This window comes from Petromyzon marinus, unplaced genomic scaffold (assembly GCF_048934315.1).
Source record: "Petromyzon marinus isolate PM22_M1 ecotype Great Lakes invasive population unplaced genomic scaffold, UKy_Petmar_22M1.pri1.0 PM_G_Scaffold_124, whole genome shotgun sequence".
Lineage (NCBI taxonomy): Eukaryota > Metazoa > Chordata > Hyperoartia > Petromyzontiformes > Petromyzontidae > Petromyzon > Petromyzon marinus.
In genome coordinates, this window is record NW_027422678.1 from 128,406 (window position 1) to 184,496 (window position 56,091).

A 56,091-nucleotide genomic window follows, 5' to 3' on the forward strand; every position below is an offset into this window, starting at 1 on the left:
GTGACGTCAAATCTGTCACGTGACCCACGGATGTGGAAGCTTAACGCATTGTAGTGTAGCGGTTAGCGCACTGCGCTACGAACCCGGCAACCCGAGTTCAATTCCCGCTCACGGCCACCACCGGTGACGATTATTTCAACCGCTCCTGGGCCTCCCCTAGATCGACTCAGCCTCAAACGAGTAACTGGTGTGGTGTGTGAACATCGCCACTGGAGACACAAAGGCGGCCGGGCGTGGTGCTGTCACCCACCCCTTCGTCTGTATAGATAAAAGGGAAATTTGTGAATATGTGTGTCTGTTCGAAATGTTTAGCATACTTCCCGACATGCAACAAACTTGAAATTTGCCATGTGGGTAGCTTCCAGACTGTAAACAATGCAAAAAGTATAAAATATACTCTTTGGTTCTATTGGGTAAAGTCACGTAGGTGAAAATAAAATAACAAAAAATCACGACGTTTCGGCCACAACACAAGCGGCCTTCATCAGGTGAAGGGACGAGACTGTCTGGAGGACAGCGCTGGAGTGAGAGAAGCCACGCTCAGATCACGACCTTTAAGCTGTGTGAGAAGAAAAACACAAAGCGCCTTGACAAAGGAATTAGCATATAATTTAGCATTGAAATGGCTCATTGAAATAGCTAAGTTAAAGTATACACATCCGCAGAGGTACCCCTTGACAAAGGAATTCGCATAGAATTTAGCATTGAAATAGCTGAGTGATTAGCTTGTAACTGGTCACAGAAATAGCTATGTTAAAGTCAGAGCATATTTCACGTAAACAAAACGTGCCAATTAGTTACTGCTTCAGCACACTGGTGTATTGGATAGTAAACCCAGAACATTTACCATTAGAGTATGACGGTTCACTGATTATTACAACCAGCTTCATCAGGCGATTTGCCATAATTGTGAAGAAGTATTCCTGTTTCCGTCTTTGAAGTCAACTCAGCCTCAAATGAGTACTTGGTGCAGGGTGTGAACATCGCCACTTGGGAGACAAATGCGGCCGGGCGTGGTGTTTGGCCACCCACCCCATCGTGTGCTGGGCCGGCCTTCATAGGTGTTGGCTCCCAGCCATTGCCCCGAGTCTGTTAAGGCTATACGGGGGTCTTTGTGTGTATGAGATGCATGTGAGTGTGTGTGTATGAGATGCATGTGTGTATGTGATGTGTGTGTGTATGTGATGTGTGTGTGTGTATGAGATGTGTGTGTGTGTATGAGATGTGTGTGTATGAGATGTGTGTGTGTGTATGAGATGCGTGTGTGTGTGTATGAGATGTGTGTGTGTATGAGATGTGTGTGTGTATGAGATGCGTGTGTGTGTATATGAGATGCGTGTGTGTATGAGATGCGTGTGTGTGTGTATGAGATGCACTGCTGTATAATAATGTACTACTCACTACTGAGTACACAGACAGTCCCCACTGTGTTCACAGCTACCACCCCAACGCACGCATAAACTCAACTCAGTCATTAAAAATGTTAAGTTATGTTTAGCAAACAATAGTCATTGCAACGTTATACTTGAATCTAATAACAAGTTTAAGGCACTGCTGTATAATAATGTACTTGTCACTACTAACCACAGTCCCCACTGTGTTCACAGCTACCACCCCAACGCACACATAAACTCAACACACACACAGTGCGCTAACCACTGCACCACCGCTCCCCACACACACACAGTGCGCTAACCACTGCACCACCGCTCCCCACACACACACAGTGCGCTAACCACTGCACCACCGCTCCCCACGTCCACCACAACCTGGCACCCGATGATGTATCGATCGGCTCGGCTTACCGTGGCTGCTGCGCCAAGTCACCTGCAGAGAAAATCGATTTAAATTTCGATTAACTATACTCGCGCCGATTCCTAATGGGATAACATTAGGAATCGATTATAATAGAGTTACGGATGTATGAGTCGATTTCAATTGGGATAACATGGGAACCGATTTATTTGTGGCTTAGGCTAATAAAATCGATTTGCATTGGGATAACATGGGAATCAACAGTGGTCTAAAATGAACCTTCATTAATCGATTCCTCCTGTGTAGATGTGGGAATCGACCACGTTAGACGATCACGTGTGTGGGCGTGGTCTCTCAACGTCAATCAACCAGGTAGGGCGTTGACTGGTGGAGAGTTTGGGATCTGATTGATTGATTGATTGCTTCTGTGGACAGGTGTCTTTTATACAGGTAACGAGCTGAGATTAGGAGCACACTCTTAGAGGGAGTGCTCCTAATCTCAGCTCGTTACCTGTATAAAAGACACCTGGGAGCCAGAAATCTTTCTGATTGAGAGGGGGTCAAATACTTATTTCCCTCATTAAAATGCAAATCAATTTATAGCATTTTTGACATGCATTTTTCTGGATTTTGTTGTTGTTATTCTATCTCTCACTGTTCAAATAAACCTACCATTAAAATTATATTTCTTAAAATTATATTTCTTTGTCAGTGGGCAAACGTACAAAATCAGCAGGGGATCAAATACTTTTTTCCCTCACTGTAAACCCCAATGATCCGATCGAAATGAGGGATTTTGATTGGATCATTGGGGGGCCACGTGTCACTACCACCCCCCCCCCCCAAACAGTCATGAGCAGCACCTCCCCACACGCCCTGCCACCGAGAAAAATGTTTCACGTACGAGAGTGAAACTGATATTTTCATTCTCAGCTGGAATTTAGCCAAATGCAATACGCTTGAGAAACCTGGTTTAAAATCACAAGCAAGTTGCCTGAATTTCAAACCCATGGTCTCAGCGGTACAGCTCGGTGCTCTTGGCAGGCTGAGCTAACCGGTCACTTCATCGCAAGCAACAGAAAGCATCAAGGTTGTCAATGCCGTGCGCGTCGTCCTAATGGGGAGCGGCAGTGTGGTGGCTTGCAACGCTGTGTTGCGAACCCAGTGAACAGAGTTCAATTCCTCCCCACTCACGACCAATAACGGTGTCGAATATTTAAACCGCTTTCCATGGGTCGGCATGGCTTTAAATGAGTACCTGGTGCAGTGTGATCGTGGTGGTGGTTGTGATGGTGGTGATGATCATGGTTGTGATGAAGGTGGTGGTGATGGTGTCTCTATGGGTCTCTGTGAGTCCCTGAGCCTCTATGGGTGTCTACGAGTCTCAGTCACTCTGGGTCTATATGGGTCTCTATGAGTCTCTACGGGTCTCTACGGGTCTCTGTGTGTCCCTGTGGGTCTCTGTGAGTCTCTGTGTGTCTGTTGGTCTCTGTGTGTCTCTGTGTGTCTCTGTGGGTGTCTCTGGGTCTCTGTGTGTCTCTGTCGGTCTCTGTGAGTCTCTGTGGGTCTCTGTGTGTCTCTGTCGGTCTCTGTGTGTCCCTGTGGGTCTCTGTGGGTCTCTGGTGGCCGGGCCTGCTGTTGGCCACCCACTGCTCGTGTGCTGTGCAGCCTTCATAGACGCTGCTACTCGCCAACAGCAATTGCCTCAACAGTCTGTTATTTCAAGTTTCATTTCAAGTTTTCATGTATTAGGTATAGCCCTGTGACATGGGAATCAATAGTGGTCACCCACCTAAGTTCATTATAAACGTGGGAGCGTTATACGCATTAGTTCGCTATCACGACATACAGTACCCTGGCGTCTACAAACTAAGTTGCCTCTGTGGTAGTAGTTACATTGGAGAAACCAAACGCCATGTCTCGGACCGCATTCGTGAACACAAAGCAGACCTTAAACACGGTAGGACCAACACCTCGGCCATGGCAGATCACTGTTATAATTCAGTAGGCTCACATGACATTGACTTCTCCAAGACAGAGGTTCTTTGCAATCCATCTGGCTACCATGAGAGATTTGTTCATGAGGCTATCCACATATACAAACACAGAGACAATTTCAACCGAGAAGATGGACTTTGGCTTAGCAATCATTGGAAGGATTTGATAAACCATTTCAGGTCTTAATTGATTGTTCATGCTTACGGTGGCTTTCAGACAGCATAAATTAATTTTTGGTCTCCCCACTCCTCTTTTTAGAACATAGATGGACTCTTGAATTAAAGCTTTCGTGACTGCACTAATTCATATTCTTAGCTCTTTCGGTAAAGTCACGTTGAAGGGAAACAATAAAACAATAAAATATATATAAAGCACAATATATTTTATTATTTTATTGTTTCCCTTCAACGTGACTTTACCGAAAGAGCTAAGAATATGAATTACTGCAGTAACGAAAGCTTTAAATCAAAACATCAACAGGCTGATGTGCCACATCTCCTCCTTCAAGAAGTCTCACAGCCCTGCGATGTTGTGTCCACACAACCCAAACTACGGAGTGCCTGGTGGTAAACCGCTGTGCTGTAGCCTGCGCCCCTCCAGTGGAGGAGGAACAGTAAAACCTCGCTGATGCTCTCCTGAAGCACTCCTGTTGCGCAACAATCATTGAGACTAGTTGCACGTGCATCGATTGTAAAACCCCGTTCCGTTTCAGGAAGTGGGGACAGTTGGTGCCGTGTGCTCGTTTCACGTCGGGGTGCCACTAAAGGCGCAGGTCCCACTCCTGAGTGATCGGTTACGCGACTCTCTTTTGCACGCGACACAATCTCTTGTGGTTTATTTAATTATTTAAATCTTCCGTGACTGCAGCGATTCATATTCTTTGTTCTTTCGGTAAAGTCACCACGTAGAAGGGAAACAATAAAATAATAAAAAATCTAAAACAATAAAATTCTTACGACGTTTCGACCGCAACACAAGCAATCATCGTCAGGTGTGAAAACCACAGCAAGAACATTTAACTCGTAATCTCGTAGTCACTTACATGTTAATATCGCCTGATGATGTCACTTACATGTTAATATCGCCTGATGATGTCACTTCCCTTTTAATGTCGCCTGATGATGTCACTTCCTGCTTAATGTCACCTGATGATGTCACTTCCCTCTTAATGTCACCTGATGATGTCACTTCCCTCGCATTCAATGCAAACATGTCCAGGGCCCCGAGCCCCCCACCTCCGTCTGAAATGTCCAATGCGCCCATCGCAGAAAGCTGGTGCTACACACAGGTAACTTGTTCCCCTGTGGCCAATCACATTCAACGGGTCTCCATCTTGTGCCGGTCAAAGTATGCGCATGGCTAATGCATTTAACTTTTACACGGTTTTTGTTCGTCGCAAAGCCATCGAAAATGGTTTCATAATTATGTGTAAGTGCAATTATGGATTATCATTGTACAGGCTATTTTTGTACATCAGATTGCAAAGTTCATAGAATTGCACTAACAACATTATACTAGATAATTGTCTCTGATTTTGACTGGTCGTGTGTTTTTACAAAAGGGGCAGCAGTTTTTATCAAATAAAAAAAATAAAAAGGCCTTTTATTGCACACTCTAATCTATGACATGTTGAGACTTGTTGTGTCAACGCTGTGCAGTAATGAACATGCAAGGTAATCCCAGAACACTAATAAGACCCTTTCATTTACAGTAATGTTTCTTTCCTTATAGACAGTTTGTGTTTTTTGAGCACAATATTCAGATGTGTGGGTGAAATACTTGAGGGTTTGTCAATGGTCATGTATTTATGGTAATGAATGAGCTTTATAGCTGTTATGTGCTCGTGTATTTCAGGTTAAGGTCGTGAAGTTCTCTTATATGTGGACCATCAACAATTTCAGCTTCTGTCGTGAAGAAATGGGCCAAGTTCTCAAGAGTTCTACATTTTCAGCAGGCACCAATGATACATTGAAATGGTACAGTAAATTCTGGCTATTTTATGACATTAAAAAAATCACAATGCTCACGGAGGTGCTTTACTAGAACAATTTTGCATAGTGCATGTTTTAGTTCATACTATATTGTTTTAGTAATATAGTCTGCGCGTACATACACACCTAATATTAACGACCATGTCTTGTTCATATGTTCAATCAGGTGCCTACGCATAAACCCCGAGGGTTTTGACGGAGAGAGCAAAGATTACCTCTCGTTGTACTTGTTATTGGTCAGCTGTCCCAAGAGTGAAGTCTACGCCAAGTTCAAGATTTCTATTCTTAATGCCAAGGGAGAGGAAACCAAGGCTATGGGTGAAACTACTTGTATTTAAGTATCAATTCACGTCATATGTGTATTTGGTAACAGGATTATATCATAATCAGCCATTATTTATCGACTGCTGGAAACATTTTATAAACCTTACGAACACCATCCCTCATCCTTCACATGAGCTGATCTAATATCTCCTTGTCTACGTTTGACATCGTCTTGGGCATGTACTCTACTTTTCTTCCTATTCGACCACTAGTCTCATCCATCAACCATCCCATTTAGCGATGTGTCCTGTCCAAGCCCAATCTATATTTACAACAGTGAATATGATGTCTCTAATTTGCCGTTTTGATTTGACCAACGTGTTCCTCTTTCAGTTTCTCACTGTAATTTTCAACATACTTCTCTCCACGCTTTGTGTACTTTTTAGTTTTGTTCCATTTGTCAGTGTTTCTATTTGTAATCAGTGTTTCATAGTAGGTAATATGCACTAGATTGGAATCTTTCATCCTGTAGCACATTGCAACTTTTCATTATCAAATTCATTTTCCAAAAGTGCTCTTGATCCTGTTCCACGTTCAGAAGTTGCCATTATACATATTTTTTGTGTTTTCCATGATATTGACCCTCCAATAATAATTTTATTTTGCTTAGTGTACCTGGACATTGTCATTCACGGACATTTCTTTTCCTAGTTTTACAATCTTCACCATGTGTTATTCCATTGTAATTTATCAAGTGACGGCTTTATTTTTTCTGCTTGCACTCACTATTTATTACAACTTCATTATTTTTGTTTGTATTCTCATCCATTTTTTTTATTCATTTCTGGTGGTTTTACAAAGGTTGGCATTTTCATCCCATTTCACACTTCTCCTTTACCTTGCTTTAGTGGTTCATATTGTTTGTTTTATAATTGCCTTATTACTTTCAGGATACTCTTTAAATGCGCGATAACTATTTTAAGTGATGACATCCATACATTTACTGTGCTTTGCTAAGGCTATTAACATGTTTCTGAGAGTCTAAATCTATCTTTTTGTTTTAAACTTTCATGTTTTTTTCTTATTATTTGCTTTGGTGTTGTCTTTGGTAATGTTAACATGTAACTCACGTCACACAACCATGTTTACAAAGACAAGCATTATTAATACACAAACACATTCAACTAATCCATATGAACTATATCTTCATACACTTAAATCCAGGTCTGATTTTCATCTACCTTGAAGTTAAAAGCTAAACTGAACTATTTTTATTTTACCAGGCAAGGCCCACTGAGCTACAGTGTGGGAAAAAAGTATTTGATGCCCTGCTGATTTTGTACGTTTGCCCACTAACAAAGAAATGATCAGTCTATAATTTTAATGGTAGGTTTATTTCAACAGTGAGAGACAGAATAACAACAACAACATCCAGAAAAACGCATGTCAAAAATTGTATAAATTGATTGGCATTTTAATGAGGGAAATAAGTATTTGACTCCCTCTCAATCAGAAAGATTTCTGGCTCCCAGGTGTCGTTTATACAGGTAACGAGCTGAGATTAGGAGCACACTCTTAAAGGGAGTGCTCCTAATCTCAGCTTACCTGTATAACAGACACCTTTCCACAGAAGCAATCAATCAGATTCCAAACTCTCCACCATGGCCAAGACCAAAGAGCTCTCCAAGGATGTCAGGGACAAGATTGTAGACCTACACAAGGCTGGAATGGGCTACAAGACCATTGCCAAGCAGCTTGGTGAGAAGGTGACAACAGTTGGTGCGATTATTCGCAAATGGAAGAAACACAAAAGAACTGTCAATCTCCCTCGGTCTGGGGCCCCATGCAAGATCTCACCTCGTGGGGTTGCAATGATCATGAGAACGGTGAGGAATCAGCCCAGAACTACACGGGAGGATCTTGTCAATGATCTCAAGGCAGCTGGGACCATAGTCACCAAGAAAATAATTGGTAACACTACGCCGTGAAGGACTGAAATCCTGCAGCGCCCACAAGGTCCCCCTGCTCAACAAAGTACATATACATGCCTGTCTGAAGCTTGCCAATGAACATCTGAGTGATTCAGAGGACAACTGGGTGAAAGTGTTGTGGTCAGATGAGACCAAAATGGACCTCTTTGGCATCAACTCAACTCGCCGTGTTTGGAGGAGGAGGAATGCTGCCTATGACCCCAAGAACACCATCCCCACTGTCAAACATGGAGGTGTAATCATTATGCTTTGGGGGTGTTTTTCTGCTAAGGGGACGGGACAACTTCACCGCATCAAAGGGAAAATGGACGGGGCCATGTACCGTCAAATCTTGGGTGAGAACCTCCTTCCCTCAGCCAGGGCATTGAAAATGGGTCCTGTATGGGTATTCCAGCATGACAATAACCCAAAACACACGGCCAAGGCAACAAAGGAGTGGCTCAAGAAAAAGCACATTAAGGTCCTGGAGTGGCCTAGCCAGTCTCCAGACCTTAATCCCATAGATAATATGTGGAGGGAGCTGAAGGTTCGAGTTGCCAAACGTCAGCCTCGAAACCTTAATGACTTGGAGAAGATCTGCAAAGAGGAGTGGGACAAAATCCCTCCTGAGATGTGTGCAAACCAGGTGGCCAACTACAAGAAACGTCTGGCCTCTGCCAACAAGGGTTTTGCCACCAAGTACTAGGTCATGTTTTGCAGAGGGGTCAAATACTTATTTCCCTCATTACAATGCAAATCAATTTAGAACATTTTTGACATGCGTTTTTCTGAATTTTGTTGTTTTTCTGTCTCTCACTGTTCAAATAAACCTACCATTAAAATGATAGACTGATCATTTCTTTGTCAGTGGGCAAACGTACAAAATCAGCAGGGAATCAAATACTTTTTTCCCTCACTGTACATAGCTCTTTTTCAGAAGTGCCCCGGCCACAAACGATAGCTTAACGAGATGGCTTATTGTGAGGAAATGTATAGCCAAATACTCTGGATTTTTATAAATATGGAGGGAAAAACCGGAAGACCTGGATAAAAATACATGCAACCACAAGGAGAACATGCAGATTCCAAATATACAGGCATCAGGGTTGAGATCGAACCCATGACCTATATACCAGGCGAGGTAGTTGACTGCCACCGTGGCGCAGGGCTTTAGAATACATTGCTGTCTTTACACTTTGAAAATAGAATTAAGTTTTTTTTTTTCCCATTACATGAAATTACCACCGTTTATTGTAAGAACTGGTGAGTATTGTTTGAAATCTATTTTTTTACAGAGAGCCCGCGAGCATACCGCTTTTTCCAAGGAAAAGACTGGGGATTTAAAAAATTCATTCGAAGAGATTTTTTGCTTGATGAATCTAATAGCTTGCTTCCAGATAACAAACTGACACTCTTTGGTGAAGTAAGTATGACATGCTGCAGCTAATGTGTAATTTTCTATTTTAGTCATTACAATTGCACAGTTGGAGTCAATATTCTACTTAATTGAAGATTGTAATAATTACTTTCCCTGTTCCATACAAGGAAATTGTTAACATGAGTTTTACAAGCACGTTTTTCCTCCACTGGTGCTAGAGTTAACATAGCACAACAATTAAATAATCAAGCGTATTTTTTTTTTGGTTTTCTCCCTCTGGATAGTGTTTATATTTAAACCTTGACATTTTTATAAACTAGAATGTCAGGTATTACATAAAGTGTTTTGTTTAAATGTCGCCACATGAATTCCTTTTCCTATTCTCGGACATCAGCCAGTTTGATGTAAATGTTACTTGTCCTTAGGGGGGTCCTTTTAATCAGCCAGATTTATATTTTTTACCTTTAAAATACTTTACAAAATACAAGCATTTTTGATAATGAAAGGAAGCACATCAAGAAGAGCTGTTCACTTCCTCTGTTGTTGTGCAAAACCCATAATTAGGGGCCTCACTACCTGTTTAAACTGTTTATACAGTGTAAAATAACTTGACAAAAATATAGAATGAAAATTGATTCATATGAAAAACATTTCACGGACCTCTATTTTGGCATTATTCACAACACTTGTTCTGATATAGGATGTCTGCAGATTTGTTTGCTTGATTGAACCAAAGCCTACATCTTCATGCAAAATGTGTAGTTAAGTGAGGATTTGTAAAAAAAAATCATCAAATGCCTTCTCAAAGCTGGTTGATGTCTATGCAGGTTAGTGTGGTGCAGGATTCCGTGAACATTTCTGGTCAATCCAGCATGAGTACATTCAAAGTACCAGATTGCCGGCTGGCAGTTGACTTCGGGGAGATCTGGGACAATTCCCGCTTCACTGACTGCCTGCTTCGTGTTGGTGGCCAGGAGTTTAAAGCCCACAAGGCCGTATTGGCAGGTCTGTGCCACAACAAGCAACACATGCGTCGTTTAGTGTACAATAGAACCATATAATTAATGATACTGTAATTAGTTTGGGGTAATCAACTACAGCCATTTCCTGTTTTACATTGAATTTTATTAACTAACACTGGCAAATGCTTACGTCAATTTGTAATGCTTTTTGTTAAAGGATACATCAGTAAATATGTGTAGTGAATTCAACTGAGTCACAGACGCACTTCTTCAACCGACACACGGGGTACTACCCCTTAACACATGAACAACCTATGGTGGTGGACCACCAGGCTATCTACACTAATTACACGGGAATTAGCTACGACGGACCGGACCCTGGCCGGGGTCCGGGTCCACGTGTTGGTGACTCTTGTAGGACGTATATTCTTCAGGATGAACAACAGCAGCCGGTCCCTCTCAGGGACCCGGCTTTTATCCTCTGTGGCGAGGGTGGCTCCGCCCTTGGCCACGGCCACCTTCTGGAATCCTCTAGCGGGTTCCCGGCCCTGACACGTGACCACCCCTAGCCCCCACCTGGGGGCCCTGTGTACACTTTACCGGTCACGTGTCCTTCGTGGTCAAGTGCCATGGCCCTTGGTAACCCCATTCCCATGGCCAGCACTCTCACACCCTATCCTGTAGGGGTCGGCACCGCACGCAGAGCGTGGTGCCACTCAGCACTGTCAGACAGCGCTCACCATGCCCCTCTCGGGCCGGTACTGCACCCACATCCACGTGGTGCCCGCGATGTTAATTCATCGCACGCCGTGCCTCTCTATAGCCGGCATTACACAGTGACATTCGCGATGTCACTACATATATAAATGTAATATTGTATTGTGTGAGAGATAAACATATTTAATTAGCCTGTTGCTAAAGTTTTTATTCCGTTTTTATTTACTTCACTATATCGTTGTTGTGCAGGAATTAATTTTTCACAATGCAGTTATGGTGTAGGTTTTGAGCCTCTAATTTGGACATTTATTTGCGTCCATGTTTGCCAAATCTGTAATGGATATGCCATATGAAATAAAATATGGATCTGGATTTTACCTCTTTTGTATCTAGATTAATTGATCTCTAGATATAACATCTAAATGTGTCTGTACCACATTCCGGTGTTTTTCCAATTCACTGTACAGTAAAACCTTGAATTGCGAGTAACTTGGTCTGCAAGTGTTCTGCAAGACGAGCAAATTTTTTTAATAAATATTAATTTGATAAACGAGTGAGGTTTTGCAATACGAGTAGTACGTATACGCTTTGTCTGCCTAGCGTCACGTGATCACAACTGATATACGAGTGCTTTGATATACGAGTGCTTTGGATTATAAACACGTTTCCGGAACAAATTATTCTCGCAATCCAAGGTTTTACTGTATTTGTTAACAGTTGCTTTACCTTTTTCAGGTCGGTCACTTGTTTTTAATGCTATGTTTGAACATGAAATGGAAGAGAGCAAAAAGGTATCTTTAAATGCAATCTTAATACAGCACATTAATACTGTGATCATACATTTCCAAGGTGCATTTGTCACAATGGATCGGTTGATAAGTATCTCTTGAGAGTGCTGTCAAATGTTGAACTATTACCCTAGTAACTCTTTTGGCGCATTGCCTATTTATTATCAAAAAGTATTCATTACGAGGGAATGTTAGATTGTATTTTATAGCTATTTTTTATTCAACATTTCACAGAAGGCCATTGCATGTGTGTCAAGAATGGATTTATTACGCGCAATAAATAGTCATCGGCAAGTTGAATACAACTTTAATGGAGCCACTTTACATGTGTTGTGTAGATATAACGGATGTTTATTTTATTTAATTGAATGCTATATTTTCGTCTCCCAATATATGCCGAAGTTAATTTGAATATATTGTGTTGCTACCTTGCAGAATCGAGTGGAGATTAATGATGTGGAGCCTGACGTGTTCAAGGAAATGATGAGTTTTGTCTATACGGGAAGGGCTCCAAACCTGGAGAAGATGGCTGATGAGCTGCTGGCCGCTGCTGACAAGGTTACACGCTTAAAATATTAACATGAGATCGCACCACCTTGTGATGTATCGGTATGCAGTTGTAGGTCGCAAGTGAAATTAAAACAGCATTTAGGTATTTTCTAAAGCCCGTGTCACAAATAATATGAATAGCAAATGTATTTGATGTAGATGTTCACATTAGTGCTTTCAGGTTTTGGAATTGATGTCCTGGGAGATGATTGAATTTTCAACAAAAAATATAAATTGTCATGCAATTTCACAATTGAATTGAATGTCAAACTGGTATTAGTCCATGCTAGAGGCTAGTACGTGTGCATTGAAGTGCATTCACATGCAGCATTTTTATCCTAAGTGCAACCATTTGGCTGTGTGTTCTTGTATTGAGGGGTTTTTGTTAATCACATTAACAATTGATACAATTAGTAATAAAATAAAGGGACGTGTTTTAATAGATTGTTTGATGTGGCATGGCTGTATAGAAATAAATTGGAACAAATATACTTTTATTAAGGAAACGGATATCCTGCTGTTCCTGAAGATCTGCCAGATAATCAGTTAAGAGTCATTACTCTCCCTTCTGGAACATCATATTCAATAGTTCCTAAAGCGATTGTAATGAAATAAGAATACAAATCGTATAAAGTCGCATGTTCAAGCTTTGTTCATTAAAGTTTAATATTCTGCTAGAGTTGAAATATGGTGGCTTGCAGTTGCATTGTTTATCAGCTTAACAACCAAACTCTTTAAGCTCTTGGAAAACAACATCTCACCTCCTTTGTAATTTGCATGACTTTGTAACCAATATAATAAAGTTTAGGACAAGGACCCCTAATTATAGTAGAGATCAATAAATACATGACTTAAAACATAAATATGCTGAAAGGTTGATGCCATGTTTTAAGAAAATTCTCAAACATTTGACTGCTGTATACTGCGTTTATAAAGTAGTTCATGGGGTGAGGGAATGTTATACAAGCGAAATAGGTAGAGAAAATAGTGTTCTTAATGCTGAAATTGCACTTTGTTTTTACTTTTCTCAAGTATGCATTAGAGAGGTTGAAGGTGATGTGCGAGGAGGCACTATGCACAAACTTGTCGGTGGAAAATGTTGCAGAGACTTTGATCTTGGCCGATTTGCACAGTGCAGAGCAGTTGAAGGCCCGGGCCATTGACTTCATAATAAACAGGCAAGTCTAGTGAGAGTGTGACTGTCACTGAGCTGCGTAACATTGATGATGCTTACATGGCAATTTGCATTACAGTCCCTTTTAATGGAGACTAACCGTTTGCCCCAATCCTTATAGACACTGCTTATTAGGAGCTCGCTTAACCCTGACTTGTACTTGCAGTCATGCGATGGACGTAATGGAGACGGCGGGCTGGAAGTCCATGGTTCTGTCTCGCCCTCACCTGGTTGTGGATGCTTTCCGTGCCTTGGCCACGGCCCAGTCTCCACAGCTGGGACCTCCATGCAAGCGTCTCAAACAGACTTAACGGTGGCAGGCAAAGAACATCTATGACCAGGAAAACTTGGGCTGCACGGTGCGGTTATTTACCTGTGGCCTCCATGCAAACAACCGTGAAGACTTTGCATCAGACTACCAACTTTCCTCTGCTTTGAAAATAATGTTAATTTAAGCAAATATGTTTACTTTCACAAAAAGGTGGCCAAATTAACTTTACCATGTAATATAGTGCTACATCTATACATCTACAACTCTATAAACAAGTACATATGTAGAAAAAGTGGAAAACTACAACCTAATAAACACCACGACATATCCCAATTGAGAGAGTGTAAAATAAAACGTTCGATGTGATTGTCCCTAGGTGGCAGGACAATTTGGTTCAATTGTTTAGTTAAGTAAAAACAGAATGGTCTAAAACCCTGCAATGTCTACCTTAACATGAAGGATGAGTATTCGTCCAGTGTCTGTGTACTCAAGGTTACAGATAGTGGTATAGAGAACAATCAGTTCTGAAAGATAAGAATGTGCCAAGCCATATAAGGCCTTAATTCAAGAGGTAAACTTTTCAGATTGATTTTTCATTGCACAGACAGCTTATGCATTGACTAGAACAGGAGTACTATGATTGCGCGAGTTTGAAGACTGACAAAGATAATATTGCAGTCGTGTATCCTGCGTATAACAAAGCATGGATGGAGTGCTCGGTGTAAGAAAAGAATACACAAGGACCATGGCTTATACCATAGCACCGGTGATAAATAAGAATTATCAAACAAGAACATGGAACAAAAGCTGAAAAGTATTTAGGAAAAAAGCGTGGAGCGGTGCATGCTGAGAGTTACTCTGGGATGGAAAGAGGAATGCAGATGTACTGACGTCGCAGACGTCGCTGTGTAATGCCGGCACTAGAGGGGCACGGTGTGCGATGTACTCACATCGTGGACACCACTTGTATGCGGGTGTCGTGCTGGCCCTAGAGGGGCTCTGTGAGCGCTGAGTCATAGCGCTGAGTGACACCACGCTCAGGTGTGCATTGCCGACCCCTACAGGATGGGGTGTGAGAGTGTCAGCCATGGAATCGGGTTACTTTAGGCCATGGCACTCGGGTTGACCCCGGAGAACACGTGACTGGTAAAGTCTACACAGGGTCCCCAAGTGGGGGGGCTAGGGGTGGTCACGTGTCGGGGCGAGATCCTGCTCGAGGATTCTAGAAGGTGGTCGTGGCCAAGGGTGGGGCCAGCCACGGCCACGGAGGATATAAGCTGGGTTCCCCAGAGTTGCTGTTGTCATCCTGAAGATCTACATTCGACGTCCGTGAAGAGTCACCAACACGTGGACTTGGACCCAAGCTGGGGTCCTGTCCGTTGTAGCTACTCCCAGTGTAGTTAGTGTAGTTAGCCTGGTGGTCACGTAGCTAGTTACGGTGTAATTAGTGTAGTTAGCCTGGTGGTTACGTAGCTAGTTACGGTGTAATTAGTGTAGTTAGCCTGGTGGTTACGTAGCTAGTTACGGTGTAATTAGTGTAGTTAGCCTGGTGGTGACATAGCTAGTTATGGTGTAATTAGTGTAGTTAGCCTGGGGGTTACGTAGCTGGTTACGGTGTAATTAGTGTAGTTAGCCTGGTGGTTACGTAGCTAGTTACGGTGTAATTCGTGTAGTTAGCCTGGTGGTTACGGAGCTAGTTACGGTGTAATTAGTGTAGTTAGCCTGGTGGTGACGTAGCTAGTTACGGTGTAATTAGTGTAGTTAGCCTGGTGGTGACGTAGCTAGTTAGGGTGTAATTAGTGTAGTTAGCCTGGTGGTTACGTAGCTAGTTACGGTGTAATTTGTGTAGTTAGCCTGTTGGTTACGGAGCTAGTTACGGTGTAATTAGTGTAGTTAGCCTGGTGGTGACGTAGCTAGTTACGGTGTAATTAGTGTAGTTAGCCTGGTGGTGACATAGCTAGTTATGGTGTAATTAGTGTAGTTAGCCTGGGGGTTACGTAGCTGGTTACGGTGTAATTAGTGTAGTTAGCCTGGTGGTTACGTAGCTGGTTACGGTGTAATTAGTGTAGTTAGCCTGGTGGTTACGGAGCTAGTTACGGTGTAATTCGTGTAGTTAGCCTGGTGGTTACGGAGCTAGTTACGGTGTAATTAGTGTAGTTAGCCTGGTGGTGACGTAGCTAGTTACGGTGTAATTAGTGTAGTTAGCCTGGTGGTGACGTAGCTAGTTAGGGTGTAATTAGTGTAGTTAGCCTGGTGGTTACGTAGCTAGTTACGGTGTAATTTGTGTAGTTAGCCTGTTGGTTACGGAGCTAGTTACGGTGTAATTAGTGTAGTTAGCCTGGTGGTGACGTAGCTAGTTATGGTGTAATTAGTGTAGTTAGCCTGGTGGTCACGTAGCTAGTTACGGTGTAATTAGTGTAGTTAGCCTGGCGGTCACGTAGCTAGTTACGGTGTAATTAGCGTAGTTAGCCTGGTGGTTACGTAGCTAGTTACGGTGTAGTTAGTGTAGTTAGCCTGGTGGTCACGTAGCTAGTTACGGTGTAATTAGTGTAGTTAGCCTGGTGGTTATGTAGCTAGTTATGGTGTAATTAGTGTCATTAGCCTGGTGGTCACGTAGCTAGTTACGGTGTAATTAGTGTAGTTAGCCTGGTGGTTACATAGCTAGTTACGGTGTAATTAGTGTAGTTAGCCTGGTGGTCACGTAGCTAGTTACGGTGTAATTATTGTAGTTAGCCTGGTGGTTCCGTAGCTAGGTACGGTGTAATTAGTGTAGTTAGCCTGGTGGTTATGTAGCTAATTACGGTGTAATTAGTGTAGTTAGCCTGGTGGACACGTAGCTAGTTATGGTGTAATTAGTGTCGTGATTCATAATAAAGGTTTTTGGGTTAGATCGCGTTATTTATAAATGTGTCGTAACCCTCCACCACCCGACACGGCCAATCAGCAAAAAAAGTGTCACGTTGACAAAAGACAAAAGAGTTCACTACATCAGCCCACCGCTGTGTTGAAGGGTGAATCAACAACATTTACAGTTTGAATACGACGTTTCGCTGGTAATTACATACAGCATCATCGGGCAATTCGCCAGAATGGTAAAGCCCTCACTTGCTCCCGGTCTTAAATAGAGCAGCAGCAGGGTGACGTCTTCATTTAACTCATTCAGGTGCAGTAATTATATAATCGATTGGTGATCAGTGACAGCGCCGTGACTACACGGGATGTCGCGCTTGGCCTGAGCAAAAGGCAGACGGCACAAAGAATGAAGACGCACAATGTGACACTGTGAACTTGCGAGACGATTTCGTTTTGCGCGTGCGATAATCACCGCCATTCTGCTGGGTAAAATGTGTAGTACTCTTTGGTTCTATTGGGTAAAGTCACGTAGGTGAAAATAACATAACAAAAAATCACTACGTTTCGGCCACAACACAAGCGGCCTTCATCAGGTGAAGGGACAAGACTGTCTGGAGGACAGCGCTGACTTTACCCAATAGAACCAAAGAGTATGGATCCTAGCAGTCACGAAAGCTTTAAATCTAGAATTAAAATGTGTAGTCCAATCGCTTGGCACTAAACATTTTATTTAAATGTGAAGACCTTTGTCGATCCACTGCTGGATAAATTCCTCCACCACGATGTTTCTGCCATGGGGGTTGTTTGACCATCATTCACCACATTGGTCAGTGTGGATTGGTGAAGGACAGGTAGGTGCCCAGAATTAGTTCAGATATCACTCGCTACTGATGTCATCCGTGATCAGTAATCAAACTTGAGTCGCTGCTGGGTTCATAGTGCATTGCGCTAACAATTGCACCGCTACTACACCTTAAACATTGAATGTCATCATTGACCACGATCAATCCACAGCTGGATGAAGACCTCCCGGTGCTATCCGTGTACCTGCTTGAGTCCCGAGTGGTTGGGGTCATCTGAGTGCAAGTGGTGTGTGGTTATCCACGTCGGGTGAGTTTCCTCACCAACCTGCATTGACCAGGGTATAATGACTAACGGTCACATATCTTCCCCACAATTTTAACGCATCTTGATACATTAACCTGAATCTGAAAATTTGAAATATTCATCATTACGAGGAAATAAAACAGGAAGGAGACAGACTTCTAAACATGGATTTCTCTGTTAGATGCAGTCATTTGATGCCACTATTTGTGATATCTCAGGGAACACGATGTGACAAATCAAGCATACCAGCTTATATGGAAGAATGTCTCGATTCCAGCTCTCAAATCAACAGATAGACACGATGCTTATATAAATAACCACATTGTACAGCTTACCGACCTACCAAGGAGTTGACCCGTTCTTTCGATGTCCTCTAGTACACAGGTAACTATAGGCTACAACAGGTGTTTCGTAAAGCCAGTAGATACACCTTTCTGCGGCCCACTTTTCACTTCCCACAAAATCAGCAGCCTGCAATACAATGCAGCGATACGGTCCAATTTACACTTCAATGGCGACTAATGGGAGATGCGAATGGACCGTGGAAGACTGGCCCACAAACTTCAGTTTGAGAATGCAGAGGACTGGATGGAAAAATGCCAAGGAAATCCCGATCGGATACCCCCCCCCCCCCCCCAATCTCTCTCTACGAAGAGTTGACGGCGGGGATTTGAGAGGCGGCAGCAGCAGCAGCAGATGGTGGCCGTACGCTTGTGGCAACGAAGCCCCGAGTAGCCGTCCCTGCAGGTGCACACGCCAGGGAGCCGCGCAGCGCCCGCCGTTGACGCAGCCATCTCGGCACAGCGCTGTTCGGGGGGCATCGCCAGAGGCGCACGGGAGGAGGAGCCTTTAGCCGTCGGCAGAATCCTTGCATCGGGTAGAGCGGCCCCAGACATCGTCGTCGTCGTCGTTGTCGTCGGCCGCTAAATGATCGGAGTGGCGATGATGACGCATTGGCGAATGTTCGTGCGTGTGTATGTGGTCACAACGGTGACTTCCTGGGCCTCAATTATGTCGGCTCAGACTTAAATGAGTACCTGGTGTGCTGTGGATTACGTCAGCATTGGGGCGACAAAAGCGGCTTTGGGGCCGTCCATAAATGACGTCACGCGATTTTGGACGATTTTTGACCCCCCCTCGTCATTGTCACAAATGTCTGACCCCCCCCCAAAAAAAAAGATAAAACATGCTTCAAATCGCTTTAAACTATTGTCATTGTAGTGCGTATTTATTGTGCCGCTGCACTCTGATGTTGTAGGAGAAAACATTTATTAACAAGTCTATTTAATTAAGTGGAGCGTGTTGTCTATATTTATTTAAAGTTGCGCATTTTGATGTGACGTCACATTTCTCACCCCCCCCCCCTCGTCACGCATCGTCACAAATGTCTGACCCCCCCCCCCCCCAGGTGCGTGACGTCATTTATGGACGACCCCTTTGGCGTGGTGTTGGCCACACCACCTACTCGATACAAGACGTACACAAGCTGAAGAATCAGACTGGCGAACGAGAGGCACAATTGAAATAAATACATCGTGACATGGTTGGCATAGATGAGGTGAGAAGGAAAGGAGAGCACCCCATACCTCTGAAGAGTGGCATAACCTTTCCTATCATAGGGGCACAGCTGACAGTAATTCTAGAGGAATGGGATTATATTATTGCTGTCTCTGAGAATCGCACATTGTGTTTGATCGCTCTCATCGGATAGGGCGACCTGAAAAACTGACGGTGTACTTTCTCACTCTCGCTTGTGTACAATTACGGGTTACCAGAGCACAGAATGCAAGCTCACATTCACTCGGGTAAGATGGGCTGCAAGCACAGTGGCCAGATGTTAACTACCTCGCCTGGTATACAGGAGGTCGTTGGTTCGATCTCGACTGATGCCTGCTGCTGTATATTTGGATGTTCTCCCCTTGATCGTGTGGCTTTTTCTCCGAGTCCTCCGGTTTTTCCCTCCCAATTCAGAAGCATGTGTTTGGAGTATTTGGCTGCTAGAAATTTTCACACGATAAGCCACTTCGTTGAGCTATCATTTGTGGCCAGGTCGCTTCTAAAAAAAAGAGCTTTACAGCTCAGTGGGCCCTGGTAAAATAAAAAAGTTTTAATTTAGTATGAGAGGGCAACATTCTCGTCGGTAATGGCATAAGACAGGAGGCGGCAGTGTATACGTGGTGCATCTGCGTTCGAGGCTTAGCCAATTTTCACAGCCTCAGATCAATCCACTGCTGGATGATGCCTTTCCCCATATTATATGGGTTACTTGACCATACTGCACCACACTGGTCAATGCGGTTTGTTTGAAGGGGTCCAGATATCGCTTTCAATTCATGTTATAGTCATTCCCTGTAATCGAACTTACAGTGAGGGAAAAAAGTATTTGATCCCCTGCTGATTTTGTACGTTTGCCCACTGACAAAGAAATGATCAGTCTATAATTTTCATGGTAGGTTTATTTGAACAGTGAGAGACAGAATAACAACAACAAAAATCCAGAAAAACGCATGTCAAAAATTTCATAAATTGATTTGCATTTTAATGAGGGAAATAAGTATTTGACCCCTCTGCAAAACATGACTTAGTACTTGGTGGCAAAACCCAGGAGTGTCCCACTTTTGTAGAGGAAACCTTTACAGCAAAATCATCAAACACCCACCACCCCCACCCCACTACCGTTCCCAAAGTCCGCCGAGTGGAAGGTCATGGCAACGCAAGAAAGTCGACTGATCTTTCACGAGGCCAGGACTCCCCACGCCCATGTCTGAGGGTTCTAAGGTCAACTGTAGTTTAGATAAAAAAAAATATCTGAATGCAACTGCAACTCACAAAATAACAAAATTAACCCAGAATGCACCAAATCTCGTCAGATCTTTGAAGCTCAACCGGGGAAGAGCCTGGGTTGAGTGCTTAATTTGAAGACTGTCTGGGAAAAGCAGACGTTTTAGGCCTTGCGCTGCAAGTTGGCCAACAGATGTCGGTGTACGGTAACGCTTTTTATATTCTTGGTTCTTTCGGTAAAGTCACGTAGCAGGGAAACAATAAAATAATAAAAATATAAAACATCTATGCAGTTGTCGAGTGTTACCCCCCCCCCCCCACCACCTTTCGTATGCACAGGTAATCTCCGAGTTACTCCGGTTTCCTCTCACGAGCCAAACAAGCTACAAAGGAATTGGTCGAACATCTGAACGCTGGAACTTCATGAATACAAAATCTCAGAAACAGTCAGGATTTCCTGAGTAAATGAACGGGAAACAAATATTCTGACAGTACTATTTTATTATTATCACCCACGGATGCGCATGTGAACGCCGTTTTGTCAACAGCGCTGGATGCAGCAACAATACGTTCCTAACCTGAAGCCACGAAAAACCTCCCCTATGCATTAAGTGCCTGGCATGAGCAATTCACATTTTTCAGATTCCGTATTCAAAGATCGCACGTGTCCAAAACCAACGGCGCCACGTTCAAGTTGAAACCGGTTCCTTGCGAAGCCTCGGGAGGTACCGGTGGGGCGAGTGGGAGGACGTGTCTCACGGTGGGCCCCCCCCCACCCCAAACTCCCCCTTCTCTCTCCTCGCCGTCCGTCTTGATCTCCACCGCGGTTCTAGTTTCTGTACCGTGCCGCAACATCGGACCACAGCCTCTGCATGTCCTCCAGGCCCCTGGTCCAGAGCTCGCGTAGCTTCACCCAGCCGGTGCGTGCCGTTATCAGCAGGTAGTCGGCGTTCTGCGGGTATCGCAGGATCGTGTAGCGGGCCATGACCAGCGACTGGCAGAACCTGCGGGGAAAAGTAGACCATGTTGTTGTTGTCGCCGTTGCTGTCGTGACGGTTAATATCGTTTGTTATTCAAGAGGGTTTTTGCTGCCGACTTGTTGATCGGCTGGGATTTTAGCGTCCAGGAATCGCAGCCATAGTTGGATCAAGTCTCGTGGTCAGCAGCAGAAGTGCCAGCAGAAGGAAAGTCGCCGTCTTCATCTTCCTCGTCTCCAGCAGCAGCAGCAGCAGCGTGATCAGCAACATGATCGTAAACAACATTGCTATGAGTGTCTTTTCTATAATCATCATCACCATCAGCAGCATCCGTAGAAGTGCTGTTAGCAACATCATGGTAATCAGCATTATTATGTCTAAACTGTTACTGATCCCCCCCGTTCACCAATACACATTAACCAGCATGGTGAAGTATGGTCAACCACCGCGACGATCGACATGGCATTGGCAAGACCTTCATTCATCATTGGTCTGATGAAGAGCTTTAAATAAATAATAAAGCACGTGTGTTTTTTTTGCCGCACAATCGAGTTTATCGGATTCTCGCCAGACCTGGATTAATTCTCGTTACGCAACCGCCACAGGTTTTTGAAGCCAACGTTTCCCGATGCGGCCAACGGCGATCCGGGCAGACCCGACCCGACCTGCCCCGGCCCCCCTCCCCACCTCCGCTCTCACCTGCACGCCACCAGGAAGTAAACGGCCCTCCTCTCGTCCTCGGTGAGGGCCTGCACGCTCTCGTAGCCGGCCAGGACGTGACCCCCGGCTTCCATCGCCTCTCCGCTCTCCACCATCATGTACATGATGGCCATGGCCAGGTCGTACACGTGGTAGCCGAACATCATCGAGTTGAGGTCCACAATGCCGGAGACGCGGTGCCGCGGCGCTCCCTCCGCCGACTTGGGCCCCTGCTGCTGCTGCTGCTGCTCGCTTCCCGCGGCCACCTCCTGCACCAGGATGTTGTCGTCATTGAAGTCACCGTGGATTATGCCTGCGGCGAGGGGGAAACGTCGAATTTGATTTCGTCCGTTGTCTTTTATTGTTGACCGTCCTCCCCTCGTCGCCGTCGTCATCGTTCGTGCCCGTGCCGTTTTTATTCCGGCCGCACGATTGGTGTTGCGCAAGCCGCGTGTGCGAGTCTAAGAACGGCCCCCGCAGAGTCTCAGTGAATCACCGACTTCTTCTCCTGCCTTCAAAGGCACAGAATTACAATAACCCACCAGCGTCGTACAACCCTGCACGGGGGCAAGATATGGAGCGGTGTGTAGTGGTATGCACACCGCATCACGAGCCCTTGATTCCCGGCCATGGAGAACATCACTGATATCTGAACCAGTCCTGGGATCCTACCTACCTCCTCACCGACCAGCATGGTGAAGGAGGCAAAACAACCCCCATGACCCTACACAGCCTGGGAATGCCTTCGTCCAGATAGTGCATTGACAAAGGGCTGTACATTATTATTATGAGGATATGTGTAACAAAAACTGTTGAACACAATTTAGCATCCATTGAAAAATGATTTGGTAGAAATTACAATTATGATTTATATACAGTAGCGTCTGAATGTAATAACCCTGTCATTTGATTTCACCTGTGATCAGTGTCTGTGCGAGTGTCCCCCATTACATGCATGCCTTGTAATGCATCTGTGTATGCTGGGTAAAAGTAATCACGTAAAGCACATTGCAAAGAAAATGCTTGCCACAAATGAATCACAATACCTTGCTGATCTCGTCAAGCAGCATAAACCATCACGCGAATTCGGGTGATCCTCGCAGCGGCTTTTGGCTAACCATCGAACAAACAAAGACGGTCACCGCATCGCGCGCTTTCAGATGCACTTCTGCGGCCGTCTGAAAAGCTCTTCTTTCCGATATTAGGAAGGCACTGGAGCTATGCACTTTTAAACCTAGATTGAACACTAATTTATTTTTGAACTGATTTTTTGTGTTTAGTTTGTTGTCCTTCCCCCGCACCTCCGATTAGCACGGTTGGCTATGTACGGTGCGAAAGAAGTTCAACGTACACACGTACGCGGCACCCGTCGTGGCTTCAAGGCCTCGTCGGTGGCCTGAAGCGCCCCTCGCCCCCTGAGGCATGGAGCTACGTCCCGGGTGAAGCTGCGAGGCGAGCGTACATCTGGTAAACTTGTGCAGGTTGGGTTGGATCTCCTCGCGGAACTTGGCGATGACCTCCCTGACCAGACCCTGGTTGGGGTCGCCGTCCAGAGTGAAGAGGTAGGGCTCGAGCAGGTGGGTGTTTGACAGGTTCCAGATGAAATCGTCTCGTTGCAGGGAGTGCAGGAACGGGTGCTCAAACTATGCAGATGTTTAAAAACGAAGGCGGTAAGATGACAAAAAATGCAATACGAGATTAACATCGCATTGGCCAGTTGAGTACACATGTAAGTTAAAGGCAGCAAAACGTCAAGCTAGCAAAGGATAGTCTTCGTTTCAAAAAAGATGTTCTCCTTGACTTATTATTTTCTCTTTGTTTTTTTTTTCCGGTAAAGTCACGTAGGTAAAACTATAAAATAAAAGAATAAATGAAAAAACAACTACATTTTTAAAAATTCTATCATTTTATAGTTTTACCTACGTGACTTTACCGAAAAAACCAAAGAGTATGAATCCTTGCCCAAGTCCTGCGTGCGGCTGGCAAATGTTTGATTGGTATTTGTGAGTAACAGGACACTTGAATGGATCTGAGAAGTAGTTTTGTGAGATCACCTTCTGCGGGCCATTCTATAACCAGAGGTGATGCACAGAATGAGATGTTTTTTTCCATCTCATGACATGGCACCAATTAGCACAACTCATACAGCCCTTATCAAGGCACTGCCGTATTCAGTGTTGGTCATGTAGGGTGTTTGACCATACTTCGCCAAACTGGTCAGTGTAGGTTGGTGAAGGATAGAGGACAAGGGGGGGTGGGCAGGACTGGTTCAGATATCACTTGCCACGAATGTTAGGCGTGGCCGGAAATAAAACTCAGGTGGCCGGGTTCGTAGCGCAGTGTGCGCACAACTGCGCCACCGCTCCACCCCGACGCTTGGAATAAAATTTGGGGGGGGGGGAAACAAAAATACGTTGCTTGAAAACCAGCCATTCGATCACTTGGAAGGACTCTCACATTGCTAATTATGAACAGCTGCGTACGTTCTGAGCGAGTGGGCTCGTTACGTCACATTACACTTGCTTACCGAGAGAAAAGGCTCGCCGAGACTCAAGACTTTTTTTTTAAGATTGTCGCAGTAAGGGGTTGGGGAAACTATCGCTCCGCATTTCCCAATGAAGTAATTTGCGAGTTATTTCTTTTTTGCCTCTTTACTTTGGCGAATATTCTCATATTCTTGTTTCTTTCGGTAAAGTCACGTAGAAGGGAAACAATAAAATAATAAAAATATAAAACAATAGAATTTTCACGACGTTTCGACTGCAACACAAGCAATCATCATCAGGTGTGAAAACCACAACAAGAATTTTTTTTTTAATTTCCTTGTTGTGGTTTTCACACCTCATGACGATTGCTTGTGTTGCAGTCGAAACGTCGTGAGAATGTTATTGTTTTATATTTTTTATTATTTTATTGTTTCCCTTCTACGTGGTGACTTTACCGAAAGCAACAAGAATATGAATCCCTGCAGTCTCACGTCACCTGTCAAGAGGCGCTCGTGCGCTCGTACCTGCTGCAGGGCTTGGTGGATGCTCGCTGCCAGCTTGCCCACCTGGTAGTACAGGCTGCCATCTGCCAGCACCCTGGACAGCGGCACGCCGGGCAGGTACGTGAGCAGCCGCACGTTGAACTCCTTCTCTCCTTCGCCGCAGTCTGAGAATTCACAGCAGGAGTCGCCACCGAGGTCAAGAGGTCACCACGGTTAGTGAAATCTCACCGTCGCTTCCTTTTGCTGGAACATAAAAAGCTGTTTGGAAGCTGATATCGGAACCTCCAAGGTCTGGCCAAAGTGTCAACTCACCACTTTGCGCCCTGTGTTTACTACCCACGTGCTATACTACACAGGGTCTCTGATGAATTGCTCAACTGATAGCCAAGGCTACTATTCTTTTTTTAGGAAATTAAGCGACAATTTGCTGCTCAGCATTAAATGGTTAATAACAATAATGAACGTGCTAAGTCCCATATATAACGCACATAAAATTCGTGTAGTCTTTAAAACGCCAATCTCTCAAGCAACTTGAATCGAGTATTTCTGTTCCCCCCCCCCAACAATAGTAAATTGGAGTGATTTTTTCCTCATGACTTTCTTTCACGATACTATTAACGCAGAAATTAATAACAAGAACGCATTCCGAAATTCGCATTCCTATATGGCCTTGTTGTCTAAACCGCTGTAGCTAAATAAAGCATTTGAGACGAATAATACCTCACCACACCCATGCGTAAGGCATCCGCCAAAGTTGCAACGTGGCACGCAACCCTAACGCCTTAGCGCACGCTGGCCGGAACCGGGGGCAATTCGCCCAGGTTCGGGCCAGAATGGATACGTCAGCACCACGAGTCTAGCTGAATTCCCTGGGTTCAGCTTGAGCAAATTACTTAGGAGCAGGGTGAATGGGGGCCCCATCTGCATCAGGAGGCGACTTTTATCGCTCGTTCCATCACGTAAATATAAGGGTCAGCGGCATTCCGTGATCTTCGCATTCCAAACACGGCGTTGGGCGGCGATGTCAGCTCACGCGATGAACCCCGAGCCTGGGTTTAAAGGAGCGCTGCTAGCCCAGGCATTATAATCAGAATATGTACTTTTACTGGAGGAATCCGATGAGCTATGAAGCACTTTGCTTTACAAATGTTTAGCAGCCCAGTGTTGTCCCAACTACAGCCCGTGGGCCAAGCCCGAACCACCAAAATTAATTCATTCTGGTCTACAGGACAACTATCCCGCCACGCCTTACAAGAACTAATTAAGTACATGTCTCAGTCAGCAATACTCACTTGAAATTACACACGACAACCGTCGCCCCCGCGCCCTCCCCCCAACTGAAAAGTTTGACAAGACCCTCCCGATACTCAGTGAGGCTCTGCTGTGAAAACAAGTGTAACGATGATAATTACAATAATAATATTAATAGAAGTGATGCGATGCAGGAGGCCGGAGTGGGTGTGGGGGAGAGATAAGCTCTGTATCGACATGTTTGCATTTCTCTAAATCTCTCCTCTTGCGGATAGATCTTTCTCCTATCTCTTCCATATAAATATCATATTTCTGATTAAATCTCTCTCTGAATGAGTTAAATGATGACATCACCCTGCTGCTCTATTTAAGACCGGGAGCAAGTGAGGGCTTAACCATTCTGGCGAATTGCCCGATGGTGCTGGATGTAATTACCAGCGAAACGTCGTATTCAAATATTGTAAATGTTGTGGATTCACTCTTCATCACACCGGTGGGCTAAAGTAGTGAACTCTTTTATGTGTTGTCAACGTGACACATTTTTTACTGTTTGGCTGTGTCGGGTGGTGGAGGGTTATGACACATTTATAAATAACGTGATCTCACCCAAAAACCTTTATCATGAATAAATCTCTCTCATATCTCTACAATATATCACTTGTGACATATCTTTCCCGTCTATGCTTGTTCATGTAATACATGGTTTTGGTTTGACGTGTTCCCCTTGTCAGCAAATCCGGAACTCGATGCAAAGAGTTTGACGTTTGCTTCTCAGGGTCTCGTGGGAAGATAAGCAGAAACAAAAATTACGATTTAGGTTTCGTAAGTATGTTGAAATTCTTTCGCACCATACGTACGTAGCCAACCGTGCTCATCGGAGGTGTGGGGAGGTGGAACACACTGTGCAGTTGGCGAATGGCGGCGTCGGTGAACTGTACAAACATTATATCTACCAACCTGCAGGTCAGTAGATGAGAAAACAGCAAGTGTGCTTCTGATCTCTCACCACAGATGTTATCGTCTCGTCCGTGTGGCTTTGCTGTGAGCAGTCATTCCAGTTTCATCCCACACACCAAACATTGTTTTTTTTTATATATATATGAAGAATTTACAAAATATCACAATGTGGACCTTGGGCCAGTACCAACAAGCAGTGCGTTACATCCACCAACCTCACAAAAACTAAAAAGTACGATCCTTTTACATCACTTATCGTCAGTGGAGTGAGACCCAGTATTATACCACCGCCTCATGCTCGGATATTGATCGTTGTCTTTGCAAGTATAAACCAATGCTGTGTTCGTATGATTACTATCAGCCTATGACTAAATCACCTGGAATGTGCCCTATCATAAGATCTGAAAGCTAAGCAGGTTGAGCCTGGATTAGGGCTTCTATGGGTTACAATCGTGCATTAAACAGGCATCACAGGCTGCTGCGTGGTGCTATGTTGTGGGGGCCAGAGTTCAGTTGCAGCAAAATCAATTGTACTGCACTGTACATCTATTAAACTTGATTTGTCACTTTCGTGACTGCAGGAATGACTCTTTGGTTTTTTCGGTAAATTCACGTAGAAATAAGAAATAATAATAATAAAATTACATAATAGCATACGACGTTTCGATTGCAACGCAAGCAATCATCATCAGGCATAGAAGAGCTAAATTTAAGAGAGAGGAAACACAGAACCGCAGATATATATACAGACACCTAAGTAGAAGGGAGTTCATACAGAGACACAAAGAGAGACACAACGTACGGAGCACAGAGAGATAGGGTCTCTGTGCCGAGGCCTTAGCATGTAGGGGGAGACAAAGGGAGATGGAGACGCACATCAAGTAGAACAAGATTTAGTATTACGTACATCTCTTCTCCAATGTCTCTGCTCCCGGGACCCACGCGGGCGCAGCTCACCGATGTTCTCGAGCGACATGATCTTCCCGCTGACGTTGTCCACCACCTCCTGCATGGGGAAGCCCCTCTCCCGCAGGAAACTCATCATGGCCATCTGCACCTCGAGCAGCTGCGGCCGCTGGCTGTCCCGCGTGTTGGTGACCTTGAGCACGAACTGGCGACCGTCGCGCGCCAGCACACGGTAGTTCTGGTCGACGTAGCTCGCCAGCGGGCTCACCCCCGCCACGCTCACCCCGTAGAGGCGCTCCACCAGCTCCGCCGCGCGGGACTCGTTGAGGCACGGCTTCTCGTGCTCGCGGCCATCGTCCTGCAGCGCGGCTTGCATCGTCTTCAACGGACAAAACGAGGGCAATCAAAAAGCTTTTGGGTTTTGCAAGTGCACGTTGGCGTCCGCTCCATTCGTGCAGCGCAAGGCGCCTCCGATGAGCACGGTTGGCTACGTACGGTGCGAAACAAGCTCAGCGTACACACGAGGCTACACCCTGGAGGCGCTACGCTTCACGGACAGCCCACAGTAGTTGTCGCATTTACAGAATTGTGCCGACACACGTGGCATACTACTGATTTAAATTACATCTCCGAGATCTTTAGCATCCGACTGTGAAGCAGACAGTCCGCAATATTTACAGTTCATACACCCACAGCGTTAACCGGGGTGGTCGTGGGGCTCGTACCACAAACATCTGCAACGCGCTACCGCTCGGCCATGAAGTCAATCGATCGATCAGCGATCAATAAACAAGTCTCTTTGCTCGCATCACATTTAATAGCAACACATTTCACCGAACAGAAAAGCACCACTTAAACATGTCAGATATAAGATTCGTAATAACAGAGAATTATCCTTGTGTATTTCAGTGGAAATACAGCCAGTGCCTGATAAAGTAGCATTACTGTAACTGGAATTATAACAAGAACCGTGGGTTTATGCAGCATTGGGGAGCTGCAGCTATGGCCCACCGAGTAAACACCTTGTCCCGTAAGCACGAAATCACGTGTTCAAATTCCACTGGATGTGTAATTGTGTGAATAATAATCAGGGCTTAATCTGTCACTGAATATTTTCCGGGTCGCTGGTGCGGAGTGGAGTGGGCAGCACAGCCCCGGTAGCCACGGCGATAGCGAAAGGTACACACTGGACGTGGTGTGCCGGGTGTCAGCAGATTTTTCAGAGTCGCTGACACAGAGCAGCCCTGGCCGAAATTATCTCCATACATATGTAAAAGGCAAAGTTGTGATTATGTGTGTCTATTCAAAATGTTTAGCGTACTTCCCGACATGCAACAAACTTGAAATTTGCCATGTGGGTACTTTCCAGACTGTACACCACGCAAAAAATATTAAAATACACTTTTGTGTTTTTTTCTGGGGGGAGGAGGGGGGGAGCTCAATAATGCATTTTTTTTGCACGGCAAGTGAGCTGTGACGTCAAATCTGTCACGTGACCCACGCATGTGGAAGCTTAACGCATTGTAGTGTAGTGGTTAGCGCACTGCGCTACGAACCCGGCAACCCGAGTTCAATTCCCGCTCACGGCCACCACCGGTGACGATTATTTCAACCGCTCCTGGGCCTCCCCTAGATCGACTCAGCCTCAAACGAGTAATTGCTGTGGTGTGTGAACATCGCCACTGGGGACACAAAGGCGGCCGGGCGTGGTGCTGTCACCCACCCCTTCGTCTGTATATATAAAAGCAAAATTTGTGAATATGTGTGTCTGTTCGAAATGTTTAGCATACTTCCCGACATGCAACAAACTTGAAATTTGCCATGTGGGTAGCTTCCAGACTGTAAACAATGCAAAAAGTATAAAATATACTCTTTGGTTCTATTGGGTAAAGTCACGTAGGTGAAAATAAAATAACAAAAAATCACGACGTTTCGGCCACAACACAAGCGGCCTTCATCAGGTGAAGGGACGAGACTGTCTGGAGGACAGCGCTGGAGTGTGAGAAGCCACGCTCAGATCACGACCTTTAAGCTGTGTGAGAAGAAAAACACAAAGCGCCTTGACAAAGGAATTAGCATATAATTTAGCATTGAAATGGCTCATTGAAATAGCTAAGTTAAAGTATACACATCCGCAGAGGTACCCCTTGACAAAGGAATTAGCATAGAATTTAGCATTGAAATGGCTCATTGAAATAGCTAAGTTAAAGTATACACATCCACAGAGGCACCCCTTGACAAAGGAATTAGCATATAATTTAGCATTGAAATGGCTCATTGAAATAGCTAAGTTAAAGTATACACATCCGCAGAGGTACCCTTTGACAAAGGAATTAGCATAGAATACAATTTTATAAAACAATAAAATTGTATTGTTTTATAAAACTACAATTGTATTGTTTTATATTTTATTATTTTACTAGCGGTAAGTACCCGGCGTTGCCCGGGCGAAAAAGATAGACTCACACATCAACTTACACACAGACATCGACCCACACACGTAGAAACACATCGACTTACACGCGCACACACATACACATATAGACTCACACAGACAGACATCGACTTACACACACACACATATGAACTTACACACACATAGACATCCACTTTAGATACACCCACATGGAGTTACACACATACAGCGACTCACACACACATCGATTCACACACAGACAAAGGTGAACTCACACACATATTGACGTAAAAACACGTCATTACACACACACACATATCGAGTAAGACACACACACGGACGTATATATACACACACATGGACCCACGCACACACATTGACTTACACACACACACATAGACTCGCACACACATAAATAGACTGACACACACATTGCCCCACACACATATGGACTCTACTTTAGATACACACACATGGAGTTACACACACATATCAACTCACACACATGGACTTACACACACACACATGTATGGACTTACACACACACATGTGGACTAACATAGAGACATGGACTGACACACATACACATGGACGTACACACACACATCGACTGACACACATAGACACACAAACGCACATTGACTTACACACTGACATGGAGCCATGCACACACATTGACTAACACACACACAAACACATCGACTAACACACACACAGCGACTGACACGCACACATGGACTGACACGCACCCTTGGACTGACACACACACAAACACATCGACCTACACATACACACAGCGACTGATACACACACATGGACTGACACGCAACCTTGGACTGACACACACACACAAACACATCGACCTACACACACACACAGCGACTGATGCACACACATGGACTGACACGCACCCTTGGACTGACACACACACACACATCGACCTACACACACACACATCGACTGATACACACACATGGACTGACACGCACCCTTGGACTGACACACACACACACACATCGACCTACACACACACACATCGGGGGTTGTCCGTTAGAAAAAGACAGACACACGCATGGTCCTACACGCACACACGTATGGACTCAAACACACACATCAAATCACAAACAAAGATCCCCCATATAGCCTTAACAGACTGTAGGGGCAAGTGCTGTTAGCGAGCACCTATGAAGGCCGGAACGGTACACCAGGGGGTGAGTGGCCAGCACCACGCCCGACCGCCTTTGTCTCCCTAGTGCCGATGTTTACACACCGCACCAGGTACTCATTTAGAGGCTGAGTCGACCTAGGGGAGGCCCGGGACCGGTTCAGATAATCGTCACTGGTGTTGGCTGGGAGCGGGAATCGAACCCAGGTCGCCAGGTTCATAGCGCAGTGCGCTAACCGCTACACTATCGCTCCCCACATCAAATCACACACACACATCGACGTGCACAGCAATCCCCGATGATGGCACAGCTATGAGCATCGCAGTACTACGTATCAGCAAATAGTGTGACGTGAGCAATCGAAATAGTAGAAATGCATAGAAGAAATCAGCTGAAATAAGTGTACATGAATGAGCATCAGTATGCACAGGTAAGTTGAGAAGCAGGCTACAGTCTAGATTATAGAGTGGCAGTACGTCGACTCAATGACATAAGCATAGCTACAGTCGACATAAAAAGCTGGCAATATGGGCAGCAGCTGAAAAAGCAGGATACAGTCGACATGAAAGGCTGGCAGTACACTGAGTGAGGTAAAGAAGCAGGCAACAGATTATAGACTGGCATACACTCATAATGGGCAAAAGCTAAATTAGCAGTGTGTATAATAGCGGCGGTGCACTGGCGTGAATTAATCAGCAGGCAACAAGCCACATCACAGACTGGCAGTGCACGGTCTCAGCGTCATAAAAACACAGCTCAAAAAGGAAACATGTAGCAACCTAAGAATTTAAAAAGTATTTTTCTGCACACAAAGAAAGTGATTGTAATATCTGCCACCTTCTTTGTTTCATAATAGTAAACAATGAACCCGAGTTATTATCTGCACACAAACATTATTATTATTGTAATATCAGACAACTTATTTGTTTGGGAATAGTAAACAATGAACCCGAGTTATTATCTGCGCACGAACATTATCATTGTAATATTTGGCAACTTATTTGTTTGATAATAGTGTAGGGAGGGGCGTGTATGGGCTATGTGTAGCGACGGTCTGTGTACAACTTACCTGTAAGGGCTGACATAGTCCAGTAGGGGCAGTCGCAATATCCCTTGCCCCGTAGCAGGAGGGGGCTGTTGGGTGTCCTGGGATCCGCCGGGGTCCCTCCTGGGGGGAGGCGGCTGCCGGGTGTTCTGTTAAACACGTGAAATAAAATGTCCGGTGTGAGCTCCACTGAACGCACAACACTTGGCGCGGTCCACCGCCCCCTTCCCCCCCCCAAGCAATTGGCGTGAGTTGGTACGGTCAATGTCGCGCAGTAAATAAATTCATATAGCGAAATCCCACGAAATCGCTGTGACTAATTTAAAGGTGACGGACATGAAAAAGGAAGAGCCTATTCCCACCGTGGGGCTTAGGGCGTGCTGGCTGGCACATTTTTTTCGATGTCAACCCCACGGTTCGAGAGGCAAATCCCTCGCAAGCGCACGCGCGCGGAGACGTTTATAGATAAGATATTTACATACAAAAATTATGCCTTTTATTTCATAATACGAACGCCCGCTGGCAGAAGGTCAAGGGACAGACCCAGGTGCCACGGGTCGACTGACTGAGATGACTGGCTGATGCACCACCTGTGCCCCCTCCTGTGCCAACCTGCTGTGCTTTAGCCACCCGGCGTTCCGCTCGTTGTTGTGAGCGTCGCTCCTCCGCCCTCCGTTGTTGTTGGAGGGTGACTGCCTCCAACTGCCCAGTAGCAGCGTCCTTCACGAGCCTCCTCCACAGAGGCCGATCTTGACACCGCTGGTACCAGTCATCGGCAAGTCCACTCAGCTCCACGTCCTCCTGTACCACATCACTCCATCTCTTCTCTAGCCCGTGCCGCGCACAGACAAAGATACCCCGTATAGCCTTAACAGACTGTAGGGGCAAGTGCTGTTAGCGAGCGCCTTTAAAGGCCAGCACGGCACACGAGGGGGTGGGTGGCCAGCACCATGCCCGGCCGCCTTTGTCTCCCTAGCGGCGATGTTTACACATCGCTCCAGGTACTCATTTGAGGCTGAGTCGACCTACACACACACAGACACATATCCTTGTGCGTGGTCTCACCTGGTCGTCGTCCTCACGGTCAGTGAGCAGCGTGAGGAGTGAGCGCAGCGTCCCAGCCGCCCTCACCACCCCCACCGCCCACTTCTCGGGTTACTCGCAACCACCACCAACACCACCAGTACCACCACCAACACCACGGCCACCACCCCCACCAACGCCACCACCACCACCACCGCCACCACCGCAACCACCACCACCAACACCACCACCACCAACACCACCCCCACCAACACCACCACCACCAACACCACGGCCACCACCCCCACCAACGCCACCACCACCACCGCCACCACCGCAACCACCACCACCAACACCACCACCACCAACACCACCCCCACCACCAACAAACAACAACAACAACCGCCATTCGCCACTAAGTGGCGGTGACGTCACCACGACGCTTGTGCCAGGCTATGTGCACCCTGAGGCCACGTGAAGTGTCGAACGCCCGCTGGCAGGAGGTCACGGGGCAGACCCAGGTGCCACGGGTCGACTGACTGAGATGACTGGCTGATGCACCACCTGTGCCCCCTACTGTGCCAACCTGCTGTGCTTTAGCCACCCGGCGCTCCGCTCGCTGTTGTGAGCGTCGCTCCTCCGCCCTCCGTTGTTGTTGGAGGGCGACTGCCTCCAACTGCCCAGTAGCATCCTTCACGAGCCTCCTCCACAGAGGCCGATCTTGACACCGCTGGTACCAGTCATCGGCAAGTCCACTCAGCTCCACGTCCTCCTGTACCACATCACTCCATCTCTTCTCTAGCCCGTGCCGCGCCCGCTTAGCCCCCTCAATCCGGCCAAACAACAACACCACCACCACCAACACCACCGCCACCACCACCACCACCGCCACCACCACCAACACCACCCCCACCACCACCAACACTACGGCCACCACCCCCACCAACGCCACCACCACCAACACCACCACTACCCCCACCACCACCAACCACCACCACCAACACCACCACCTCCACCACCACCGACAACACCACCACCACCAACACCACCACCACCCCCACCAACACCACCAACACCACCCCCACCACCACCAACACCACAGCCAGCGGCTGTGGTCTGAGAGCGCCCAGGAAGCCGAGCCACCAGCGGCACAGCGGGGAGCCAAGCGGCAGTGCGGCAGCAGCAGGAGCAGCAGCAGGGACAGCAGCAGCAGGGACAGCAGCAGCAGGGACAGCAGGGACAGCAGCAGCAGGGACAGCAGGGGCAGTAGGGACAGCAGCAGGGACAGCAGCAGGGACAGCAGCAGCAGGGACAGCAGCAGGGACAGCAGAGGCAGCAACAGCAGCAGGGGCAGCAGCAGCAGCAGGGACAGCAGCAGGGGCAGCAGGGACAGCAGCAGGGGCAGCATCAGGGACAGGGCGCGGAGCGTGAGACAGGAAGGCCGTGTTGGCCATGGTGGTGACAAAGTCCCTCGTCCTGGGGGGGAGGGAGGGGGAGTGGGGGAGTGGTGAGTGTACTAGTGGTGAGTAGTGGTGAGTGTACTAGTGGTGAGTGGTGAGTGTACTAGTGGTGAGTGTACTAGTGGTGAGTGTACTAGTGGTGAGTAGTGGTGAGTAGTGGTGAGTGGTGAGCAGTGGTGAGTGTACCAGTGGTGAGTGTACTAGTGGTGACTGGTGGTGAGTGGTGAGTAGTGGTGAGTGTACTAGTGGTGAGTGGTGAGTAGTGGTGAGTGTACTAGTGGTGAGTAGTGGTGAGTGTACTAGTGGTGAGTGGTGAGTGTACTAGTGGTGAGTAGTGGTGAGTGTACTAGTGGTGAGTAGTGGTGAGTGTACTAGGGGTGAGTAGTGGTGAGTGGTGAGTAGTGGTGAGTGTACTAGTGGTGAGTGTACTAGTGGTGAGTAGTGGTGAGTGTACTAGTGGTGAGTGTACTAGTGGTGAGTGGTGAGTGTACTAGTGGTGAGTAGTGGTGAGTGTACTAGTGGTGAGTGTACTAGTGGTGAGTGGTGAGTAGTGGTGAGTAGTGGTGAGTGTACTAGTGGTGAGTAGTGGTGAGTGTTGAGTGTAAACTCACCAGGCAATGCTGAACCCCCCGGACCCGGATCCAACTCCACACGACGAACCGGTTCCAAACACAAGTCGACAAGGAATTGATTCAGACCCTAAGTCGATTCCTCATGCAATTCAATGAGCAATCGATTTCTAACACAACTCTACAATCCGATTCCCCGTGCAAGTCAATGGGAGTCGATTCTTAATGCGATTAAAAAGGAGTCGACTCCTCACGAAACAATGTTGAGAATTTGTACGGTGGAGTCACGGAGGAAAAATAAAATAAAACAAAAGAAAACAATTAAATCACGACGTTTAGGAGGCAACACAAGTCTCCTTCTTCAGGTGGTGTCAAGTGGACAGCTCAGTGACACAGAATTAGTAAAGTTGGACTACATGTTTATTTCTCGAAAGCATTTTGGCTGTAGACCAGTGTAACAAGTCAAAAATTTAACTGGAGGCTTTATTTCTTCCAGCACAAGACGCATGATATGGTAGCTGCAGTAAGCCACCCACCGCCGACACACACACACCCACGTGTATTTGTGGATGCACTAAGTCCGACACACACACCTGTACTTGTGGATGCACTAAGTCCGACACACACACCTGTACTTGTGAATGCACTAAGTCCGACACACACACACACACCTGTACTTGTGGATGCACTAAGTCCGACACACACACACCTGTACTTGTGGATGCACTAAGCCGACACACACACACCTGTACTTGTGGATGCAATATGCCAACACACACACACCCACCTGTACTTGTGGATGCACTAAGTCCGACACACACACACACACCTGTACTTGTGGATGCGTTAAGTCCGACACACACACACCGACCCGTCTGTACTGGTGGATGAACTAAGTCCGACACACACACACACCGACCCACCTGTACTTGTGGATGCACTAAGTCCGACACACACACACCTGTACTTGTGGATGCACTAAGTCCGACACACACACACCTGTACTTGTGGATGGACTAAGTCCGACACACACACCTGTACTTGTGGATGCACTAAGTCCGACACACACACACACACACCGACCCACTGTACTGGTGGATGCACTAAGTCCGACACACACACCGACCCACTGTACTGGTGGATGCACTAAGTCCGACACACACACACACCTGTACTTGTGGGTGCACTAAGTCCGACACACACACACACCTGTACTTGTGGATGCACTAAGTCCGACACACACACACACCTGTACTTGTGGATGCACTAAGTCCGACACACACACACACCGATCCACCTGTACTTGTGGATACACTAAGTCTGACACACACACACACACCTGTACTTGTGGATGCACTAAGTCCGACACACACACCTGTACTTGTGGATGCACTAAGTCCGACACACTCACACACCGACCCACCTGTACTTGTGGATGCACTAAGTCCGACACACATCCACCTGTACTTGTGGATGCGTTAAGTCCGACACACACACACACACACCGACCCACCTGTACTGGTGGATGTCCTCGAAGGACTTGGAGTTGTTGATGGCGAAGACGCAGAGGAAGCGCTGGCGGTCGGAGACTGAAATGGTGGCGGCTGAGGAGCTTGTTCACTAGCTCGCTCCTTGTTTAAAAAATGTTGCTTTGAAGGTCTCGCTCTCAAAATAACGCTCCCAAATAATCAACAGATATTGGTAGTGTGCTGCTATCGACCGCCTAGTGGGAAGGATGTTGAAGCTGCGTCTGCACTGAGAGAGCTTTTTGGGCGCCTCCCTAAAGGTGAAATAGTTTTAGTGGGTGATCTAAATTGGAATTGGCTAAACCCGCCGGCCGTGGCCACACATTTTGCAGATGAATTTAATCTGTTTCAATTAATAAATGTCCCCACAAGACCCAACCTAAAATATTCGGGACAGTCAACTCTGCTTGACGTCCTATTGACATATGCCCCTCACAATTTCACACTGACTGGTGTTCTGGGTAATAACCTTAGTGATCACTCCTTCATTTTTGGAGTGAGATCATCAGCCAGACCCAAAGCCCCCCTAAATTGGTTGAGAAGCACTCTATGAGACACTTCAGCACTCAGGCATTTGCTAATGATGTGCTTCACTCGGATATTGACAAGGTCTGTGATATCCCCAACCTGATTACGGCTTGGGAGACTTTCAGGTACACGTTTCTCCAAATTCTTAACAAACATGCTCCGTTGGTTAGATTTAAAACTAAATGCAACCGCCCACCATGGTTTGATCATTTGATTACAAAGCTAATGAAAACTAGGGACAAGGCTTGGGCATGTGCTGAGAAAAGTAATTTGGTCAATGACTGGCTAGAATACAGGATTTTAAGGAATAGATACGTCAAAAAAATACGGCATGCAAAAAATGCCTACTTTTCCTCCACTCTCCTGGAATCACATGGAAATGCCAGGATTTTCTTGAAAACAAATATATCGAAAAGGCATCCAAAACAGACAATCTGCCCGTTGAGCTTAACCGAAATGGGGAATATTTTTCAGATCCCAAAAAAATAGTTGACAATTTTAACCTTCATTTTTCTGAAGCTGGTAATCTTTTTTTATAATGTATTGGGAGTCACCTCTGCTCATGCAAATTCCTACACCCCTGTCCAAACATTAAACGAATTTAGTTTCCAGACAATCCACGAAAGTAATGTTCTGAAACAACTGTCTTACCTCAAAGGGTCTTCCTCTTCCGGAGCAGATAGTATTCCCGTCTTTGCTCTACTAACTGTTGGTCACCTAATATACAAACATATAGCCCATATTTTCAACCTGTCCATCAAAGAAGCATCAGTTCCTCTAGAATGGAAACATTCCTATGTCCGTCCACTTCACAAAGGGGGCCCTAAAGATGATCCAAATAACTACTGACCTATCTCAATTTTGTCCCCGTTGATGAAAATTTTTGAAAAATTATTGACCTACCAAATTAGCAGTTTCCTGTCCACCAACTATCTACTACATCTGCAACAATCTGGGTTCGGAAAAAAATACAGCACCACATCTGCTGCATTAGACTCTCTGAATCACATTTACAGTAGCCTTGATAATAAGCAGTACTGTACCTGTCTTTTTCTAGACCTGTCCAAAGCTTTTGATACAGTAGACCACAACACCCTGCTTAGTAAATTAAGTTGCCTCGGTTTTTCCGAAAACACAGTAAAATGGTTACAAAATTACCTCTTTTCTCGCACCCAAACTGTATTCACAGATGGTTGGAGGTCAAACAGTGTTAAGATAACAAAAGGGGTTCCACAGGGTTCCATCCTCGGCCCCCTTTTCTTCTCTCTTTATGTCAATGACTTGGGCACTGACCTGGATCATTCCAGGGTAAATCTTTTTGCAGATGACACAATAGTGATTACTGCTGGCCGCTCTCCGGATGACGTGATTGCTAAGCTACAGGGTGATTTCAACAAACTACAACATCAGCTAGTTGCTCTTAAACTAGTCCTGAATACCTACAAAACCAAGGTGCTATGCTTCTCACCAGGACTGAAGCAGGAAGTCATGTTTCCCCAATTACATTCCTTAAATAATTATAAAATAGAGCAAGTCAAGATCTATAAGTATCTTGGGGTCATCCTGGATTCAAAACTGAATTTTGAAGATCACATTGATTATATTGGTAAAAAGACAAAAATAAAAATTGGTTTTCTGTATCGACACAAGCACTGCTTCCCCCCAATGTTCCGTTTGGAATTGATAAAAGCTACCATACTGCCTCTACTTGACTACTGTGACATCGTGTATAAATCAGCCCCAAGTACTGTACTGAAGAAGTTTGATTCCATCTATCACTCGGCCTTAAAATTTACATTGACCTGCACATATAGGACTCACCACTGTGATCTCTACATTGGGTCAAACTTAACGTCTCTTAATGTTCGACGGCTTGTGCACCAGATCTTATTTATTCACGATGTACTTACAAAAAAATCCACAGACTACCTGCTGGATCTCCACTCTATTTCAAATAACAAATTTGACCTCAGGTCTTCGCTCATTTACCAGCTTCACATTCCCTATTGCCGTAGGAAGGGCCTTTGCTATTGATGCCCCCAGCGTCTGGAATGCTATTGCCAATAAACTGCAACTTGAATCGCTACCAATGAGATCTTCTCTCAAAACTGCTCTCGAGGAGTTGTACACCCCTAGCTGCCACTGCTATTCATTGGCGTAACATAAAATAAAATGTTTCGCTCCGGATGACGCTGCAAAGTATTATCTGTATTTTGATTTAGCGTGCTGATCTTAAAGGTACATTGAGTAATTTGATACTCAGACCGATGCATCTGTTGTTGTGGAGTAACTCATGCAGCCAACTATGGCTCTAGGAGTTGGTGTTACATGTTATTTATGTAGTTAATTGTAAAAATTCGGTCACAGTCCCTGTGATCACTGTTACGCTGCAATTATGGCTTTATTTTTTGGTGATTTGGAAAACGTTTTTAGGTTTGGACATGTTTGTTTTGTTGTAGTACGGAGTTAAACTGATGGCCTTAATCTAAGTTTTTGTGGTTGTTGTTTGACTTGCATCCCACTGGGATTTTTTGCACACAGCGTTGGTGTACGGCTACTTTTTTCAGGAATATTTTGCTGTTTTTTTCATGGATTTTCTGTTTGCACAGTCACATAGTCACTTTAAGATGTTTTTCTTGTTCGTGTTTTTGTTTTTTTTGTTTGTTGTGGTTGCACCCGATTCAAGAGCCGAATCGCTCACAGGGCTAAAATAAACTGAAAACTGAACTGGGCCTTCAAACCGTCACGGAGAGACGTGGGTGGAGGAGGGGCGGGGTTTGAAGGGGGCGTGGTGGAAGGAGGCGGGGCGGGGTGGAAGAGGGCGGGGCGGTGCAAGGGGGCGGGGTGTAAGGGGGCGGGGTGGGGGTGTAAGGGGCGGGGTGGACGGGGGGCAGGGTGGGTGGGGTGGGGAATTGCCCCTCGGTTTAAAAAAACGCCGCGTATTTCTATTGGTCGAGAGGCATGCACGTGACCCACTTTATATTTCATGCAGTTCACATTCCTGGTTCTTTCGGTAAAGTCACGTAGATAGAAAATAAAAATTAAATAAAAAATGACTAAAATGAAACACAAAGCAAAAAACCCACGACGTTGAGCGGAAGAGAAACAAATCCCCCTCCCCCCACAATCCCGCCCACTTGGCGCTACCCAGAGTGCATTGCAGTGCCAGTGGCGTGTCCGTGAACACGTGGGGGCCACGCGGTGGGTTGTTGCCATCATCATCATCACCACCATCATCATCAACACCATCATCATCAACACCATCATCATCAACACCATCATCATCATCAACACCACCATCATCATCAACACCATCATCATCATAAACACCACCATCATTAACACCATCAACAACACCACCATCATCATCACCATCATCATCAACACCACCACCATCATCAACATCACCATCATCAACACCATCATCATCATCAACACCACCATCATCAACACCATCATCAACAACACCACCAACACCACCACCATCATCAACACCACCACCATCAACACCACCAACACCACCACCATCATCATCGTCGTCGTCTCACGATCCGGGCCAAGTTCCCCCCTCCCCCCCCTCCTCCTGCCCGGCCCCACCAAGGCGGCCCCACCAGCCCCTCTCGTCGCCCGTAGCCAGAGCCGGCGACCATGGCCACTTGGGCGGCCTGCATGGGCGTCAGGATGAGCTTGCTCTCCATGGCGGGCATCCGCTACGAGGGCATCCTCTGTGACATCAACACGGACGACTCCACCGTCGTCTTGGCGAAAGGTTACGCACTGGGGGGTGGGTGGTTCACGGGATGACTGTGGACACCGCGAAGCTGCGGGTTAGGGGTTTAATGAAGCCGCTTGAGTCGTCCTAACAGGCGACTCGCTCGGGCAGCAGCAGCAGCAGCAGGAGGAGGCCTTGGGGCTGGGGAAAGTTTGCCAGGAGGAGGTGAACGTGTCGGCGACGTTGTCGCCTTCTGGACAGATTGGTGTGGGTGTCGTGGGGTCAATGTGTGGGGGGGTATTAAGGAGGGGTTTGACCCTTTTCAGGGCAATCAAACAGGAGGTGTTAAGATGCTCAAACGACAAGATAGTCTTTGTTTTTTTTCGGTAACGTCACGTAGGTTAAAAAAAATGAAAACAACTAAATTAAATCATGATTGTATTGGATTGCTGTATGTACTTTTGTGTTTTCAATTAACCTGGATTTGTAAGAGAGTCCTTAATCTCAGTGGGAATTGCCCAGAAATGTTTAAAATGACAGCCATTGATGCGTCACGTGGGGGTCAGACATTTGTGACGATGTGTGACGAGGGGCGGTGGGGAGTTGAGAAATGTGACGTCACATGAAAATTCGCAACTTTAAATATAGAGAACACGTTCTACTTATCTTCTTGGTTCTTTCGGTAAAGTCACATAGAATGGAAATAAAATAATAAAAATAAAGCAATAACATTTTATTGTTAAGAAAATTGTATAATGTTTTATTATTATTTTTTTTAATAAAATAAAATGTTATTTTATTATGTTTTATTTTTATTATTTTATTTCCATTCTACGTGACTTTACCGAAAGAGCCAATAAGATGAATCCCTGCAGTCACGAAAGCTTTAAATCGAAACGTTCTACTTAATCAAATAGACTTGTTAATAAATGTTTTCACCTTCAACATCGGAGTGCAGCGCCACATTAAATACGCACTACAATGATAATAGTTTAAAGAGATTTGAAGCGTGTTTTATATATATTTTTTTGGGGGGGGGGGGGGGTGGCAAAAATCGTCCAAAATCGCGCGACGTCATTTATGGCCGGCGCCTCTAGCTGTGCTGGGGCAAAGTTCTTCAACTCGTCACCCGCTTAATCACGAATGTTCTGAGGTTGTTCTTGCTGATTCTGGTTCGCAGTGGTTTCAAGTATTTTTCAACGAAGGCTATTGGGTGCACAGCCGTTTCAATACGGGCACACATTGTTTCGTCCGTCTGTTTGCGTTTCTCCCTTGCGACGGGACCTCGTTGTCTAAACGTTGATATTTATAAGGGCAGGGGGTGACCAATAAGGGTTTGAATCGATCTGTAACAATCTAGGGGCACTGATAAGGGGTTGACAGCTATGCCAACACGAACGCGCGATTAACCCCGTTGACCTGAACAAGTTCGTGGTTTCGGTGCGTGCGCGTGTTCAAGTTTCATTTATTAGGTATAGTCCTGTGAGCCATGCGAGCATCTTAAGTCGGGGTGCAACCGCAACAAACAAAATTTGAACACAGAACATCTTAAAGCGACGACGCGTAACAGAAACATTCTGGAATAAACCAGCAAATAATTCCACACAAAAACAACGTATTAAAACGCTGCGCGCAAAAATCAAGTGTTGAAGCCGGGTCGGTAGTCACAGGGCAATGAGATGCGGCTGGTCATAGACGGCGCGTGACCCCGGCCAAAAAGCCCGGCAGGGTGCCGCTTAAGGGGCCGTCCATAAATGACGTCACGCGATTCTGAACGATTTTTTTGACCCCCCCCCCGCCCTCAAATATGACGTCACAAAGCTCTGCCCCCTCCCCCCCGCCAAAATAAAACACACTTCAAATCGCTTTAAACTATTGTTGTCATTGTAGTGCGTATTTAATGTGCCGCTGCACTCTGATCTTGTAGGAGAAAACATTAAAAAGTCTAATTAAGTGGAACGTGTTGTCTATATTTAAAGTTGCGCATTTTGATGTGACGTCACATTTATCAAACTCCCCCCCCCCAGTCGTCACACGTCGTCACAAATGTCTGACCCCCCCCCCCCCAGGTGCGTGACGTCATTTCTGGACGGCCCCAAAACACTCCAGCGCTGTCCTACCAGACAGTCTCGACCCCTTCACCTGATGAAGGCCGCTTGTGTTGTGGCCGAAACGTCGTGAGAATATTATTGTGTTATTTTATTTTATCAATTTATTATTTTATTCTCATTCTACGTGGTGACTTTACCGAAAGAACCAAAGAAGAGGCCCCAAAACAGTTAATTTGGAAATGTTCCAGATTCATTTTTGCCTTCGTTCACAGATCTGGGCCAACGGCACCTGTCTGGATTAAATTGGCACAATGGAGAACTTCTTTGCGACGGTGATGATAGGGATTTGTGATGTTGATACCCATAAACATTCAATACCTGCAGGCATATGGCTTATGGATGACAGGCTATTGGTTGGTTTTAATACAGCTAAGACATAATAAAATAAAATACATATAAAATAAATTTCATTTATATTTTATTTAAATAAAAATACAATAAATTTCATTTTTATTTTATGTTTTATTTTTATTATTTCCGTTCTACGTGACTTTACCGAAAGAAACAAGAATATTTAATACAGCTTCTGGCAGGAAATAAATGAATCTCAATTTTTGGCTTGCAGAGTTGAGAAATGTGTGCAGCTCGGAACCCCGCGAGCTAGATTTGATTCCTGGCTACAGACAACGTCGTCGGTGGTGGCCTTGTATCCCAACTCATTCTGGTTTTCGTGTAGGTAGACTGCCTTCAAGTGAAGTTACCTGGTGCGGTGTGTTAGTAAAAAAGATGATTAAATCAGCACTGGGGAGGATGAAGGTAGCTGAACCAGCTAGAAACTATTTTAAACAATTGTTTAGGTTGCGGGTAAGGCCCACTTACTATACTGCTCTTTCAGAAGCGACCTCCCCACAAATGGTAGGTAACGCAACGAAGTGGCTTATCGAAGGACCTGGAGGGGGGGGGGGGGGAAATCCACTCGACCCATGGGAAGAGAAAACCTCGCTGACTCCAAATCTACAGCAGGTGTTGTCAGGGTTGGGATGAAACGCATGACCTTCGATATATACCAGGCGAGGTAGTTAACTTCTCACCACAGTGGCGCCCAAAACCCACAACCACGCACCTGCTCCGACCTGCATAGGTGCTCTCGACCGTAACAACGCTTGACCAAACGGGTACGTGGAGGTCTGTACCAGCGGCGGGCGTCTTTGTGTGCGCGCAGTGCGCTTGCGCGGGACGGAGGGGCGCCCCGCCGACCGTCCCATCGCCCCTCGTGAGGAGGTCTTCGAATACATCGTCTTTCGCGTCAGCGAGATCAAGGACTTGACCCCGTGCGAGTACATGCTGTCCGCTCTGCACCACGACGTGGCCATGGTGCAGGTGAGAGGTGCAGCCGCTCTTTACCATTAAACTATTTATTGTACCATGTGAGGCCCACCGAGCTACTTGACTCTCTTTTCAGAAGCGACCTGGCCACAAATGATTTGCTCAACGAAGCGGCTTATCGCGTGGACATTTCCAGCAGCCAAATACTCCAAATGCACGTCGGTTCTAAAACGTGGAGGTAGAAAATGGATGACCCAGAGAAATCCACGTGACCACGGGGGAGGACGTTGAAAACTCCAAAAATATGCAGGCGTCGGGGGTCTGGATCAAACCCCACGACCTATTGTACTCCAGGCGAGGTAGTTAACATCTTGCCACTGCAGCAGTGCCATGGTTTAGGGGAGCGGTGGCACAGTGGTTGATGCGCTGCACCACAAACCCGCCTACGACCCACCGGGGTTTGATTCCCACTTACGGCCAACGCCAGGTGACGATTATCTGAAACGGTCCCGGGCTTTTCCTGAGGTCTATCCAATGAGCACCTGGTGCGATGTATAAACATCGCCACTGGGGAGAAGGCGGTCGGGCGTGGGTCTGGCTTCCCCACCTCCTCCGTGTGCTTTGCCGGCCTCGTAGTTGCTCGCACTGCACTTGCCCCGAACGTCCGTTAAGCCTTTAAGGGACATCTTTGGCAACATGTTGACAAAATGTGGAAAAAAAAGTCAACGCTGATCGGCCGCATTTCGGGCAAATTTTCCCTTCACGGCACTGGAATCGAGGAAGCCAGAGATCGTGGAGAATACGAGGTTGGAGACTGCACTTCACACTTGGGGGGCTTGATGAAAGTTGCATTTGAGAGTTCCAATAGTTAGCTAACAGTGGTAGCTGTGGAGGGTTTTTACAGGTTGAGGAGGAGGAGATGGAAGAGGCTACCAAGATCCGAGCCCGGGTGCCAGCGTGCCAGTGGCTGAATTGCGCAACCCTTGGCACCTGATTGGCTCTCGGGTGATGACATCGCAATTATCCCTCCTCCTAAGACCGAAACGGGAGAATCTCTCATGGTAGCCTGATGGCTTACAGAGGTTCTCTGTAAGCCATCTGGCTACCATGAGAGATTCGTTTATGAGGCTATCCACATATACAAACACAGAGACAATTTCAACCGAGAGGAAGGAATTCTGGCTTAGCAATCATTGGAAGGATTTGATAAACCATTCCGGGTCTTAATTGATTGTTCACGCTTACGGTGGCTTTCAGACCGCATCCATCATTTTCGTCTCCCCCCTCTTTTCCGAACATAGATGGACTTGTCCATCTGAATAACTGCCAAATCGCTCTCCGTGGTGCTAACGTTAAAAAAAACCCGCCACTTTTAAAAAAAAAAATGTCTTGCTGTGGTTTTTACACCTGATGATGATTGCTTGTCTTGCAGTCGAAACGTCGTGAGAATTTTAAAGTTTTATATTTTTATTATTTTATTGTTTCCCTTCTATGTGGTGGTGACTTTACCGAAAGAACCAAGAAGGTGCATAAGAAGTTTGACATGCGTACGTCGTCCGTCGTGATTTGTTCTAATCGCTGCCTAACCCACCCTCACCCCCCGTCCAGTCCTCGCCGGGCACCCCGGGGGGGGCCGCCGCTCGCTGCCACACGTGCGGTATCGGAGCGGCGGCGAGCTGCCACTCCGCGCCGGGCACGCCGACCGGACCCCCCCGCGGTGCCACGGGCGGCCACCCGGGCCACGCGCGGCACGACGCCTGGGCCACAGCGGTCGGGCACCGTCCCTTCGTGCAGCCTGCGTACGGAGGAGCTGCGGGTACGGGAGGGGGGGGGGTGCGGTGTGCGGTAAACATCGGCACTGCAGGGCTGCACCTTTGCCCTCTTAATGCCACGTGGTTTCCGTTGCCCAGTGGCCTTGCCTCGGGTCATTTTCGCCTTTTGCTCGTTTAGAGGCAACTGCGTGATTTCAATGCGATCTTAATTGAACGCAGTTGAGTTGCAGCTATCTTCATGGAATTATTTCCGTAAGCGCATGCTACTGTTGCTGCCCTCTGCTGCTGCTGCCCTCTGTACTGCTGCCCTCTGTTGCTACTGCTGCCCTCTGCTTCTGCTGCCCTCTGCTACTGCTGCTGCCCTCTGTGCTGCTGCTGCCGCCGGTGCCCGCGGGTTGCATTGAGCTTCGCGTGCGAGCCGAAGGGCGATGCGAAGTGGCGCTTCTACGGAGAGGAACAGCAGCAGCAGGAGCACAGCGCCCTCGACTGGCAGGTGCGGTGGTGGCGGCCTGGGGTCGTGTTAGTGGTGGCTATGGTGGTGGTTGTGGTGGTGGTTGTAGTGGTTGTGATGGTGGTGTTTGTGGTTGTGGTAGTGGTGGTTGTGGTGGTGCTTGTAGTGGTGGTGGTTGTGGTGGCTATGGTGGTGGTTGTGGTAGTGGTGGTTGTAGTGGTTGTGGTGGCTATGGTGGTGGTTGTGGTGGCTGTGGTGGTGGCTGTGGTTGTGGTGGTTGTAGTGGTGGTGGTTGTGGAGGCTATGGTGGTGGTTGTGGTGGTTGTGGTGGTGGTGGCTGTGGTGGTGGTGGTTGTGGCTCTGGTGGTGGCTGTGGTGGTGGTTGTGGTGGCTGTGGTGGTGGCTGTGGTGGTGGTTGTGGTGGCTGTGGTGGTGGTGGTTGTGGCTCTGGTTGTGGTGGTGGTAGCTGTGGTGGTGGTGGCTGTGTTGGTGGCTGTGGTGGTGGCTGTGGTGGTGGTTGTGGTGGTGGCTGTGGTGGTGGTTGTGGTGGTGGCTGTGGTGGTGGCTGTGGTAGTGGTGGTGGCTGTGGTGGTGGTTGTGGTGGTGGCTGTGGTGGTGGCTGTGGTGGTGGTGGCTCTGGTTGTGGTGGTTGTGGTGGTGGTGGCTGTGGTGGTGGTGGTTGCGGCTCTGGTTGTGGTGGTGGCTGTGTAATTGGTTGACAATATTTTGTATTTCTCTCAATTTCAATAGATTTTATAATTAGTATTGGCCAGTATTAAGACTAAAATAACACCAAAGAAATATGTTGATGTTTGTGTAAAACGAATTATTATTGACCACGACTATTTAGATCATCTGTTGAAATTGAGAGAAATAAAAAAAACTATTTCACCGTTCTGACAGCTGCAGGCTCAGTGCTGCTGGGAGCGTATTGTTTAGTAATACATTTAACGCATGCTTATATCCAGGTTATCCAGGTTAACTCGTCCGTCTTCAGGCCAAAGCCGGGGTCTGCTTCTGATAAGATCGACCGCGTGACGCTGTGCGGGCAACGGGGAGCGCTGCAGAACACGTCGATGATGCGCGTGCGCGACACCAAGATATTCTTGGTGTCGGCGTACCACGACCAGCGCGAGGCCGGTCAGAGCACACGCATCATCGGCATCGCCAACCGGTATGAGCCGGACATGCTCTCCTGCCACTTCTGCTGCCGAGGGCACTCGGAGATCCTGACGGTCACCGCCAGCGCCTACGTCCACTCGGATCACTTTGACTTCCCGTACGGCACGGCCGACTTCCTGTGCACGGAGCCGCTGGACTGCGAGCCGGGACACGTGTCCGTCCAGCGCATGCGCACAATACCGGACGAGGAGGAGGCCGAGTGGGTCTTCATGCCCGTGCGAAATCGGCTCTACATGCCCCCCACCTTCACACAGGAATTCAGCGTCTGCATCTCCACGCTCTTCGGGAACTACGGCAACGTCCTGCAGTTCGTGCAGGCGATCGAAATGTACCGCATCTTGGGTGCGGGCCGCGTGACGGTATACAACACAAGCTGCAGCTCTGAGCTGAACAAAGTGCTCCTCTACTACATCAAGACCGGCCTCGTCGAGGTCGTTCAGTGGCCCATCACGGACTACGTGCGGGTGTCCAGAGGGTGGCACTACCCCGAGCACCCAGGCGAGCTGCACTACTATGGCCAGATAGCGGCGCTGAACGACTGCGTGTCTCGGCACATGTACAGCACGCGCTACCTGGTCCTCACGGACATCGACGAAGTGATCATCCCTTTGAAGCACACAAAATGGAAGGACCTCATGCGGTACTTGAACGACAAGTACGGCGCCGACATTTACACATTCGAAAACCACGTGTTTCCCTACACGGTATCGGAAGAGTTTGGGTCGAAGTTCCAGGCGTGGAACGCCATCCCGGGCGTCAACATCATGCGCCACATTAGACGGGAGCCAAACCTGCCGGAGGTCTTCAACCCGACCAAGATGATCCTGAACCCACGCGCGGTGCTGCAGACGTCGGTGCACAGTACGCTCAACGCGCTGGGCATCTCGCAGACGGTGCCCGGATACATCGCGATCATGCACCACTACCGATCGCCCAAGCAGCCCGACCTGCCGCTCGACTCGCTGGTCGTGGACCTCACGCTGTGGAGATACAATGCCACTCTGATCAGAAATGTCAACAAGGTCCTCAACAGGGTCTTCTGGAATGAGTAGGCACAACGGGCGGCGGTGGCGGCGGTGGCGTTGATTGTCATCTTGCGTTTTTTGCGGTCTTGCAATTTGAGTTAAACACCGGTGTTTGTGAGTTTTCCGTTTGCGAATGTGGTCAATGTATGGGACATATTTATTTGCTAATCTTATGATTGCGTTTACAGTTAAAATTTGTTATCTTCATGTTTTTCTGCATTTGAATCCACCAGGGCACAATAGGGGTTGTATTGGTATGTCTTATGGAAGCTAGGGAAGTTAACATTGGTTTATTTTAAACCAATCCTAATTATTTCTATTGCTTTTGGGAGTACCACTCGAAATGTTTTCAGGTTAAAACATTTAAAATGTGGCACAAATTGATTTAAATAAATGTTCAGTGTGCATGTTCTACCAGTCTCTAATGAGCTTATTGTTTTCATGACTCGTGTCCACGGAGGATAGTCAAATCCCAGAGGATGGTGGCAGGATTTTAAAAAGTAAATCCTGTGGTGATAAAAAAAATGTACATACGATATTAAACTTTTAATTTGAGTGATAATTTGAATGACAGGTGTGTTTTGGGCCAAATGAGCTAGTAAAGACTCACATTAAACATAATAGATTCAGTAGGAATATATGTATACATCCAAATGTATATAGTTGTGTATTTGAATATGTATCAACACCAGCTGTTGATACATACAACTCATTTTAAATTATAAAGCCATGTTAATGTATTCCTAAACAATACATGGAGTTGACATTTCTGAATTGTTGCATTAGATAGTTTCGCGATGGATTATTCAGCAGAAATCATCATTATCACGTATTATCAATCTTGCAAACCAGTTTTAAACATATACAGCAAAATGCTATTACCATTCTTTATCTACATATATAATATCACAGATCTGTCCTGTCATTCTGTGACTGTGATTAACGCCCCCGGATTGGTTTAAGTGCGTCACGTGATCCCGAGCAAGCAGCCAACCAGAGGTGCGCCCCCCCCCCCAAACATGTACGCCCCCGGATTGGTTTAAGTGTGTCACGTGACCGCGAGCAACCATCCAAGCAGAGATGAGCCCCTCCCAAACATGTACGCCCCCCGATGCTGCCCTGAGGCAGAGCCGTGCTCGGGCCGCTGCTGCCCTGAGGGAGATGGGTGAGGAGACAGGTAACAGGAGAAGGGTGAGTGAGAGTGAGGAGAAGGGTGAGAGTGAGTGAGGAGAAGGGTGATTGAGAATGGTGAGAGTGAGGAGAAGGGTGAGTGAGAGTGAGAAGGGTGAGTGAGAGTGAGAAGGGTGACAGTGAGAATGGTGAGAGTGAGGAGAAGGGTGAGTGACAGGAGAAAAGTGACAGGAGAAGGGTGAGTGAGCGTGAGAAGGGTGAGTGACAGGAGGATGGTGAGGAGAAGAGTGAGTGAGAGTGGAGAATATATGTAATTTGTACGTGTTTATCTTAGGGATGATTCTTTGGTAGAATACGTCAATACAAAACTTCCATAAATCGTTAACAAGTTTATATGCTTAACCCAGATATCATGGCACTTATGTATTTGTAATGAGAGTGCGCCACCTACAGGACGACCGGGGGGTTATTGCAGACACGTGCTATGTTGTCTCACATCCAATCAGTAAGGGGGATCCCATCTGGGTGAAAGGTAAATGGGTAGAGCTAGCGGGAAGCCTCGAGAGCCCTCTAAAATGTTCCGAGAGGGGCGTGGCTAGAGGCGGAGCTTAGCACCGCCGAGAGGGATATAAGCAGAAGCAGCAGAGGACTCTGGGTCGTCGGTGTGAAGAGCCTGGGTCCGAACGTCGTCACCACCTGCGCTACCACCCATCGGCCACGTGGCGGGCTCCACCAGCTGAGCCTCCCCTCTCTCCGACACGCCGTCAGCCAGCGGCGAGGCGGAGAAGGAGTGAGTGCCACGGCGGCGGGAGGCAAAGCGTGCGCCGCCGTCCCGGGAGCAAGAGAGAAGCCAGCCGCGCAGGGAGACACGTGCTGTACTGCAACTTGAGAATAAATACAACTGAAGTTTAACCCATGTCGGAGACGCTGATTACATATTGATAAGTGGATGTTAATAAAACATGCAACTAGTCGTAGTCAAAACCTTCTGTATTGTCATGTAACAATGTATCCGTTCACAAAAGTTAACATTTAAAATCGTGACGTTTAACAATATTCACATGCAGCGGTTGGCAATTTTACGTTTCAACTTTCCAGGCACTCGGGTTTGTTAATTCAGAGAGTGAAACAGCAAGGGACATTCTCGTCTCTTTGTCCTGTGTTTGCCCTCGGGTGCAGTGAGTTTATGGTGTTTTGCCATGGGTCCTCCCTTGCTCTCTCAGAAATTCCCTGAGTCACTCCTTGGAAGAGTTATTCCTTTATGGCCTTTCATTAACGTTTCACCTTTTGCTACATGAGTTAGGTTTATTCCTGAGAAGCGAAATATTCGACGGCTTTAAGGCCCTCCTCAGCTCTGGTTATTCTCATCATGCCCATCTGATCAATGTCTCTTGTATTATGTTTACCCGTTTCTCATTATAGTGCTGTTTTGGCTTCGTCATCTGGTTTTCCCAAGCTTCAGCATGCAGGGAACGTATATTTGTGTCCAAGGAGCCATGATATAAAAAATAGACAATATTACACTAACAGTTTTTTGGAAGAGGCATATATACAACAGGTGTGGGAGCATGGCGCTGAGGTTTAGCAAACTGTAAGTCCCAGGCTTCTATGGTCTGGCCTTCCCATAAACAAAACACGAGGAATGGTAATGGTGGTTGCTTACGCCTCCACCGACTATTAACACCAGTGGAGGGATGGAGGCAAGGCCGGTGAGTCAGATGCCTTCTATGACCTGTCACAAGTACTAGCTAAAGTCGCCCCTTGGGATGGAGTCATCCTGTCGGGTGACTTTAATGCCTGAGTGGGTCATGACACTGGCACCTGGGCCAGAGTGATTGGAAGGCATCGGCCAGAACAGCTCAATAACAATGGTAGGAGGCTGCTAGACTTCTATGCAGCACATTGGGCTTACCAACACGCTGTTCCGGCATCGGCGCATCCACACAGCATCATGGATGCACACTGGGTCCAAGCAGGGACATCTGCTGGACTATATAGTAACAGAACACCGAATGCAAGCCCATGTCCTTGACACCAGGACCTACCGTTGAGGTGATCTGCCCGTTGACCATATGCTTGACATCTGTAAGATTTTCCACTCCGGTGGTGGGTGTCCATCTAGGACACCATTCAAAGCCACATTGGCCTGGTCTCAGCTAGCTGATGAGCGTTGCAAGTTAGAATGTCATCATCTCTTGCAGGAGAATACAAGTTAGGAAGCATTAAAGTCAGAACACAGATCAGAACATTTAATTAAATGACTGCGTGTTGTCTTGGTGTGGTCTGGGACTGTTTTGTTGGTGTTTTACTGCCTTGCCCTAGCTTGCGTTCGGTATTGATACATCGGCAGGCATGTATGTACTCATTTAATTTGTACTTAGATACTATATTTATAGTCGTACATTTTTAGTTACTTGCATTACTTTTTTCTATTTTGTACTCCTAACAAAATTGTATTGCTTGTTGTAACTTGATCCGCCCCTGCTGGACATTTGTGAAAAAGACCAGAAACCTTCACATTACAGGCATTGCAGAGTCCAATTCCAGTTGTTTCCAGACACTCACACCGCCACACGCAAGCCCGCACTTTGTTGAAGGAACTGGTTCCCAGAGAGTTGGCTGCAACAATCCAATGCAACCAATTTAACGGGGTTCAGGAGTTACATGAGGTGCATCCGAAAACGCTACATATTGACAGAAATAATTGAATCACGCTCTATTGGGGGCAGAGTGGTGCACCAGAATGTGTCTGGGATCGATTCCAGACTCGTGTGCTTTTTTGGGTGGGGTTGGCATGTACTCCCCTTGTTCTGCATGAGGGTGAGTGAGCGTGTGAGTGAGTGGAGTTGGAATGTACTCCCCTTGTTCTGCATGAGGGTGAGTGAGCATGAGTGAGTGGAGTAGGAATGTACTCCCCTTGTTCTGCATGAGGGTGAGTGAGCATGTGAGTGGAGTTGGAATGTACTCCCCTTGTTCTGCATGAGGGTGAGTGAGCGTGTGAGTGAGTGGAGTTGGAATGTACTCCCCTTGTTCTGCATGAGGGTGAGTGAGCGTGTGAGTGAGTGGAGTTGGAATGTACTCCCCTTGTTCTGCATGAGGGTGAGTGAGCGTGTGAGTGGAGTTGGAATGTACTCCCCTTGTTCTGCATGAGGGTGAGTGAGCGTGTGAGTGAGTGGAGTTGGAATGTACTCCCCTTGTTCTGCATGAGGGTGAGTGAGCGTGTGAGTGGAGTTGGAATGTACTCCCCTTGTTCTGCATGAGGGTGAGTGAGCGTGTGAGTGAGTGGAGTTGGAATGTACTCCCCTTGTTCTGCATGAGGGTGAGTGAGCGTGTGAGTGGAGTTGGAATGTACTCCCCTTGTTCTACATGAGGGTGAGTGAGCATGTGAGTGAGTGGATTTGAAATGTACCGTGGCGAGGCCCTAATCCGCTGTGTACCAATGCTAATGATAACGAAAACGGGATGGCTGCGGCAGGACTCTGGGTGCACGCCTCGCCGCTAAGGCTGTTTTTACTATGCACACGCTGTGTAAGTGCGCGCGAGTGCCAGCAAGTGGGCCCCACGATGAAACCCTGCAGCCCCGCGCACACCCTCTCATGCACACCGTCTCCCCACAAAAATCACAGACTCCACGCCGAGGCTCTACCCACACACACAGAAATGAACTAAAGTTTATTAACGGCACAAAAACCCGCTACCTGGAGGGGGAATATTTCGTGAGGAGAGCCTAGCCTAACTCTGCCTATGACCCCAGTTACACAAACGTCCTACCATGTACCTCGTAGCTGTTCTCACGGCTTCGCACAGACGCTATGAGAGTCAGAGGGAGAAGGACGAGCGAAACCCTTGCCTATCGCTGCCTCATAGCAGCACTCGCTGGCATCACATGGACGCTGCGAGCAGCTCGAGGAGGCAGGACGGCAGGCAGTGGGTCTGGATTGCCCGGAGGTTGAAGACAACTGCCCCAATCGTCCCGGGGCTCCCACCTTCATTCTCTAAACTTAAAAGGCCCAGGGTGGAATTGTACCGCGCGGCCAATCGCGCGCTTAACCTGCGCTGTCTAAATGGAGGGCCACGGGGTCTGCTGCCGCTCACCCATTGTCCTCCCGTGCTCATTAATTCTAACCCACTGGTCTGCTCTTCTGGCCAATTACTCCACACTCCGCCTATCCCAAGGTCGTGAGTAACTCATCGCGGTTGGTCCAGTGAACCTTTCTCTTCTGCGCCCATAAAATCTTCAGCCAATTTAGGGGCACCGCAGTGTAACCTGTCCTGTGGGGGGTCGGCCAATCTCCTGGCACCGGGAAACCGTGGGACTCTCCCTCTAGGCGCCCTTTAGATTAAAACCCGATGTGCCAGGAAACCCCCCGTCAGGACACTACTAGGGGGGTGCGCTGTGTGCGGGTTGCGCGCTTAGTCGGGGGCCGGGAGGGGATTGTGGTGTTTGCGGAGTTGCTCCGTGGTCGTGGCACCACAACTGAGATGACTGGCCAATGCACCACCTGGGACCCCACACAGTTTGTACACACATAGTGTGTACACACACACAGTTGTACACACACACAGTTTGTACACACACACACAGTGTACACACACACAGTTTGTACACACACACACAGTGTACACACACAGTTTGTACACACACACACAGTGTACACACACACAGTTTGCACACACACACAGTGTGTACACACACACAGTTGTACACACACACAGAGTGTACACACACAGTTTGTACACACACACACAGTGTACACACAGTTTGTACACACACACACAGTGTACACACAGTTTGTACACACACACAGTGTACACACACACAGTTTGTACACACATAGTGTGTACACACACAGTTTGTACACACACACAGTGTACACACACACAGTTTGTACACACACACAGAGTGTACACACAGTTTGTACACACACACAGTGTACACACACAGTTTGTACACACACACAGTGTACACACACACATACAGTTTGTACACACACACAGTGTACACACACACAGTTTGTACACACACACATACAGTGTACACACACAGTTTGTACACACACACAGTTTGTGCACACACACAGTTTGTACATACAGTGTACACACACACAGTGTACACACACACAGTTTGTACACAGTTTGAACACAGTTTGTACACATACACAGTTTGTACACACAGTGTACACACACACAGTTTGTACACAGTGTACACACACACACAGTTTGAACACAGTGTACACACACAGTTTGTACACACACAGTGTATACACACACACAGTTTGTACACACACAGTTTGTACACACACACAGTGTACACACATACAGTTTGTACACATACAGTGTACACACACAGTTTGTACACACACACAGTGTA

General features: G+C 46.8%; 3 protein-coding genes across 8 annotated transcripts; 2 read left to right on the plus strand and 1 right to left on the minus strand.

Annotated features, from left to right (window-relative positions):
- Positions 1 to 4,928: 4,928 nt before the first annotated feature.
- On the plus strand, positions 4,929 to 13,704 carry LOC142909533 (speckle-type POZ protein-like). Of its 2 annotated transcripts, none has more exons than XM_076059745.1 (8): positions 4,929 to 5,041; positions 5,608 to 5,729; positions 5,911 to 6,062; positions 9,274 to 9,401; positions 10,184 to 10,361; positions 11,771 to 11,826; positions 12,259 to 12,381; positions 13,405 to 13,704. In XM_076059745.1, the coding sequence occupies exons 1-8, from the start codon at positions 4,964 to 4,966 to the stop codon at positions 13,558 to 13,560; spliced, it is 993 nt and encodes a 330-aa protein (XP_075915860.1). In that variant the 5' UTR covers positions 4,929 to 4,963; the 3' UTR covers positions 13,561 to 13,704. The 2 variants fall into 2 exon arrangements, with proteins under 2 accessions (XP_075915860.1, XP_075915861.1); XM_076059746.1 differs by lacking the exon at positions 4,929 to 5,041 and adding an exon at positions 5,094 to 5,181 and having other exon boundaries at positions 13,405 to 13,703.
- Positions 13,705 to 20,215: 6,511 nt separating this feature from the next.
- LOC142909534 (hydroxylysine kinase-like) lies at positions 20,216 to 34,142 on the minus strand. Of its 3 annotated transcripts, XM_076059747.1 has the most exons (8): positions 34,030 to 34,142; positions 33,577 to 33,723; positions 32,989 to 33,113; positions 28,389 to 28,716; positions 25,245 to 25,387; positions 23,697 to 23,877; positions 22,235 to 22,547; positions 20,216 to 21,562 (listed from the first exon to the last, which is right to left on the minus strand). In XM_076059747.1, exons 4-8 carry the CDS (start codon positions 28,711 to 28,713, stop codon positions 21,388 to 21,390), a joined length of 1,137 nt encoding a protein of 378 aa, XP_075915862.1. In that variant the 5' UTR covers positions 28,714 to 28,716; positions 32,989 to 33,113; positions 33,577 to 33,723; positions 34,030 to 34,142; the 3' UTR covers positions 20,216 to 21,387. The 3 variants fall into 3 exon arrangements, with proteins under 3 accessions (XP_075915862.1, XP_075915864.1, XP_075915863.1); XM_076059749.1 differs by having other exon boundaries at positions 25,287 to 25,387; positions 33,577 to 34,142; XM_076059748.1 differs by having other exon boundaries at positions 23,697 to 23,843; positions 33,577 to 34,142.
- Positions 34,143 to 41,213: 7,071 nt separating this feature from the next.
- Positions 41,214 to 50,001, plus strand: LOC116937221 (beta-1,4-galactosyltransferase galt-1-like). Of its 3 annotated transcripts, XM_076059751.1 has the most exons (5): positions 41,214 to 41,839; positions 45,056 to 45,213; positions 46,768 to 46,975; positions 47,337 to 47,424; positions 48,351 to 50,001. In XM_076059751.1, the coding sequence occupies exon 5, from the start codon at positions 48,459 to 48,461 to the stop codon at positions 49,614 to 49,616; it is 1,158 nt and encodes a 385-aa protein (XP_075915866.1). In that variant the 5' UTR covers positions 41,214 to 41,839; positions 45,056 to 45,213; positions 46,768 to 46,975; positions 47,337 to 47,424; positions 48,351 to 48,458; the 3' UTR covers positions 49,617 to 50,001. The 3 variants fall into 3 exon arrangements, with proteins under 3 accessions (XP_075915866.1, XP_075915867.1, XP_075915865.1); XM_076059752.1 differs by lacking the exon at positions 47,337 to 47,424 and having other exon boundaries at positions 41,214 to 41,854; XM_076059750.1 differs by lacking the exon at positions 47,337 to 47,424.
- Positions 50,002 to 56,091: the final 6,090 nt, after the last annotated feature.

What these genes read in the sequence shown, in the direction of transcription:
- LOC142909533 (XM_076059745.1), top strand. Translation starts at nt 4,964, where the DNA reads ATGTCCAGGGCCCCGAGCCCCCCACCTCCGTCTGAAATGTCCAATGCG. An exon ending in AAAGCTGGTGCTACACACAG is followed by an intron (nt 5,042 to 5,607) that starts GTAACTTGTTCC and finishes CGTGTATTTCAG; the next exon opens with GTTAAGGTCGTGAAGTTCTC. An exon ending in TGCTGGCCGCTGCTGACAAG is followed by an intron (nt 12,382 to 13,404) that starts GTTACACGCTTA and finishes ACTTTTCTCAAG; the next exon opens with TATGCATTAGAGAGGTTGAA.
- LOC142909534 (XM_076059747.1), bottom strand. Translation starts at nt 28,713, where the DNA reads ATGCAAGCCGCGCTGCAGGACGATGGCCGCGAGCACGAGAAGCCGTGC. An exon ending in CATGTCGCTCGAGAACATCG is followed by an intron (nt 25,388 to 28,388) that starts GTGAGCTGCGCC and finishes GTGAATTCTCAG; the next exon opens with ACTGCGGCGAAGGAGAGAAG. An exon ending in TCCACCAAGCCCTGCAGCAG is followed by an intron (nt 23,878 to 25,244) that starts GTACGAGCGCAC and finishes ACATCTGCATAG; the next exon opens with TTTGAGCACCCGTTCCTGCA.
- LOC116937221 (XM_076059752.1), top strand. Translation starts at nt 48,459, where the DNA reads ATGATGCGCGTGCGCGACACCAAGATATTCTTGGTGTCGGCGTACCAC.